We start from the raw sequence: 72089 nt of genomic DNA, 5'->3' as shown, positions 1-72089 counted from the left end.
TCCCCAGCCACGTCAGCCTCACCAGCCCCAGATTCAGGTCAGGATGCATGGCCTTCCTTCCCACTTCCGGCAGAGGCTGGAGAGAAGCTAAAGAGACATTCATCTTAATGGGGTTATGAGGTTTTCTGTTTCCCAGCATGCATTTGTTATAGCGTCGTGTCCCCATGTTGTCTAGCTGGCAGACCAGACCTCCATCATCTCTAAACGTATTAGACCCAGCCAGGCTTGTGTTCTTCTGCTTTTATGCAATCCCATTTATACACAGTGCTGATGCCATCAAAGTCGATCTTTAATCAATGTACGACAGTTGTCATGTTAGAACCATTGATTTATTTCTCTCTGTGTAATTACGTTTTTTTCGTGGTTTCAGATTTCTATTTTCATGTGAAATGCTTTTATCTTGAAATACGTTTCGGAATGAAATGAAATGAATGGAGTTTGAATTAATCTGATATAATCTAATAAAGGGAAAAGGCCATTATGAAGTTAGTTGGATGAATAGGGTCTGGCTCGCTTGACCTTTTCTGAGTCTGTTGCAACACAGCAGGCTGGCATCCCACTAGTCTCAGGGCTGACCTTTGTCAAAATGCCCTGATATCACCGAGTCTGAGGGTGAGGCACATCTCACTTCCCTATAGCTTGTCTAAAATGTTACAGAAATTTGACTGTGATAATGAAAGCAATCACTGGCTACAACACACGTCCCCGACCAAACCTTAGCCCCTCTGCCCTGTCCCCTATTCTCTATGCACAGTGGGTCAGGAAGGATTCTACCTGGTCTATTACTATATTGACTAAACCTGGCAGAGGTGTTGCATTCATACTTTGACCTTACTGTACCTTACCCTCAATAGACCATTGGATATTTAAAAAAAATCTGTGTATAGGAAAACGTGGGATCATATGAAGTTCATAATCAAGATACTCAAATTACTGCAGTACATATGGATATTAAGTCAAATGATTGGCAATGCGGGTTAAAAATATCAACTGGATTATTTTGAAAAGATTCAAGAAAGGGTTTCCCTTATGGAATGACACGTCTCGGCAGAAGCATCAAGACACTCCCAGAACAACAGTGACACCTCTTGGATAAAACACATAGAGACACAGAGATTGGGCCGACGTCACCTGACCAATGATCAAGGATCAGTCTGCAGCGTTTACATACAGGCCAAATGGACATTGGATCTCTGATGTTTTATATTTTTGGTCTTGTCAAGTAGGTTAAGTATGGTCTCCAAACCAAATGATTGATGATCAATTATTGTATATACATTAATGCTATGGAAACACAGGTAAAGTATTCTACGTATACCTCTATTCTAAACTGTTTCACCAGTCTTCTGATGGTAATATTTATATTTTATTTTAACTTTATTTAACTAGGCAAGTCAGTCAACAACAAATTGTTATTTACAATGACGGCCTACCCCAGCCAAACGCGGACGAGGCTGGGCCAATTGTGCGCCGAACTATGGGATTCCCAATCACTGCAGGATGTGATTCAGCCTCGTTATCCGCCTTCATCTTATATAAATGGAAAGACACATTTCTTGCAAAAGCCTCATGAAAGTACTTAGACCAACTGTGCTTAAAAGTGGAATTTCAGGGTTCATGTGGTAAAAGTCTTGGAGTTCACTTAATTCCTCTTAAAATAATTCCAATTAGGAGTGGAGTGGAGCTGTTTCAGTGGAGGTGTTTCAGAGGGGCACATGTGAGCCCTGTTCCTCTCTGTGAGAGGCCAGTCCTGGACTGTACCTGTCTGTGCTGGATGGAGAGGCCTAAGACAGCTGGAAAAGTCAGCAGTCTGACAAAAGCCTCTCTACTTTATCTCTCATTAGAGTCACTCATTCACCCAATGGGGTTGTAGTCCCTTTGGAGTTAGTTCCTTATTAAATCATCTCCTCAACTTTTTTGTGAAAGTGGATTTCTCTACTGGTGTTATAATCATTGTCCTAATTCCACTGAGGGCTTGTTACATTATAGGATAATACAAGAGGAACTCAGCATCGAGGAGTTGGCTCTCTCACTCTCAGAGCTGTTTCTACTTGTTCAGAATAAAAAATAAAAAAAAGTACATATACTGGATTTAGAATTCAAATTTACATGAATCATGTATACAAACCTTTAAGAATATTTGTGGAGGATCTTTGTCTATCGTATGTCATACTATATTTATTTGAATTTGACAGCATATTTCTACCTTAAAGATCTCATCTACTCTATTCTTGCTATTCTTGTGAAGTGTTGAGCTGAACTGAGTTGCCGTCAGCTTTGAACTGATAAAAAGTAGGTGAGAAAATACAATAGAAGGCAGAAAGGTGACGATGACACTCATAGAAAGCATTAGCTTCTACATTCCTCATTGGATTAGCTCATATATTGTGTCGTCTTACCTCACCGTGTTTCCCTGTGAGGTAAACAGATTGTTTGATGTCAATTTAATTTAATTTAAAATAAATGTATATTATAGTTACTCATTCATGCCCTTTAAATATTTCATAATGCATGTAATCAAATTATTTGAAAAATGTTCCTGGGAATTAACTCACCTTTTCAATTGATATCGTAATATCCCAAAATATTGAGCTTGTAACCATAATATTGGGTATTGGAGACCTGTGGCATTTCGTACAAAATGTTGGAAGTTTAGCTGCATTTGGAGAACCACAACTGTTCAACTGGATGCACTAACAGCTTTTATACAGTAGGTGGGGGCATTGCAATAGCTAAGAAAAAACAGAAAAACATCCTGCTCTGTTCCTTGTCTACCTAAGCAAAGCAGAAATGTTAACATTAATGAGCAAATTCCACAGTATATTTTAGCTAACAATCAATATAATGTTATAACCCCACTGAAGGAGTTTTTTGTCTGATAACTCAAAACTTCCTAATATGAATTCTGTAATCAACCTTATAATACAGTGCCTTGCGAAAGTATTCACCCCCCTGGCGGGTTTTTTCTCCAATTTTGTTGCATTACAACCTGTAATTTAAATTGATTTTTATTTGGATTTGATGTAATGGACATGCAGAAAATAGTCCAAATTGGTGAAGTGAAATTTTAAAAATAAAATCCGGAAAAGTGGTGCATCCATATGTATTCAACCCCTTTGCTATGAAGCCCCTAAATAAGATCTGGTGCAACCAATTACCTTCAGAAGTCACATAATTAGTTAAATAAAGTTCACCTGTGTGCAATCTAAGTGTCACATGATCTGTCATATAATCTCAGTATACCTGTTCTGAAAGGCCCCTGTAACGGCAGATTTCCTCCTCTTCGTCTGAAGAGGAGGTGTAGCAGGGATCGGACCAAAGCACAGCGTGGTTAGTGTTGATCATGTTTTAATTAAGACAATAAACGTGAACACTACAAAATACAAAACAACAAAATGTGAAAAAAATGAAACAGTCCTATCTGGTGCATAGACACAAAGACAGAAGACAACCACCCACAAAACCCAACACAAAACAGGCTACCTAAATATGGCTCCCAATCAGAGACAAACGACTAACACCTGCCTCTGATTGGGAACCATATCAGGCCAAACACAGAAACAGGAAAACTAGACACACAACATAGAATGCCCACTCAGCTCACGTCCTGACCAACACTAAAACAACAAAAAGACAAAAGAACTATGGTCAGAACGTGACAGCCCCAGAGTCTGCAACACCACTAAGCAAGGGGCACCACCAAGCAAGCAGCACCATGAAGACCAAGGCGCTCTCCAAACAGGTCAGGGACAAAGTTGTGGAGAAGTACAGATCAGGGTTGGGTTATAAAAAAATATCCGAAAGTTTGAACATCCCACGGAGCACCATTAAATCCATTATTAAAAAATTGAAAGAATATGGCACCACAGCAAACCTACCAAGAGAGGGCCCCCTACCAAAACTCAAGGACCAGGCAAGGAGGCATTAATCAGAGAGGCAACAAAGAGACCAAAGATAACCCTGAAGGAGCTGCAAAGCTCCACAGCGGAGATTGTAGTATCTGTCCATAGGACCACTTTAAGCCGTACACTCCACAGACCTGGGCTATACAGAAGAGTGGCCAGACAAAAAGCCATTGCTTAAAGAAAAAATAAGCAAACACGTTTGGTGTTCGCCAAAAGGCATGTGGGAGACTCTCCAAACATATGGAAGAAGGTACTCTGGTCAGATGAGACTAAAATTGAGCTTTTAGGCCATCAAGGAAAACGCTATGTCTAGCGCAAACCCAACACCTCTCATCACCCTGAGAACACCATCCATTTTTCATCGGCAGGGACTGGGAAACTGGTCCGAATTGAAGGAATGATGGATGTTGCTAAATACAGGGAAATTCTTGAGGGAAACATGTTTCAGTCTTCCAGAGATTTGAGACTGGGACGGAGGTTCACCTTCCAGCAGGACAATGACCCTAAGCATACTGCTAAAGCAACACTCAAGTGGTTTAAGGGGAAACATTTAAATGTCTTGGAATGGCCTAGTCAAAGCCCAAACCTCAACCCAATTGAGAATCTGTGGTATGTCTTCAAGGCTGCTGTACACCAGCGGAACCAATCCAACTTGAAGGAGCTGGAGCAGTTTTGTCTTGAAGAATGGGCAAAAATCCCAGTGGCTAGATGTGCCAAGCTTATAGAGACATACCCCCAAGAGACTTGCAGCTGTAATTGCTGCAAAAGGTAGCTGTACAAAGGATTGACTTTGGGGGGGTGAATAGTTATGCACGGTCAAGTTTTCTGTTTCTTGTCTTATTTCTTGTTTGTTTCACAATAAAACATATTTTGCATCTTCAAAGTGGTAGGCATGTTGTGTAAATCAAATGATACAAACCCCCCCCCCCAAAAAAAAAAATCTGATTTAATTCCAGGTTGTAAGGCAACAAAATAGGAAAAATGCCAAGAGGGGTAAATACTTTCGCAAGCCACTGTATAAGGAAGTTCACCATGTTGTTTTAACAGCAGGCTTAGTCATTGTGACTAATGAGATGAGATGAGAGAGAGAGAGAGAGAGAGAGAGAGAGAGAGAGAGAGAGAGAGAGAGAGAGAGAGAGAGAGAGAGAGAGAGAGAGAGAGAGAGAGAGAGAGAGACTGTACAGAATACAGACCACAGAGATCTGAGAACAGAATGCAGAAAATAGAGAGCTGAAAACAGCACAAAGTGCATAGAATATCGAACATAGAACAGAGAACACTGAACACACAATGCAAACCAGAAACAGACTGGCCATAGGGCAGTTCAAGCGAATGCCAGATGGGCTGGTCCATTTTTAGTCCAGTGAGCCTGTCTGAATTATGATTGTATGGTGCATAACGGGGGCCTTGAGGGAAGAAAATAGCTAGTGTGTGGGCCTCAAAGACGAAATGGGCCGATGTGTTGGAAATGCCCGAGCTGATTTCTTGTCCCAGTCTGTCCCTGATGCAAACTCCAGAACTATGGAACAAAACTAAGTGCACAGACAAACAGAACGTGCTACATTAAAGACAGCACTTTGCTCATAAAACACAGAAATACAAAACACAGAATAGTTTGTCCTGAAAACCAGCACATTTTTAGTCTACAAAGAATAATGACCATAGAACATAGATCACTGGACACAGAACAGAGTGATATACAGTACATGAAATACAGAACACAGAATAGAGAATACTTAAACAATGAACAGCAGGGAAGCCTGAATATATAACAAGAACATTGAACACATAGTACGCAGAACACAAAACAGAACCCAACAGGCCTCCGCATCCGGTCGGACACTTGAGAACTGAGATGAAGACGTCAGTGCCCCAGCTGTGTTCAGTGGAGTCTCATTCTGTTTGGGCCATGGGCTGGAACAGCCATGTACACAGCACAGCAAAGATAGTCAAAGGATTCAACGTGTACACTAATACGGCATCCATATTAGGAAGTCCCTCAATTTAATCTGACAACTAAGAGTCTTCCTAATATGGATACCATACACATATCTAAACTAAACAATACCTTATACTGTGTACACACACATATGGAAATGTCCTCATGCAAGCATTCGTATGAGCAAACCTGTGAGACACAAAGAGACACGTATGCACGCACAAATACTGGCATGCACATACGCACGTACACACACTATATTATGAGAGTACCATATTGTCTCTCTGATTAAGGACCACTCTGGATGAGAGAAAGCAGAGGCTAAGAGCTACTCTCATTCACCAGGAACAAAACGCTTGATTACAGGCAGCCAAAGAGCCCTTATGATATGCAAGAGGCTAATTTCAATATGGTTCCAACACTTCAGAACGAGCCTATAAATATCTTTCATCAAGCTTTCTCATCAGAAGTGTACTCTTTGGCTAATTGGAGCGACATCATTTTGGTGCTGTTGGAAATATTGGATCAAACCCAAATTGTAAATGATGTTTTTCAGTTGCATTACTTTATTCATGGAGGCTGGAGCTTTAGTAATTTTGTGCAAGAGAGGGCCAGCAGTAAGTAATGGAATAGGCCTACCTGTCAATGAATCCTCACAAGAGACCTCTGTAGCTATAGCTGCATCCATTAACATTTCAGAGAGTTCATCAAGTGCTCAAGGCTGTCCTCACTTTGGGATGCAGTATTTTCTCAACACACACCTCCCCAGAAAGCCTCTATGAGCTCCCAGATATGTTGAACTGGTTAACATGACACTATATGTAACTGGAGCTGTTTTCTGCAACAATGGAGCACAAAACAGATTCATGGAATCAGTTGAACCAATCAATCTTCATGGTAGAACAAGGCCATGATCATGGCTCCTATCCTTATCCTACCCATTCATTACCACTGTGATGTTTTTCTTCCTCTTCAAGTCTTCCTCTTCAAACAAACAAACATGGCCGCCCTCCACCCCCGACGCTTCCTTGCGTTTTCACTGCTGTCTTCGGGAAAGTGCAGCCCCGTGTCGGGGAAGTGCAGCCCCTCGTTACAGGAAGTACAGCCCCTTGTCTTATTAATAAAGCGGCCCCTGCTTTGAAAGCCTTGTGTGATCACAGATGTGGTGAAGCGGCAGCACTCGCAGCTGTGTGAATTGTCACTAATGCGTGATAATTAGTGTTGATTCCAGGGTCGTGAACAGACGAGCCAAGTGACGCTCCAGGATGGGAGTTTTCTTCCCCATCCCATTTTCTATGCTGTTGCATGGTTTGTTTTTGTTCCAGAGCCTTCCTGGCAGATGTTAACTGAGTGATTGAGGTGAATGTGTGAGCGGCGATACATGGAACCGTATGGGGTGTGTTCATTCATTGTGGTTTATGGGGACATTTATGGATGTTGTGACGTTGTGGGTTGTGGGGACACGGAGTCTCTCTATATTCCTCTCCCTCTCTCTCTCTTGGTAGTGTCACTGTCAGTGTGATAATGCAGCCCTGTGAGCGTGACGAGAAAGGCAGTGGCAGAGCGGCACTTTGGGGTCAGCCTCATTCCTCCGCCACTGCGCCAGCATAGTAATGCAAATTGAAGACACATTTAAGGATGGAAAGAAGAAGAGTTGCACAAATTCCTCTGAGCTATGGCTGTCCTATCAGACCCCTGTTATAACAAAATACAGTTCTGACTACACTGCATTGGGAGTAATACGGTCTCCAGTGTCAGCGTTATCTTTGGTCTCTCGCCATATACAGTCATGGAAGTGTTTTCTAGGAAAGGACTGAGTGGTGTATTTCATTGAAGATGTCAAGATGGGATTGCCTGACTATCAGTGCTTTCACTGAAGGGAATAGCACTTGTCTTTTTCTCGCTGTTTTTCTTAATGTTGTGAATGACCCAAGACGACTGTCGCTCATATCTAAAAAACACTTTTGAAATATTATTCATTTCACTCCCACTGAGTCTATCGGTGGTGGCAGGTGGGTGGTGCCTGGAGAAGATATACAGTACTATGAAAATATGTTTTTCTCTTATTTTTCATAAACAGCACTGATAGTAACTTTTGGCTACTGCAACTTTCAGGGGATTGCCATGGTGATGCCATGGCAACAAGGATTATTACTTAAAGAGATGGAAGAAGAAGGTCTGCACCAATGATCTCTATAGTCTGTTTTCAGATTCAAGACATTGATTTAGCGTATTAGCACATCCAAATCCTTTCAAATGCTTGGGAGTCAGAGGACTTATTCAAAAGTACATCCGGCGACTTTTAAGGTGAAGGGTACAAAAAGTATTGCCATGAAAAATAACATTAATAACGGAGACACTCCTACTCCTACACCTCTTGAATGCTAATGTTGTTTACCGAAGTGCAATGTGTCTACCAGGTGGTCTTCCTAATATAGACACACTCTATTTTACACCCTTTTAACTGCTAATGCAGTCATAGGTCTGTACAACCATACATTACCCAACATTAACATTGGTGAGAAAAATGATCCATCCATTTTAACAGTGGCTCCATTCACCAACCGTGTATTAGTCATCAGGGGATGACATAGCTCAGCCATTAGCAGAGCCAGCATATCAACCAGCATCTAAACTCAGTTTTTCACAATTCCTGACATTTAATACTAGGAAAAATTCCCTGTCTTAGGTCAGTTAGGATCACCACTTTATTTTAAGAATGTGAAATGTCAGAATAATAATAGAGAGAATGATTTATTTCAGCTCTAATTTCTTTCATCACATTCCCAGTGGGTCAGAAGTTTACATACACTGAATTAATATTTGGTAGCATTGCATTTAAATTGTTTAACTTGGGTCAAACGTTTCAGGTAGCCTTACACAAGCTTCCCACAATAAGTTGGGTGAGTTTTGGCCCATTCCTCCTGACAGAGCTGGTGTAACTGAGTCAGGTTTGTAGGCCTCCTTGCTCGCACACGCTTTTTCAGTTCTGCCCACAAATGTTCTATAGGAATGAGGTCAGGGCTTTGTGATGGCCACTCCAATACCTTGACTTTGTTGTCCTTAAGCCATTTTGCCACAACTTTGGAAGTATGCTTGGGGTCATTGTCCATTTGGAAGACCCATTGCAACCAAGCTTTAACTTCCTGACTGATGTCTTGAGATGTTGCTTCAATATTTCCATATAATTTTAAATTCCTCATAATGCCATCGATTTTGTGAAGTGCACCAGTCCCTCCTGCAGCGAAGCACCCCCACAACATGATGCTGCCACCCCCGTGCTTCACAGTTGGGATGGTGTTCTTCGGCTTGCAAGCATCCCCCTTTTTCCTCCAAACATAATAATGGTCATTATGGCCAAACAGTTCTATTTTTGTTTCATCATACCAGAGGACATTTCTCCAAAAAGTAAGATCTTTGTCCCCACGTGCAGTTGCAAACCGTAGTCTGGCTTTTTTATGGCAGTTTTGGAGCAGTGGCTTCTTCCTTGCTGAGCGGCCTTTCAGGTTATGTCGATATAGGACTTGTTTTACTGTGGATATAGATACTTTTGTACCTGTTTCCTCCAGCATCTTCACAAGGTCCTTTGCTGTTGTTCTGGGATTGATTTGCACTTTTCGCACCAAAGTACGTTCATCTCTAGGAGACAGAACGCGTCTCCTTCCTGAGCGGTATGACGGCTACGTGGTCCCATGGTGTTTATTCTTGCGTACTATTGCTTGTTCAGTGGTACTTTCAGGCGGTTGGAAATTGCTGCCAAGGATGAACCAGACTGTGGAGGTCTACAATAATTTTTCTGGGGTCTTGGCTGATTTCTTTTGATTTTCCCATGATGTCAAGCAAAGATCACTGAGTTTGAAGGTAGGACTTGGAACATCTACAGGTACACCTCCAATTGACTCAAATGATGTCAATTAGCCTATCAGAAGCTTCTAAAGCCATGACATCATTTTATGGAATTTTACATGCTGTTTATAGGCACAGTCAACTTAGTGTATGTAAACTTCTGACCCACTGGAATTGTGATACAGTAGATTATAAGTGAAATAATCTGTCTGTAAACAGTTGTTGGAAAAATGACTTGTGTCATGCACAAGAAATTTGTGGAGTGGTTGAAAAACGAGTTTTAATGACTTCAACCTAAGTGTATGTAAACTTCCGACTTCAACTGTAGGCAAGTCAGTTATTAAGAACACATTTTTATTGACAATGGCGGCCTACCCCGGCCAAACTCTAACCCGGACGACACTGGGCCAATTGTGCGCTGCCCTATGGGACTCCTAATCACGGCCGGTTGGAATCGAACCAGGGTCTGTAGAGATGCCTCTAGCACCAAGATGCAGTGCCTTAGACCACTGCGCTAACCAGTGTATCAGCCAGTGTGGCATCCTACATCCTGCAGTCTTGGTTACTCCCAATGCTGGACAGTGGGGATGACTGTCTGAGAGAGGCAGTTTTCTAAAGGTCATGGGGAAACAGAACAACAGAGTCCTCACATGAACTAACCTCCTCTGACAGGGAGCTGTGCCTCACTGCATGGGCCTCAGGGCCTGGGTCAAACCTATACCAACGGGGGGACAGGAGTGTTCACCTTGAGCTTAACTAGGCTAGATCTAACTGTAAGCAATATCTTTCTATGGCTGCGTTTACACAGGCAGACCATTTCTGATATGTGTGTCACTAATTGGTCTTATTGTTCTCTAATTGGTCTTTTCACTAATTGGTCAGCTCTTGAGATCAGAATTGGAATGCATGTGTAAACGCACCATATATGTGACCATACAATATGTGACAAAACTACAATGGTTAAATATCACTATTTTGACATATTCTAATGAGACCATTTTGCAACTATTCAAAGAGTTTATACATAGAATTGGTGATACCGTCAGTATCTGCATAGCTTCAGTCATTTAGACAGTTTTGCACCAGAGGACGTGAGTCTCTGGTATGCTGTCAGTCACTGTCTGATGCAAGCCAATGGATAGTCTTTAAAAGGGTGCGCATGGAGCTTCTTATGGCTTACATGAGGTGATCTGCATGAAGGTCTTTAGTTCACATTTGACATTTACCATTGTAACAACTAGAATGTGTAAAAATTTGAATGTATCCGATATGATTTACAGGTACTTTATCCTCATCAGAAATGTGATCAGATGAGCTCTCTATTTACCATTACTTGTTACAACCGTGTAAAGACAGACAATTATGGCTGATTCAAGTGTTAGGACCTCTATAACTCATGGTGTTGTATGCATTCCCTACAACACCAGGGCCTTGGACTTGATGTTAACCTGACATCCAGACCTCTAGCAGATTGCAGAGTCTCATCCCACTGGGATGAGAAACTTTACTTGCAGAATCAATTACATGTTGACCTGTTGCTATCACGACCAGAAGCAGCTAAACAACAATCCCTCTGAGCAATCATAGCCCCTAAATTAAAACAGCTTTGCTTTTAGATTATCCCAGGTGGTCTGGAAGGACAGGGAGAGAGAACAGACAACAGTTCTGTCCAGATCCATTGTCTGATAGCTCCATCTCTGTCACGTAACAGACACACACCTCCCCCCTGGCCCTTCCCTGGCGCATGGAGCCCAGCTAAACTGTATACCCTCTGAAACTGATAACACTAACAGGGGACGGAGTCAAACGTGATGTCAGTCAGTCTTATTGGCTGTCAATATCGATCATACAGGAGGCTTTTTTGGTTGCTGTCAGAAGGACACTGCGACACAGAGAGGGAGCGGAGACGAAGTGGTGCAGTGGCGATGAAGGTGGCTCAACAGTCATGTTGTTCTGGAGTTTATAGACGCTGTCTGTAGGCTATGGCATGATGGCATCGAGGATGTTGGGACGTGCTGTAGAATATTCTATACAGAATATTCCTAGAATTAAATATCCTTCGTTTTCACCTTTTGGAATAAGAGGATGGATTTATACGGCTTGTTGTTAGACGAGGGACTAGAAAAGTTAAGAATGTCCGTTTCTCTTCCTGCATGCTGAGTCTTTTATTGCCTTTCATAAACATAATTATTCTACTCTCCCTTTTTTGGGGTGTAAGGGGTTGACATCCTCGATGCCATCATGCCATAGCCTACAGACAGCGTCTATAAAAACACTTTCTCCACAGACCATATGTAAATAATATAACAACGTACCTTTTGATGATCAACAGAACCTTCGTCATATTACATTACCGGTGAAAATCATTTGATAGAAAACCGCAGTGATTTCATTATACCATTATAATCAATCATTATTTCCTTGAATAAAGTAATGTGATGGACCATGGAATATACTGTATATTGTGCCTAACCCTTCACATAACAAAAGACAGGCCTGAATGTGACCTTCTACTGCTGTATCATTCAGCTAGCAGGACAACGTGGTCAGACGGCTGGCTCTGATAAGATCTAGAATTAAATATAGACACTGTGTCAGAGCTCCAAAGCGCTATTTTTATACCTAATGTCATTATTGCAGCCATTTGTAAACTCAGTGACCCAATTCTTAATGTCGTCACTCTCCTTTTCAGAAGCTTCTAATTCCACGGTAACAGAGTGATGCTGAGACTCCGAATTTTTTCACTTTAAAATGTATGCCAAACAAAAAGCAATGATTGCAAAGTTAAACAAACCATACCACTCTATTGCACAAGGACAACTTCTAACAATTTGCACTGAATATTTTACAAAAACACAGTGCAGATGCAAAGTTTGGTAACAGAATGACTGTTTGTGCAGTTGTTACTGTCATTCTGTTGTAACATTTTCTGTGGAAATTTTTAAAGTAGTCTTTTTGTTTGGCATACATTTTAAAGTGAAAAATCGACTCAGCATCAGTCTGATACCGTGGAATTTCCCTGAAGTAAAATGCAGTGTTAACTCAGTCATCTCCCTGTGAGTTGGAATGAATTTAAAATCCTGAAATGGAATTACTTTCTTTGTTCAAGGTCATTAGGTTTGGTTATTCAAGGTCATGCACTTCAAATAAATCTTTATCTAGGACCTGGAGTTTTTCCCGATCAGGCCAGGTGGTCAGGGAAAATCATAGCCCTATTTATCATACTTACTGCACCATCATCATCATCATCATCATCATCATCATCATCATCATCATCATCATCATCATCAGCAGCAGCAGCAGCAGCAGCAGCAGCTTGTGACCTGTATCATACTAGGGCCCAGAGTTTTCCTTGACAGGTCACTTAATCAGGAGGAATATCTGACGCTTCTTAACAGAGATATTCCAGTCTTAACATGGCATTCGTTTTGAGCAAGACTCTATATGAAGTTTGATAGACCCCGTTGTTTACTTCTTAGCTTACATTGTCAATTTGTCTCTCAGAATGTGGTGTAGTCAGACATTGTATTCCGCCACTATCTCCAATAGATGAATGTGGAGTTCTTACCAGCAGACTTGCTGTGCTGGAGTCCCAGCATTAATACGTACCCTACCCAGTATATGAATAAATTCATGGAAATGTATTCTCCTTGGGCAGAGTGGCAGAGGCTGGAGCTAAAGGATTAATAGAGTCAGATCAACAGCTGGAAAATGAATACGCATATCATCATCCTTCTTGCCACTGGAGAAATTAAATCGGTTTTCCCTTCTTCGTTTGGCTGAGCCTATTCACAGGGTCAGAGGGTATGAGACAAGACTGTCAACCAGGGCCGGCAGTATGGGCAGACCTTAGGGGGCCTAGCCCACCCTAACGTACCTCCTTGCTCATCCAAATAAAATATTTAAATATTGATCATTTCTTTGACCGAAACACACGCTGACAGTAAGACCCATCATTGTCAGATAAAGCATCCGAGCAAGCAAAACATCCCCTCTCTGTCTCAGTATGTGTAGCCCATGTATCTGATGCTATCTGGACTAAAAGAATACGGCATGACATCTTTTTTTTGCCAGACCACATCAGGGACATGGGGTCATATTGTAAGACAGAAGAGTACTGTTTCAGCCGATTGGATGCTATTTTGGACTAACGTGCAAAGGTAACTGTCACGACTCCCACCGAAGGTAGCTCCTCTTCCTGTTCGGGCGGTGCTCGGCTGTCGTCGTCACGGTCTACTAGCTGCCACCGATCCCCTTTTCCTTTTCTGTTGGTTTTGTCTTATTGGTTGCACCTGTTTCTTGTTTGGGTTTTGGTTAGGGCTATTTAAGCCGGTTATGCACGCCTGCTTTTGTGCGGGCTTGTTCCTCTGTTAGTTTGTGGATGTGCATGTTTATCTTATTTTCTCCGGACTGTTTGGGTCCTGTTTTTGGGCCGGTCGGTAGTATGCGCCTGGTGTTTTTGGCGTGACCGTTTCTGTACCAGAATAAACACGATTGTCCTAAACCCTCTGCGCTCTGCGCCTGACTCCAAACCCACTACTCCTAGAAGCCGTGACAGTAACCTACTTTTTAAAGTGATTTATTTTACAAACATCATGACTGGTTGTGTTCATGCCACATTAAAATCTAGGCTAATACATTGTTACTGTTAAATTAAATGTTGTTATTATAAAATCCATAATAAAACCACTAAAGCAGTCATTTGGACTGCTCATGAATTTAAAAAATGTATAACTTTGCCATTTTTTAAGTCATGCCACCCCCCCCCCCCCCGTCTTCGACTTTTCCTAAATAAGTCTATACAATACACTGTTAATGTTAAAATCTTAATATCATAAACAGAACTGGTGTTACAGACAGTTTTAGGAGGACATGTCATTTTAATATGGATTTCCCCTTTGCCCCTCCTCTCGATAGTAGGGCCTGCTCCCCTCCTTCTCCCGGTAGTTGAAGCTGCCGTTCCCAGTTGAAAATCAACGTGATAATTGCCTCAAAGGTTTACCTAAACTATACAGCAACTAATTTCACACATACAATAAAATATTAAATAAATGAAGGAGACGAAAGTATACTGAACCAAAATATAAATGCAACATGCAACAATTTCAAAGATTTTACTGTTACAGTTCAAATAAGGAAATCAGTCAAATGAAATAAATTCATTAAGCCCTAATCTATGGATTTCACATGACTGGGAATACAGATATGAATCTGTGGGTCACAGATACTGTACCTAAAAAAAAGTAGAGGTGTGGATCAGAAAACCAGTCAGTATCTGGTGTGACCACCATTTGCCTCATGTAACACATATTCTTCGCATAGAGTTGATCAGGCTGTTGATTGTGGCCTGTGGAATGTTGTCTCACTCCTCTTCAATGGCTGTGCGAAGTTGCTGGATATTGGCGGAAACCGGAACATGCTGTTGTACACGTCGATCCAGAGCATCCCAAACATGCTCAATGAGTGACATGTCTGGTGAGTATGCAGGCCATTGAAGAACTGAGACATTTTCAGGAATCTGAAACATGAGGTGATGGTGAAGGATGAATGACACGACAATGAGCCTGAGCATCACGTCACGGAATCTCTGTGCATTCAAATTCCCATCGATGAATTGCAATTGTGTTCGTTGTCCATAGCTTATACCTGCCCATACTATAACCACTCTGTTCAGCTTCCTGATATGCTACACCTGACAGGTGGATGGATTATCCTGGCAAAGGAGAAATGTTCACTATCAGCAATGTAAACAAATCTGTGCAGAAAATGTGCGTTTATATTTTTGTTCAGTGTATGATGGGGGAAATGACTGAATTGATGAACGAGGGGAAGCGAAGGATGCATAGTTATGTAATCACCCATTGTGAATGAAGAACAGGGTAGGCCATTCTATTGTACTGATCTATTCTAATTATAATGTCAAAATGTTATGTATTCTATCAGTCTACTCTGGCCATTTTGGAGTACACAGTGAGAGCGTGCGTCATTTACAATGGCAAGAAGACCAAGACGAATGGATCGTTACTACAAAATTTGAATAAAAACGACTGCGATGGTGGGGAAGAAATGAGTCATGATGACATATCTGAAGAGTATTCTTCTGATTCTGAGCCTCAACCTGAACCTACACCTCTGAGGCCTAAGTGCAAAAAATCCAGAACTGTGCGCACTGAGCAGGTGCCCTCCACCACCAAATGAAATGGTGAGACAGGAGAGAGCATGGCACCTTTTGGAATAGAACAAGCCAATGAGAAATCTATGGGCTATTATCAGCACAACATGTCATCAATGAGGGAGCAGGCCCTACAGTACATCTCAAGCAAGAAATTAAATCAGCAAAGCAATCAACAGCTGTCGTTGTTTAGGCTATGTGACATGGACATGCTCCAAATGAAAATGGACTTTTTGACTGCTGTAATACCAACACTTACAGTTGAAGTCGGAAGTTTAAATACACTTAGGATGGAGTCATTAAAACTAGTTTTTCAACCACTCCACAAATGTCTTGTTAACAAACTATAGTTTTGGCAAGTCGGTTAGGACATCTACTTTCTGCATGGCACAAGTCATTTTTCCAACAATTGTTTACAGACAGATTATTTCACATATATTTCACTGTATCACAATTCCAGTGGGTCAGAAGTTTACATACACTAAGTTGACTGTGCCCATAAACAGCTTGGAAATTTCCAGAAAATGATTTCATGGCTTTAGCAGCTTCTGATAGGCTAATAGACATCATTTGAGTCAATTGGAGGTGTACCTGTGGACGTATTTCAAGGCCTACCTTCAAACTCAGTGCCTCTTTGCTTGACATCATGGGAAAATCAAAAGAAATCAGCCAAGACCTCAGAAATAAAATTGTAGACTTCCACAAGTGTGGTTCATCCTTGGGAGCAATTTCCAAACGACTGAAGGTATCACGTCCATCTGTACAAGCAATAGTACGCAAGTACACTGCTCAAAAAAATAAAGGGAACACTTAAACAACACAATGTAACTCCAAGTCAATCACACTTCTGTGAAATCAAACTGTCCACTTAGGAAGCAACACTGATTGACAATACATTTCACATGCTGTTGTGCAAATGGAATAGACAAAAGGTGGAAATTATAGGCAATTAGCAAGACACCCCCCAAAACAGGAGTGATTCTGCAGGTGGTGACCACAGACCACTTCTCAGTTCCTATGCTTCCTGGCTGATGTTTTGGTCACTTTTGAATGCGGGCGGTGCTCTCACTCTAGTGGTAGCATGAGACGGAGTCTACAACCCACACAAGTGGCTCAGGTAGTGCAGTTCATCCAGGATGGCACATCAATGCGAACTGTGGCAAAAAGGTTTGCTGTGTCTGTCAGCGTAGTGTCCAGAGCATGCAGGCGCTACCAGGAGACAGGCCAGTACATCAGGAGACGTGGAGGAGGCCGTAGGAGGGCAACAACCCAGCAGCAGGACCGCTACCTCCGACTTTGTGCAAGGAGGTGCACTGCCAGCACCCTGCAAAATGACCTCCAGCAGGCCACAAATGTGCATGTGTCTGCTCAAACGGTCAGAAACAGACTCCATGAGGGTGGTATGAGGGCCCGACGTCCACAGGTGGGGGTTGTGCTTACAGCCCAACACCGTGTAAGACGTTTGGCATTTGCCAGAGAACACCAAGATTGGCAAATTCGCCACTGGCGCCCTGTACTCTTCACAGATGAAAGCAGGTTCACACTGAGCACATGAGCACATGTGACAGAGTCTGGAGACGCCGTGGAGAACGTTCTGCTGCCTGCAACATCCTCCAGCATGACCGGTTTGGCGATGGGTCAGTCATGGTGTGGGGTGGCATTTCTTTGTGGGGCCGCACAGCCCTCCATGTGCTCGCCAGAGGTAGCCTGACTGCCATTAGGTACCGAGATGAGATCCTCAGACCCCTTGTGAGACCATATGCTGACACATGCACATTTGTGGCCTGCTGGAGGTCATTTTGCAGGGCTCTGGCAGTGCACCTCCTTGCACAAAGTCGGAGGTAGCGGTCCTGCTGCTGGGTTGTTGCCCTCCTACGGCCTCTTCCACGTCTCCTGATGTACTGGCCTGTCTCCTGGTAGCGCCTGCATGCTCTGGACACTACGCTGACAGACACAGCAAACCTTTTTGCCACAGTTCGCATTGATGTGCCATCCTGGATGAACTGCACTACCTGAGCCACTTGTGTGGGTTGTAGACTCCGTCTCATGCTACCACTAGAGTGAGAGCACCGCCAGCATTCAAAAGTGACCAAAACATCAGCCAGGAAGCATAGGAACTGAGAAGTGGTCTGTGGTCACCACCTGCAGAATCACTCCTGTTTTGGGGGGTGTCTTGCTAATTGCCTATAATTTCCACCTTTTGTCTATTCCATTTGCACAACAGCATGTGAAATGTATTGTCAATCAGTGTTGCTTCCTAAGTGGACAGTTTGATTTCACAGAAGTGTGATTGACTTGGAGTTACATTGTGTTTTTTAAGTGTTCCCTTTATTTTTTTGAGCAGTGTATAAACACCATGGGACCACACAGCCGTAATACCGCTCAGGAAGGAGACGCATTCTGTCTCCTAGAGATTAAGTCCAGTAAAATAAAAAAGCGATTTATTTAAATTAATGCTCCACAGTGCCTCACAAGTGCTAAACCAGCTGATCTATTTTGTTATCAAAGCTCGAGTTTTGAAATATAATATGGTCTGATTAACAATATTGGCAGGCCAATCATATAGCCAATATGCTGTGATAATGTATTAGGCCTTCTGCCCAAACCTCATTCCTACAAAACTTTGTGTGAGGTTAATGTAAAAAAAATCTGAGCAGTAGATCTCAGCTTGCTTTTTGACTGTGAAAGTGATCTTGACTCAGAAAAGGTTGGTGACCACTGATCTAACAGGTAATATCTAACAATTCCACAACAACACCTAATATCTAACAACTTCCACAACAAAACCTAATACACACAATCTAGTAAAGGAATGGGATGAGAATATATAAGTATAAAATATATGAATGAGCAGTGACAAAGAGGCTAAGATGCAATAGATAGTAAAGAATAGATAGTGAAGGATAGAGTACACAGTACATTCATATGAGATGACTAATGTGAATTTGTAAACATTTTTAAAGTGGCATTATTAAAGTGACTAGTGTTCCATTTATTAAAGTGGCCAATGACAAAAGGCTGTAGGTAGGCAGCCGCCTCTCTGTGCTAGTGGTGGCTGTTAACAATCTGATGGCTTTGAGATAGAAGCTGTTTTTCAATCTCTCTGTCTCAGCTTTGATGCACCTGTACTGACCTCGCCTTCTGGATGGAATCAGGGAGAACAGGTAGTGGCTCAGGTGGTTATTGTCCTTGATGATCTTTTTTGCCTTCCTGTGACACCGGGTGTTGTAGGTGTCCTGCCCCCGGTGATGCGTTGTGCAAATCGCACCAACCTCTGGAGAGCTCTGCGGTTGTGGGTGGTACAGTTGCCGTACCAGGCAGTGATACAGCCCGACAGGATGCTCTCAATTGTGCACCTGTAAAAGTTAGTGAGGGTTTTCGGTGACAAGACAGATTTTTTCAGCCTACTGAGGTTGAAGAGGCTCTGTTGTGTCTTCTTCACCACACTGTCTGTGTGCGTGGACCATTTCAGTTTGTCTGTGTTATGTACACTGAGGAACTTAAAACTTTCCACCTTCTCCCCTGCTGTCGCTTTGATGTGGATAGGGGGGTGCTCCCTCTGCTGTTTCCTGAAGTCCACAATCATCTCCTATGTTTTGCTGACATTGAGTGAGAGGTTATTTTCCTGACACTACACTCCGAGGGCCCTCGCCTCCTCCCTGTAGGCTGTCTCGTCGTTGTTGGTAACCAAGCCTACCACTGAAGTGTCGTCTGCAAACTTGATGATTGAGTTGGAGGCATGCATGGCCACGCAGTCGTGGGTGAACAGGGAGTACAGGAGAGGGCTGAGAACGCACCCTTGTGGGGCCCCAGTGTTGAGGATCAGCGGAGTGGAGATGTTGTTTCCTACCTTCACCACCTGGGAGCGGCCCGTCAGGAAGTCCAGGACCTAGTTGCACAGGGCGGGGTCGAGACCCAGGGTCTTGAGCTTAATGACGAGTATGGAGGGTACTATGGTGTTAAATGCTGAGCTGTAGTCAATGAACAGCATTCTTACATAGGCATTCCTCTTGTCCAGGTGGGATAGGGCAGTGTGCAGTGTGATGGCGATTGCATCGTCTGTGGACCTATTGGGGCGGTAAGCAAGTTGAAGTGGGTCTAGGGTAACAGGTAGGGTGGAGGTGATATGATGCTTGACTAGTCTCTCAAAGCACTTCATGATGACAGAAGTGAGTGCTACGGGGCGATAGTCATTTAGTTCAGTTACCTTAGCTTTCTTGGGAACCTGAACAATGGTGGCCATCTTGAAGCATGTGGGATTGCCTGGGATTGATTGAATATGTCCGTAAACACACCAGCCAGCTGGTCTGCGCATGCTCTGAGGACGTGGCTAGGGATGCCATCTGGGCATCCTGAGCCTTGCGAGGGTTAACATGTTTAATTAACCTGTTGGGGATGGGGGCGCTGTTTAGACTATTTATGCTAATTTGGCTAATTTTTGAAACGGCTTCCCACAAAATCCTTGATCGTACAATATGCATATTATTATTATTATTGGATAGAAAACAGTCTATAGTTTCTATAGGAGTTGAAATTTTGTCTCTAAGTGGAACAGAGCCCATTCTACAGCAATTTCCCTGACATGGAGTCAGATTTGAGAAATGTTGGCCACTCTTCTGAAGTCAGTTAAAAGGGCACTGTCATTGCTATGACTATACGGACACTTCTTACGTCTTCCCCTGGATGCCTTTACGTGATGACGATTCCAATGGGGTCGATTGCGCGTTCACAGGCCCTACAAATGAAAAAACCCTGAAGCTAGTCATTCTTTTGGAGCTGCGTAACGCGCGTGCTGGACACCGACCCGCTCCTGTTCCAAGCGTTAGTTTAGCCTGTTATATTTCTCCGGTCATCTTTTCACTCGTTATAGGAGTTAAAAACATCATAAGGTAGTTAATTTAAAGCGTTTTATAGCAATTTATATCCGTTTAGTGCGATTTTGGGACATTTATTTTTGCAACGATGTGAAAAGTTGGGCACGCTTTTCAGTTCATCCCGAACGCAGTTGACATTTCCACATGGCAAGAGGACAGCTTTCCACCAAAAGACGATTTCTCCCAAGAAAGGATCCTTTGCCCAAGATACTGATGGAAGAACAGCTCAAGGTAGGACATTTTTATTATGATAAATCGTGTTTCTGTCGAAACATTTTAGTGGCTTAGGACGCCATGTTTTTTGACGTAGCTTCGCTTGGCGCAAACTGTATTGAAAAGTAAGGATAAATTAAAAAATGTAATAACGCAATTGTATTAAGAATTAAATTGTCTATCAATCCCTGTCCACCCTATATTTTTTAGTCACGTTTATGAGTATTTATGTATAAGAGTAGATCACTGTCTAAGTGGCGCAAGGACTTTTTCTTTACCAGCTTGTCTACATTTCACATTGTCTAACCATGATTTTGGTGGCTAAATATAAACATTTTCGATCAAACTGTATATGCATGTTGTAATGTGATGTTACAGGAGTGTCATCGGAAGAATTCTGAGAAGGTTAGTGAAAAAATTAATATCTTTTGGCGATGTTGACTTTTATCGCTCACTTTGGCTAGAATCAATGCTGGGCTGCTAATTGCTATGTGCTAAGCTAATATAACGATTTATTGTGTTTTCGCTGTAAGACACTTAGAAAATCTGAAATATTGTCTGTATTCACAGGATCTGTGTCTTTCGATTCGTGTATGCTGTGTATTTTTACGAAATGTTTGATGATTAGTAGTTAGGTAAACACGTTGCTCATTGTAATTATTCTAGTCCATTTGTGACGGTGGGTGCAATTGTAAACTATGCCATCTACCTGAAATATGCACTTTTTTCTAACAAAACCTATCCCATACCATAAATATGTTATCAGACTGTCATCTAATGAGTTTTTTTGTTGGTTAGGGGCTATAAATATCTTAGTTTAGCCGAATTGGTGATGGCTACTGGTGTTGGTGGACAAATAAAAGATGGTGGATTATGCTAATGTGTTTTTAGGTAATAGATGTACATCTTTACATATTGTGTCTTCCCTGTAAAACATTTTAAAAATCGGAAATGTTGACTGGATTCACAAGATCTGTGTCTTTCATTAGCTGTATTGGACTTTAATGTGTGAAAGTTAAATATTTAAAAAAAAATTTTTTTTTGAATTTCGCGGCACTGGTTTTTCAGTGGGGGGGGGGGGGTGTGCCGCTAGCGCCACGCTGATCCTAGACAGGTTAAATGTTTTAATGTTTTACTCACGTCGGCCATAGAGAAGGAGAGCCCACAGTTTTTGGTAGCAAGCCTTGTCGGTGGCACTGTATTGTCCTCAAAGCGCGCAAAGAAGTTGTTTAATTTGTCTGGGAGCAAGACGTTGATGTCTGCGACGGGGCTGGTTTTCTTTTTATAATTCGTGATTGTCTGTAGACCCTGCCACATACGTCTCGTGTTTGAGCCGTTGAATTGCGACTCCACTTGGTCTCTATACTGACGCTTTGCTTGTTTGATTGCCTTACGGAGGGAATAACTACACTGTTTGTATTCTGTCATGTTTCCCGTCGCCTTGCCATGATTAAATGCAGTGGTACGTGGTTTCAGTTTTGCGCGAATGCTTCCATCAATCCACGGTTTCTGGTTAGGGAAGGTTTTAACAGTCACAGTGGGTAAAACATCTCCTATACACTTCCTTATAAACTCGCTCACAGAGTCAGAGTATACGTCAATGTTATTGTCTGAGGCTACCCGGAACATATCCCAGTCCACGTGATCGAAGCAATGTTGAAGCGTGAAATCCGATTGGTCAGACCAGCGTTGCATAGACCTAAGCACGGGCGCTTCCTGTTTTAGTTGCTGCCTATAGGAGGGGAGCAACAAGATGGAGTCATGGTCAGATTTGCCAAAAGGAGGGCGGGGGAGTGCCTTGTATGCATTGCAGAAGTTAGAGTAGCAGTGGTCGAGTGTGTTACTCGCTCGTGTACTGCAATCGATATGCTGATAGAATTTAGGTAGCCTTGTTCTCAGATTAGCTTTGTTAAAATCTCCAGCTACAATAAATGCAGCCTCATGATATATGGTTTCCAATTTGCATAAAGTCCAGTGAAGTTCCTTGATGGCCGTCTTGGTATCCGCTTGCAGGGGGATATACACGGCTGTGACGATAACTGAGGAGAGTTCCCTTGGGAGATAATATGGTCGGCATTTGATTGTGAGGAATTCTAGGTCAGGTGAACAAAAGGACTTGAGTTCTTGTATGTTGTTTCAATTACACCATGAGTCGTTAATCATGAAACATACACCCCCGCCCTTCTTCTTACCAGAGAGATGTTTGTTCCTGTCGGCGCGATGCACTGAAAATCCTGTTGGCTGTACGCACTCCGACAGCATGTTCCCAGCTAGCCATGTGTCTGTGAAACAGAGTATGTTACAATCCCGGATATCTATTTGGAAAGCAACTCTTGCCCTAATTTCGTTGACTTTGTTAACTAGGGACTGGACATAAGTGAGTAATATACTCAGATGCGGTGGGGGGGGGGGGGGGGGGCGCGCATCCGAAGCCTCAATAGAAGACCGCTCTGGCACCCTCTCCTCCGAAGGCGTTGTTTTGGGTCGGCCTCTGGAATCAGTTCAAATGCCCTGGGAAGTGCAGACAAAGGATCCGCTTTGGGAAAGTCGTATTCCTGGTCGTAGTGCTGGTAAGTTGACGTCTCTCTGATATCCAATAGTTCTTCTCGGCTATATGTAATAACACTTAAGGTTTTCTGGGCTAACAAAGTAAGAAATAATACATAAAAAATAAATACTGCAGAGTTTCCTAAGGACTTGAAGCGGAGCTACCATCTCTATCGGCACCATCTTTATACCCATCACTGGTCTGGCAACATGGTCATACATCCACCACTGGTCTGGCAACATGGTCATACATCCACCACTGGTCTGGCAACATGGTCATACATCCACCACTGGTCTGGCAACATGGTCATACATCCACCACTGGTCTGGCAACATGGTCATACATCCACCACTGGTCTGGCAACATGGTCATACATCCACCACTGGTCTGGCAACATGGTCATACATCCACCACTGGTCTGGCAACATGGTCATACATCCACCACTGGTCTGGCAACATGACCTGAACAAACACCGTACAATTAACAACAACATAGTTGGGTTCCTATTTGCTTTGTTAATTGGATTAATCCCGATGTTCTTGATTTCTTGTTTTTTTGTTGTACTTTTTGTACATTTTAATTATTTGTGTTCTTGTATGTCATTTTACTGTATTGTAAAGAGCTAGAAACATAATACTTTCACTGCACCCGCTAAAACATCTGCTAAACTGTGTATGCAACAGTTAAGCAGATTTTAGGGTTTTGGCTGCTCTAGGATTTGATCACTACTGTATGTCCTGTGGTCTTGACTGTCAGAGTTGCAGGGTTGTGATTGAAAGTCTATCTTTTGGCTTGATAGCTAGCTAGCAGCTAGCTGGCTGTTTGGATTCAAATAATCTGTTTGTAAGTATTACACCAAGGACTGCATGCTGTGTCCAGAGGTAGCAGAGTCAGTCCAGGGACTGTTCAGTGAATGCTCCTAACCGCTGCCAAGATGTGGTGGCTTTTCATGCGCTTTTCAGCAGCCGTGGCATCACCAAAGCTGGGTGCTACATTCCTGGCAATTGAGCACCAGTACCAACACAGCGGCTTCAGTGGAGTGACTGACCATTCAGAGAAGCAGGTGCGGTGCACTGTTGTTTCTCCTTGGCTGTCCCATCAATGCCCCCTCCACTGAACCTACACTGCCTTTCCAGTCCAAACTGGATCAACTTCACCCCAAGCTGACTGAGACCTTCAATCTCTCTCATAAAAAAAGTGTTTGTTGTTTTACTTTTGATGTGCTTTGAGATTCTTTGAAAACCACTATACAAGTTCAAAAATGTATTCATTATTATTATATGAGTAACCCAAGTATGCCTCGTAGGCTAGGTCTACTGCGTAACCTAGGCCTACTGTGTAACCTAGACCTACTGTGTAACCTAGGTGCTACTGTGTAACCTAGGCCTACTGTGTAACCTAGGCCTACTGTGTAACCTAGGCCTACTGTGTAACATAGGCCTACTGTGTAACATAGGCCTACTGTGTAACATAGGCCTACTGTGTAACCTAGGCCTACTGTGTAACATAGGGCTACTGTGTAACCTAGGCCTACTGTGTAACATAGGCCTACTGTGTAACCTAGGCCTACTGTGTAACATAGGCCTACTGTGTAACCTAGGCCTACTGTGTAACATAGGCCTACTGTGTAACCTAGGCCTACTGTGTAACCTAGGCCTACTGTGTAACCTAGGCCTACTGTGTAACCTAGGCCTACTGTGTAACCTGAAATACGTTTTCAAAACGTTTCGTATTGTGTTTTAATTGATCAAATAAACCTATCTATCTATAACCAATACATTTTGATGTGATTAGATACAGTTCCATTGTAAAGTGGAGACCAGTAGGAACTAATGGACAGAGAATAATAGGAGAGAAAGCCTCCGTAAACTATAATGAGAAGACTAGAATATCCAGGCAGAATTGCCTACATAGGGACATGTGTGTCATGTATGTGTCATACGGTCAAAGTTGTCTTCTCGATTGGCTATTATATTGTATATGCCATACACTGCATGACCACACACACACACACACACACACATACACACACACACACACACACACACACACACACACACACACACACACACACACACACAAAACATATCCATCCAAAGAGCAAACCTAAAAGAAAAGATGAAAGTAGGATGTGTTGGCTGACTGACAAGACTGCAGCCAGAGTCTGTCCATTAGCGGTGGAGATGAGAGCAGAGGGCTCTGAGGGAGACGGAGACATCTGTACAGGAACACAGAGAAGAGAGCAGAGCAGGGCTGGGAGCATCTGTGGCCTGGCCTGATCTCTAACAACAGCAGAACCGCCAGTCCAAACCCACCACCTGAGAGAAAACCCTGCTCACTGTTCTGTGCAGAGAGAGAAACAGAGAAACAGGCAGACGCAAGCATGCACACATTTGCACACACACATTAGTGCTGAGCGATTAACCAAAATGTTGGCTAGTTTTCATTTTTTAAACAACTAATTGACCGACGTTGGTTCAATTATTTGAATTGCATTTAGTTATTTTTTTTCTTCTGTAAGCTCGATGTGCAGTTTCTGTAGAGATAAACCAGATCAAGCCTGAACTGTGCAATGTAGTAGGGAGTTGTAGTTTCCAAAAGGTTAATATTCTACATAATTTTACTCATTTTTTGCACTAAACTAACTACAATTACCATAATCCATTGCGTAGCCGCTTAAACTTCTCTGTTCTGTGCGGAGCAAGACAATGAGACTGAGAAGAGAGAACACACAATCGAGAGGGATAGCAGTTGCTACGCGAGCCTCAAAATCTTGATAGTGATCTTGATAGTTGGTATTCAGTAGTCATAAAGGTATGCCTTATTTACTTTGAAGAACTACTAAAATTGTGATTTTGTCAGACAGCATACAGTATGCAGCAGCTCTATAGAGATGAGATGATGACTTGGAAGGAAATAATAAACACATCAAATATTTTATTAAAGTAATGTGACTAAATTATGGTTAATAAGTGATAGGCAGTAATGGGCAGTCACTACCATCATGAGACTTCTATTAATTTATAATTCTGTGTTGCTACAGCATTCCACATATATAATGCATAATGCATTTCATGTAAAAAAGAAAGAATCGAAACCGAAAGCTGTGATTATTTTTTCATAATCAAACCGAAACCGAACGGACTTCAAAAAGCACTAATCGCTCAGCACTAACAAACACACAAAAACCTACCTTCCTCAATGTGTGTTAACAAAAATACAAAAATGTTAATATAAAGTATAAAAAATACATAATTCTGTCCAATAATTAGAAATTCATCTTCACTTTTAGCATTTACCTAAAGCAGCAGTCAAATATTTCTCACTAACCATCATACCCTTTTCCAAGCATGACACAGCAGCCCATGATGAGAAGCAGTGAAGGAAATGCTACATGTCTCCCAGTCAGTTGCTAGGAGCAGATAAAAATAAGCTTCATTACAGCTAATCAATATAAACCGGAGCTGCCATGGTAACAAATCGTGCAAAGCTGCAAAGTAAATGTCTTGTTGAATATTAATTTGAAATATTGAACACACTTTCTATTTACTATGCCACCTACTTTCTTTCCAGAAATCCTAGATGATTTGGAGTAGTCGGCCTATATTTTACATACAAGATATAAAGTTGTTTTAACGGAATCCATATTAGGAAGTCATCAGATAGTTTTGCTTGATATATGAAGTCCTAATATGGATTCCGTATCCCTAGTACGGGATGCCAAAACACAATTATTAGCCACATCCACAGTAGTTTCAATTTAGGTAACTGTACATGTTCTTTGTCAAGGGAATTTGTTCCACTGCTGTATAGCCCACATATAGGATATTAACCAGTAACCATTTGGTTGTGAATTAAATTTGCCTAACCTTTTGGGTTGTGCAGTACTTGGCCCTACACCTTTTCTTTCCAATATATGTTTTTCTCTGTCATCATCACCAGTCTGATACATATTCAACACAACAAACATGCCTGAGTAGAACATATTTATTTAGATTATATTCAAATACATTTCACCCCGCAACTTTCTCACGGTTTGGTTCTTTTACATGTTTCTACAGTGTAAGAGGTGCTGCTGCTGGGCTACTGTTATTCATAGTGACAAGATCAATAAACAAAGATCAGGTAGAATGGGACAATATCAAAACAGAAGTTAATAGTAACAAAACAGAAGAGTCATAGAGGTTAGAATAGTAACACAAGCTGTACAAAGGAAAAAAACAACACTCAGAAACTAAAATCAAAACAATACACAAATCCAACTTTAATATGATATATTTGATATGATATATAATAATTAATATATCTTTACATCTTTTTGAAAGTACCATAATGGTTGACAGTGAACATCTCCAGAATCATTCAAATGTCCCATACATTTCTAGAAAAAGTATGAAAGGAATTAATTTTTTAAAATGTTAAATGCATAAAAACCATATAATCAAACTCTACATGGATAGAAAACTTTTTCTAACGCCCCATGAATACCGAAACTCTCAATGTTCAGATGATATCTATGAGACATTGAGGGGACATACAGTAAGACATTTAGGTAAACAGTACAGTCACATACAGTATAAGGGTATAAAAATGGTGTAAAAATGTAATCATGGAGAAGAACATACAACAGGAGATGTCATCAAACTGTGGTGGTATAAAAACAACTTCAACCACAATGCATTCGGGAAACTGACGTCTAGTCGTACATCAACTATGAATCTCATTGCTGGCCTGTGAGTTTAAAACAATACTCCATATTGTACTAAACAAGTATCTGCCATATCAACATACAGTATGAATCAATACACAATACACAAAACATATAGCATATCAATTTAATGAAATGTTGAAAATATACAAAAAGATCAATGCTTTTGCAACACATTAAAATAGAACTGAGGAATAAAAACACACCCTCTTAAAAAACATCTTTATATTTCCATCTTATTTCCATAATAGCTCTGTTGCCTGACCGTGGCAATATTATGCTTGTTGATTGTCTGGCAAGCCCTAAGCAACATCCTTCAATCCACAAGAGAAAATTATGTTGAAACGTTTACCAAGCACACCTACAGTACACATGCACACACATGTACGGATCCATTCGCACACGTACACACAGTCGCACACCCACGTATTTCTAGCTAATCGCAAGAGGGATTCCTCTGAAAACTACCAATAAAGACTATACTAAAATGTCAGTGATCTTTGGATCTTCGTTCTCTCAGGTTGGGAAAATAAACCCACAGAGTGGCTCTGACAACATAGTTTGGATTGCACTGGTTACAATACATACATCATACTGTCAAGCCAACACATATAACATAATAAGAAATAAACATAATACAGGTTTACACAGTTGGGCTTTAGGATTCGTAATCTTTGAGGAAATAAAAATGCATATACAGCAGTATTATGTTTGTTTGGTACAGTATATAAAATAAGGAATACTTTTGGGGAATTCAATGAACACCAATAATCAGCAGAACAGAAGAGCAGCTTGGCATTTTATTGGGATGACTCGTGTTCTGGAGGCAGCTCTGCAGAGTGCTCACTTGCTGGCACAGTCACAAAGTCAAACAATCTGATTTGAAACCTAAACTTAACAATAGTGTTAACCACACTGCTAACCTTAATGCCTAACCTTAAGACCAAAAATCAAATGTTTGTTTACATGAATTTTTACGAAATAGCCAATTGTGACATTGATTTCCACTAGATGGGCCAGCAGCACTCACTTCTGCCGCCAGGGAAAGATTCATGACAATAAACGTCAAACTGCAACAGGAGAGAGTAATGAAGAAGAAGAAAGAAGGAGAGAAAATGATGATTGGTTGGAAATAATAAAATAAACTGGTAAAGCTACAGAAATATCTACAATTCCTTTGGAATGATCAGGGTGAACATAATGTTTGATTGGAAATAGTGTCATACTGTATAGATCAGGGTTGGGGCCAATTATAATTAAAGTCACTCAGTTAATTCTGGAAGTTATTTAAATATACAATTCAAAAACTGAAAAGGTTTTCAGTATATTGAGAAGTAAATAGTTGAATAGGAATTTCAGTTTTATGCCTGAATTTAAATGTAATTGATCCCCAACCCTAGTATAGATACACGTCAACATCAGGATCTGTGTGACCCTCCCTCCCTCTGGCGACCATGATGACTGATAAGCGAGCAGCAACCACGTCCAAACAATGTGTGTCATGTGACACATTCATTGTCATGTAACCTCGGCAAAAGTAATAGGATTCTAAAGAGAAAAGAAGAAAAAAATGTAAAGAACAGCGAGATATCTTCAATGATTAAACACATTTCAGGATTAGACCAGAAATGCCATACTGAAGGATTTATTAAGTATACTGATTCAGACAGATCAAACAAGTAGGCTACTTGGTATCATGATGATAATTGCGGTCTCGATTTAACGGAAGAAGAAGATTGCTTATATTTTTGGTCAATTTACTACAAAGTTAAAAAATAACATCTGACAAGATACAGCATAGTATCGGTCCAATTATATCTTCATCCCCAACATCTCCACCTTTCCTTTCTTCAATTATGTAACAACCCTTACATAACCATCAGCTAATGAGTCAGTTGCTTTTATTTGACCAGCTGAGGTGCTTGTAAGACTGGCTGTCCACACACAAACACACGCACGCAAACACACACCAGTGTTTCCATTAAGCAATTGCCGGCTTTTGGCTGATTAAAAAAACATTTAAAGCCGATAAATAAAACTGTTGCTGGTCAAAATGACTAGGAGAAAAAAAAGCCAAAATAATGCTTTTTATCATTGATGGAATATACCAGTCGATGGAAATACATTTGACTGTCATGCTCATTTGTCTATTGGTTCATTACCATCATTTAGTGGAATTAACTTGGCCTGTGTATATTTGCGTTAGTCATCATGCATCTTATTTATCCAACACAACTACCACATGCGCACAGCATACAGCTATCTTGAGCGGGATTTCTCCTGCTGCTACTCAGCTGGTTGCTCCTGGAGTAAAACATGCTTTTATAAGCCCATTCATTTCGCAACAATTCTAAATACAATCCTGTGTTAAAAACTGTTTTGGTGCGCGATTAAAAAGAGCTACTATTTTATTTCTCAACTGGTAATTGAAGCGAGCCTCCCATTCACCATTCAAGTGCAGGCAACAGGATATCAGCGCGTCACCCACCACTTTACAAAGTGAGCTGGAGGCAGTATGCATTTTGAAAACATACTTAATTGTTTGAAACCTGAATGTTTTATTTTATATTATGAGGAATTATGAGTTTTACTTTTCTTCAAAGTAGCCTATAGGCTAAATGGGACCATGAAGGCAATTATTTTATAAAGACTTTATAGGCAGCGAGAGTTTCAAGTCTGGGGTAGCTTACAATTTATCATACCATTTCTTCTGTTCTGAGTGCCAGTTATGATTTTCATATGCACAATTTTATGGAACAGTTTCATTTCAATAAATGTTTTAGTTTCTCAAAATCATTGTAATGTGGTTAATCATAAGAATTAAAATGATACTAATCAAAAAATGCGAGATCACCAGCCTCTGCCACATGGAGACATTGATACACCGTGATTCCATTGGCGGCTAAAGACATGAGCGCATGGAACATATAACCTATAGGGCAATGCAATAGTAGGCCAATAACTTCCATTGCTATTTCACATCGAGGATTGGTGATTATCGAGGGGGAGATGGGTGGAAAGATTTTCAAATAGCCTACTGTGAGGATGTATTAGTTTTAATATACTATCATTCGAAATGGATGTAAAAAAAAATACTATTTCCTGCATTTCTACGCAGCAGGCCAAGTACTTCTATGCATACTCAGGCGTGAGGGCTCCTTCAACATTATCAGGACAGAGAAACCAGACACATGCTCATTGCTCACACGTAGCACTCCAAACAAACAATGAAAACATTTTACAAAACTCGTAAATGATGGTTATGAAATAAACCAAAACATGTTTCTCACAAGTCTAGCAGGTTGTGAACTCTGCAAACAATATTTCCACTCCAAGAATGAGAACGGTAAACGACTGTAATTAATACATGCATTAACAGAAATGAATGTAACCAAATAACGGGGATTAATGGTACATTTACTACCGGTGACATATGTAATGGGGAATTTATTTTAAAAAATGCATAAAGGGCAAATAATACACACAATAAAACAATGAATCTCCCGAGTGGCACATCGGTCTAAAGCACTGCATTGCAGTGTTGCGGCGTCACTACATGGCGGGGCACAACTATCCCAGCCTCATCCGGGTTAGAGGAGGGTTTGGCCAGGGAGGCTTTACTTGGCTCATCGCGCTCTAGCGACTCCTTGTGGTGGGCCGGGCACCTGCTGGCTGACATTAGTCGTCAGTTGAACGGTGTTTCCTCAGACACATTGGTGCAGCTGGCTTCCGGGTTAAGCGGGCTGGTGTTAAGAAGCGCAGCTTGGCGGGTCATGTTTCCGAGGACGCAGGACTCGACCTTCGCCGTTCCCGAGCCCGTTGAGGAGTTGCAGCGATGAGACAAGATCGTAATCACGAAATTGGGGCGAAAAAGGGGTTACATTTTATTTATTTTTTTTAACTATGAATGCGCAAGAATTGGCAGGAGACAGACTTGACTATACCTTTGTCACTTACCCCTCCCCTTCTTGTCTCAACATTTTAAATTATACTCAAGACACATTTTCACACATATTTTAGATGCTTTTCACTGACAGCTGCAACCCAATAATTAGCTAGGTCTATTGCAAGGTGTGCTGCCCAAATTGAGGACTCAACAAATAGGCATCAACCTAGGAGCTTGTGATTTGAAACAATTCACAGCAATTTAAAATACGTTAATGATCCTCGACTATTCTGTGGCTGTCATGCTTTCTGGTGAGCTATTTTTAATGATTTTATTTCCCTATAGACAGGAGTAATTAAATAATTATGGCAAATTTACAGTGCCTTTAAAAAGTATTCTGACCCCTTGACATATTCCAAATTTTGTTGTGTTGCAGCCTGAATTAAAAATTGATTAAATTGATTTAGTTTCTCATCCATCTACACAAAACACCCCATAATGAAAAAGTGAAAACATTCTTTTAGAAATGTTTGAAAATGTATTGAAAATGAAATACAGAAATATCTCATTTACATAATTATTCACACCCCTGAGTCAATACATGCTAGAATCACCTTTGACAGGGATTAAATCTGTGAGGCTTTCTGGGTAAGTCTCAAATAGGTTTACATGCCTGGATTGTACAACATGTGCCCATTATTCGTTTCAGAATTCCTCAAGCTCTGTCAAATTGGACGTTGATCATTGCTAGACGACCATTTTCAAACTTCACCATAGATTTTCTAGCATATTTAAGTCAAAACTGTAACTCAGCAACTCAGGAACATTCACTGTCTTCTTGGTAAGCAACTCCAGTGTAGATTTGGCCTTGTGTTTTAGGTTATTGTTCTGCTGAAAGATCAATTCATCTCCCAGTGTCTGGTGGAAAGCAGACTGAACCATGTATTCCTCTAGGACTTTGCCTGTGCTTAGTACCATTCCGTTAATTTTTTTATCCTGAAAAGCTCCCAAGTCCTTAACTATTACAAGCATACCCAAAACATGACGCAGCCACCACTTGAAAATATGGAGAGTGGTACTCAGTAACACGTTGTATTGGATTTGCCCCAAACATAAAATGTTGTATTCAAGACAAAAAGTGAATTTCTTTGCCACATTTTTTGCAGTATTACTTTAGTGCCTTGTTGCAAACAGGATGCATGTTTTGGAATATTTATTCTATACTTATTTTCACTCTGTCAATGATGTTAGTATTGTGGAATAACTACAATGTTGCTTATCCATCCTCAGTGTTCTATCACAGCCATTAAATTCTAACTGTTTTGAAGTCACTATTGGCCTCATGGTGAAATCCCTGAGCGGTTTCCTTCCTCTCCGGCAACTGAGTTAGGAAGAATGCCTGTATCTTTGTAGTGACTGGGTTACACCATCCAAGGTGGAATTAATAACTTCACCGTGCTGAAAGGGATATCAATGTCTGCTTAATTTTTTTTTTACCCATTTACCAATAGGTGCCCTTCTTTGCAAGGCATTGGAAAATCTCTATGATTTAATCTGTGTTTGAAATTCACTGCTCGACTGAGGGACCTTACAGATGTGTGGGTTACAGAGATTATTTAGTCAATAAAAAAGAACGTTAAACACTATTATTGCACACAGAGTGAGTCCATGTAACTTATTATATGACTTGTTAAGCACATTTTTACTCCTGAACTTATTTAGGCTTGCCAAAACAAAGGGGTTGACTAATTACTGACTCTTGACATTTCTGCTTTTAATTTTGAATAAAAAAATAAAATAAAGCATTATTTCACTTTGACACTATGGGGTAGTGTGTGTAGGCCAGTGACACAAAAATCTAAATTTAATCAATATTAAATTCAGACTAACACAATAACATGTGAATAAAGTCAAGGGGTGTGAATACTTTCTGAAGGCACTGTATTTTCATTTACTTCCCTATTGGACCCACCGCTATGCCATTTCTTTCCTGTTCTATTGGTTTTCATATCAACTTTCTTTAGTTGTCTGGAAGCCAAAGGCGCAATCCTAGTCATATTAGCAACCCATCGTAGTTGTTGCATCTTTAGATTTCCCCTCTTTCTAAGTTTCAAGCAGACATTTTTTTCTCTGTCACATATGGAACCGCTATAAGGTGCACTGTTAAGAATGGTGTTTTCCTGTTAAGATGCATTACCATGCACCCAATGCATATGGGTCCGTTAAATTTCTCAAATGGCCAGTAAATTAAAATCTTCCCGGTCCCTCTGACACACACACAGGGCCTGCATGAAGTTGAAGCTAACACACTGTACAGCTTCTGGTTTGCCTCTAAGCATATAGCAAAGCTCCTGGTGATTAATGATTTAGTCTTTGGAGGCCCTATAGTGGTAGGGAATGCTAGGCCATGCATTGCAGGGAAATAATGTCGCTGACCTCCTTGGTAATCTTGATGAAGTGCCTTGTGGAGACCAGGTGCTCCACCTATATGAATCCACAATGAGTCCAGGGGAAGTTACATTGGGCCATCCGTCAAAGCAAAAGAGGATGCCCTCATCTCGCTAACATGAGATGTGTGAGGTGAATAAGGAGGCGGATATGTGGAGAGGTGTGTGTGTGTGTGTGCGTGCATGCGTACGATGAACAAAGCCTTAATGGCAAGAATGATCAAATTTGTAGTAGGTTAGGTTTGAGGGACAAGATGTACTTTAGGTGTACTATAGGAATCAAACATCCAATGGAAAGCCCTTTCACTCAGTGTACAATGTAGCGTTGCAGCAAGGAGGATATATCTAAATGCATTTCCACACTGAATGCATTGCCACACTCAACATCACCATGGCCATAGGCCATCTGGAAACAGAGGACAGAAGGGGACCCAAATACATCTGACACATTAGGATGTTTTAGAAAACCCTTTAGAGACAGGCTCACTGCTCCCCAGACTGCCTGACTGCCTGGCTGCCTGACGTCCTGGCTGCCTGACGTCCTGGCTGCCTGCTACAGCATTCAGAGATTTGAACAGAGTTCATTAATAAACATCCCATAATCAAGCCAGTTGTTAGTAATGAAGGATATCATGTCTTACTACTAATACAAAAAGTAATAATAATATTGAAAGGGCAAAATTTGTATTTTAAAGGGCATTACAGTTTTTCCCGGATGAAACTATCGTTGCATATGGGTTACATGAATTCAACTGAAAACAATAAACAAAACAGAATTATGTCATTAGACAAAAACTTGATGTTGTGAAACATGTATCCCAATCCATCGACAAACACTGTGTATTCCAGTAGTGTTCTTCTCTCCTGTCAGTTATAGGGTTATTCTAGCTTCCAATGGTCTGAACAGTGATCTCCTGCCAGTTATAGGGTTATTCTAGCTTCCAATGGTCTGAACAGTGATCTCCTGACAGTTTTAGGGTTACTCTAGCTTCCAATGGTCTAAACAGTGATCTGTCCGTTATAGGATTACTCTAGCTTCCAATGGTCTGAACAGTGATCTCCTGCCAGTTATAGGGTTACTCTAGCTTCCAATGGTCTGAACAGGGATCTCCTGCCAGTTATAGGGTTACTCTAGCGTCCAATGGTCTGAACAGTGATCTGTCAGTTATAGGGTTACTCTAGCGTCCAATGGTCTGAACAGTGATCTGTCAGTTATAGGGTTATTCTAGCTTCCAATGGTCTGAACAGTGATCTCCTGTCAGTTATAGGGTTACTCTAGCTTCCAATGGTCTGAACAGTGTTCTCCTGTCAGTTATAGGGTTATTCTAGCTTCCAATGGTCTGAACAGTGATCTGTCAGTTATAGGGTTATTCTAGCGTCCAATGGTCTGAACAGTGATCTCCTGCCAGTTATAGGGTTACTCTAGCTTCCAATGGTCTGAACAGTGATCTCCTGCCAGTTATAGGGTTACTCTAGCTTCCAATGGTCTGAACAGTGATCTCCTGCCAGTTATAGGGTTACTCTAGCTTCCAATGGTCTGAACAGTGATCTCCTGTCAGTTATAGGGTTACTCTAGCTTCAAATCAATAAACCGCAAATGGGCAACTTATTCCAATTTCTCTCACACACACACACACAGCTTATACCAGCATGGCTTTGTAGTTATCAAAACACTTTGTACAGACAGGTAACAGAGACAGGTTTTTCTTCTTACCTTATCTGTTTACACTGTGTGTGGTTTATCCCAATGTAACACCGTGTGTGGTTTATCCCAATGTAACACCGTGTGTGGTTTATCCCAATGTAACACCGTGTGTGGTTTATCCCAATGTAACACCGTGTGTGGTTTATCCCAATGTAACACCGTGTGTGGTTTATCCCAATGTAACACCGTGTGTGGTTTATCCCAAAGTAACACTGTGTGGTACAGTATATACTGTAGCTAATCACCTGTATGAAACTATTTAGGAAAATAGACATTAGACAGACACTATCTCCCTCAGGGACCGGATTGTGGACTCTTGCCTGAGACATTGAAAGAGCTTAAAATAATTGTACCTGCACAATATATAGGACTCTCAAGTTAGACACAGTACTTTGTATTCCAAACACATATGTATATTTTTTTATCCATTTTCATACACCCTCACACCACGGAAATGGTGGAAATGTTGATATTTCTATACAGAGAATGGATGATAGGATACATTTGATGTGTCTTTCTGTATGGTGGGCACAGGAGAATTGGCTGAGGCTAAAATGCAAAGTACACTAGGAAAGTGAACGTAGCAGAGCCGGGAACACAGTATGTTGTACTTAGCCTACTACAGTTAAATGTGTCTGCCAGTACCTGTGAGGCTATGTACTTCTCCATTGTGTTGTCCATGATCCTGGGCTGGCCCATCATAGGAATACTGCTGACCACACTCTCCTCCGGCGGGATCTCATTCAGCAGGCTCTTCCCTTTGAAGTTCTGCACCACCCCTAGAACCTACACTCACAGCCACGGCAGAGACAAAGGAAAAGAGAGAGAGAGAGAGAGAGAGAGAGAGGGTGAGGAAGAGCGAGGGAAAGAGCAAAAGAGAGATAGAGAGACCGAGACAGAGAGAGAGACAGAGAGAGAGAGCAGGAAAGAAAAAGAAAAGACAGGACAAAGAGATAAGGAAAGAGATACTGTACAGATATAGGATCTTAATTTGATCACCCTGTGCAGAACATATCTTACGTGTAGTATGAGGTTTAAAAAGGCTTCTGATGTTTTAATTTCCATTTTAAAATGTGAGACTTGATTTTCCCTTACAAAAAATGTATCAACCCCTACAAAAATGTCCATTAATTCACATTTCCTGTTACTGGCATGCTAAAGGATTATTTTCCTGCTGTAGCAAACTGGCTCCTACATCTGTAGTTAGTAAGTAAGTTAGGCGGATATGGAGATAGAGACCCTGTGGCGTTTTTTGCAGAGCAGATTTCCTTTCACTTCTCGTAACAAGGGTTACATAAGTCCTTTTTCCTAAGATAAAGGATTCGCATGACTTGCCCAAAAATATGAATTCAATCAGAGCTGTGTGTGTGTGTGTGTGTGTGTGTGTGTGTGTGTGTGTGTGTGTGTGTGTGTGTGTGTGTGTGTGTGTGTGTCCTCAAGGAGTTCCATCCATTACCAGAGCCCAAACAAGCTTTTTGTATTTGACTACTATCTAAGGCAATGTTCAGACAGATGATATTGGTCTCTGAGTTGCATTTCTCCTCTAAAGGGACTCTTCCATTACCATTACAGGCCAAAGAGCCCCGCAGTCATTTGTTGAATTACATCCCAAATAAATAAATAATACTGTATACGTGGTAGTTATTTTCAGTATGTGTTCAGCGCACTTCCATTATCTCAGCAGGTTGCTGTAGTATGCAGCATAAACACCTGCCTCAGCTTGAGATATGGCATGTTATAAAACTTCAAATGTGGTAATAACCGTTTGTGCGCAAATTGCGATCTCACACCACGGTACTAAATTCTCCAGACACAGGCGTGACTGAACATTGCATGTGAGAGTGGATTAACACAAGCAGGGTACAAGGCATATAGCCAGTGAACAAATATAGTGCACATCAGAGGTAAAAGACATGTGTGCGGTAATGTGAGATACATACAGTATGTTGTGTACACACCCAGAAAGAACACATTCTACATATAAACACATCAAATTTGCTAATCCAATTTTCACGTGAAATAGCTGTTTTCACATGTTCAGTTTAAATTTCAGACGTGAAACCATAATTATAGTTCACATGTTAACGCCACCTATTCACATGGGAGAAGAATAACATTTTCACCTCAGATATGAAATTAGCAGTTTTACATGTTAAAAACATTCACGTGAAATCGGATATGAAGTTACACAAGTGAAAATCTCACTTTCACATGTGGAATTGCAAGTTCACATGTGAAATTCAATCACATTTGAAAATCAAATTCACAGGTCCACATGTAAGAAAACTCCAGATGTGAAAAACACTCACATGTAAAAATCACATTTACAATTTCACATGTGAATAACTTCCACTTGTGATTGTTTTTTACACGTTAACTTTGTGGTGATTCATTTCTGTATGAATATCAAATGAGGAGAGACAAACGTATCACACAAGTCAGAGTTATACTTAAACTGAATCTTTATTAGTGAGAGCTTTGCAATAGCGATGGCTGGTCGACAAATTACCCTCAGATGATTCATTGAGAGCCACAACACAAAGGCTACTGAGATCTTTAATAGCAAAGATCCACCCCCTAGTCTACATAACAAACCACAGATGTTTGGAACGGGTCACAAGGTGAGACTTTTTAAATGAGAAAGGAGTATCCCGTAGCCAGATAGCATTCACTATAAATTATCGTTCAGTTTGGCCCCTAAGACGAGGTTCCGATCTAGTTCCTGGTACTTCATAGCAAAAAAACACCAACTCATCCAATGGCATAAATCAATTGTCAACTCCAGATATGCCCATCTCAAGTTAAACCCCTTCTTGACCCCACTCCTGGACAAGCTCACTGAGAGTAGTGAGCCTCTAGGTCATACACTATCCCAGGACAAGTGCAACATCAGAGATGACATACAATGGTTCCAGACACTACCACACACATCCCCCAATGCCAAAGGAGGGAGTGACTGGCATTGGTACAGACATTGTGGAGACAAGTAATTGGTTCCCCATTAATCACGCCATCCCTTCACGGTTTAAGAATAGGTAAAGATATATTCACATATGAAGACAATGTTCCCTCCTGTCCTCTTTCCTTTCTGATATTCTGCATAGCACCAAGGACATGTAAAATACAAGCCTGACCTCTCCCCTCTCTGGGCCCCAGGTGACTGAGCCCCAGCTGAGGGAAGAAGTGCAACTGCCAACACCAGAGTCTGAAGGAATACATTCTAATAACAAGTATATCATATAAGCATATTATGCAGATAAGACATCTTAATTATCTATGTTACCCAAATAATTCTGATTCTTCCGCTACAACTTGCAATTCCAGATGTAAAAGTGAAACTCTAATTTGCATTTCCATATGCAAGAAAATCCTACTTTCACATGTGGAATTGCAAGTTCACATATGGAGTTGAAATAATGTTATTCTCCACACTTGAAAAGATGGCGTTAACATGTTGCAGTTGCAATGTTTTTACTGGTGGAATTTGGGTGACCACATCTAAAAATCCCAAATGCGGGACAAGGGAACGATTTTACGGGACATTCGTGGAACAGGAGAGAATATATTGTTTTAGAGCAGGTTAAATTTAAAAAGTTTTGAGCTAAAAAAAAAAATCTGATAACGTGATTATATAAAACACCTCCCTCTTTCCTGCAATTTTCCCTATCTTTTGTTATGTTACCCTGGGCTTTGCTTTCACTGTCTTTTTTCCAGTTGCATGTTTTGGCACATTCATTCCAGCAGCATAGCACCCTGTATCCCACTGCTGGTTTACCTCTGATGCTAAGCAGGGTTGGTACTGGTCAGTCCCTAGATGGGAGACCAGATGCTGCTGGAAGTGGTGAAAATAAATGAGGGATCAAAACATTTTTAAAATGTCTGACTTTCAATCACAAAAACATTTATGGGAATTGTTCACACGTGTCCCGAAAACCATATTATTATTTTTTCAAGTTTTCACACCTGCGCTTTCTTGCTGATAATGCGTGATATGCGTCTGCTAGCCTGTGATTTGGTCTCAGAAATCCCATGCTGGTCCATAGCCACGTATCCCCTTTCCCCATTCAGTCTAGTTAACTAGGCCATACTAGGTTAGTGTCCTGAATGGAACCCTATGCTCTACATTGTGCACTACGTCTGACCAGGGCCCATAATGTAGTTTATCATTTGGGACAGAGCCTAGCACAACCCTCCACCTCTCTTCTACCCAGGGAAAAACTACACTACAACTCTCCATCTATGCTGGAAAAAATGTATGATTTGCTAGTCTTTGAAGATAAGTATGTGCTAGTAGTAATATGGAGTTGTTGAGGACAAACATGTTAGCTACAGTATGAGCAACAACCTAGCGCTAATGTATCTACACCCAATTTGTAATCCACAACCAGTTCAGCTAGATTTCTCCACCGAATAGTGCTCTGAAATCTGAGAAACGCTTGTTCATACTCAATCTATTAAGAAACACACCATAGAATAACATTGTATTGCAGAGATATCACAGGAATCCACTCATACAGGAGCTCACTTGAACTGTCCTAAACAGCTCCACATGGCCCCACTGCATTCATCTGACCCAATTAGCCAGCCATACGAGGAAGAAAACCCTTGAGCCTTTGCCAGGGATATGCAGGGTTTCCATCAACATCTAGATAGTTAAATAAGGATCACGGTAGCAGATTCATGATCAGATGGTCGTCACAAGCTACCATAGCCACAAAGTCATAAACCCTGACTATTTCGATAATTTATCTTCTTAAAATGTGATTATTAACATAACCCTAACTGTAACCATAACCTTAACCACAATGCTAACTTCATGCCTAACCTTAAATGAAGAACAAAAAGCTCATTTTTGTTTTCATGAATATAGCCAAGATCAGTGCTTAGGGGCAACTTCCACCTACATCTGGTTGTTATCCCTGGCCATTCTCCTCTAAAATAGGAGCCTTGTGGCAATATGAAACATGGGTAACCTGTGCCACCTAGGAGATGGTGAGAGAGAAGGGACACAGGCAAGCACAGGGTAATATTCATTTAGTTTCAAATTGAATACACCCCAGGCAGATACACACGTATACTTGTCTGACTCAGTGATACCTGGGGAACCTATTAAAGTTCATAAATTCATCAAGACTAAAATATAAAGCACATCTTTCCATTATGTTCCCTTCTGGATTCTTCAGATTGAATATAAAACTCCATAAATCCATCTGGTATGTACCGGTACTCTGATGTTTGGTAGTTGTGGTTGTTCGACATATCAACATTGAAAACACCTGATGCCCCCATCATCTATCCAAATGACTTTTCCCTTAATGTTGGCAGCATGGGGAAATGATTTTGCACCGTCTGTGGCTTTTGAAAGACTTGGACAGGGATTTGACACGGCCTCACAACACAGAGAAAAACACTGGTCCAAACAAGTCTATCGGTCAAAGGGGGAGATAACAAGATCCAATTCATCTAATATAAAATATTCATAGAGCCTTCTTTTCTATTGCCTCACCAATGTAAGTTCAAGAACAGAATTACTCTTCACTTTTTCTTGCAAATGAATATACAGTATGTAGATGACTTGACTTGGACCAAAAAAAAGTAATGACGGCGTGATCATATTTTAGATTAAAATGAAAGAAATTGTGAGACTGCATAAAATTATTTATAAAATGATTTATGTAGCAAATACAAAACAAACACTTGTACAGAGTTAAAACAACAAGCATATACATTTGAAAATGTCGAGGGCCTCATCATGATGAGTATGTGTAAAAAACGTAATATGTACAGTGAGGGAAAAAAGTATTTGATCCCCTGCTGATTTTGTACGTTTTCTCACTGACAAAGAAATGATCAGTCTATAATTTGAATGGTAGGTTTATTTCCCTCATTTAAAATGCAAATCAAATTTATAACATTTTTGACATGCGTTTTTCAGATTTTTGTTGTTGTCATTGTGTCTCTCACTGTTCAAATAAACCTACCATTAAAATTATAGACTGATCATTATCAAATACTTTTTTCCCTCACTGTAATAAGCATGTTATAAGCATGGAACAAATGTGTAATAAGCATGTAATAAGCAGTAATAAACATGTAATAAGCAGTAATACACATGTAATAAACATGTAATACACATGTAATAAGTATGTTATAAGCATGTAATAAACATGAGTATGTAATGAGCATGTAACAGGATTTAACAAACACATTCACAGAACTGATCCTTTTATCTTTAAACAGAAGTCTCTTTAAACAGAAGTCTCTAGTATAAAGACATTGGTTCACTCACCATGAAGACTGCTATTGCCCCTCCGATGATGAACCCGGCGATGACGTCACACCAGTGGTTGCGGTACTCCACTACCCTGTTGATTCCTGTGAGGAAGGCCAGACACATAAGTCCCAGAGATAGGAGTGGCTTGGCCAGCTTGGTCCCCTTGGCCTTCACTTTTAACGTGATGTACATCTGCAGCAGGGAGACAAACACACACACAACAGTACTCAGTTTGATAGTATGTTAAGTGTTGTCATGACGTTGGCCTGAGTGGGGGAGGTTTTATGACCCCCATAAATAACTTTCCCCTTTTTCCTCTCTCTACTTTACCGATGTGACTATTGAAAATCCCTTTGTTAACATTGAGAGAGAGTCTGGTGACATCAAAAGATGGGAACAGAACCATATTTCGGCAATCCAACCAGCTGACAATATGCGTTGGTACTAAATGAATATGATGCCAGATCAGTTGGCGTCTGAGATGTTATTCCTGATGATAGGACGACAAACTGTATCTTGGAAAGCCTACACATTATAGTTATCAGATTCACATGGAATTGTTGTGCAATTTAAATGTTTAAATGTGAAACTATTTGTGAAAAGTTTAAATGTAATTTTAGCTTCCAAATGAGAGAATTGGGTTTTCATGAGTGAACTATGCTCAACTCAGTGGCCCTGCCCATGTGAACAGACATTGGTTATAAACTATGAAACACGCCCTTCTCTCCCTTCCTATATAAGCCCTTGACGAAAATGTAACTTCCTGTTCCAAGGACGTGTGGACTTGAGGTCCCGACGTTGAAAGGACAAAGACCACCTACAGAACTAAGCCAACCTCAGCAAGAATCTAACGAAATTAGCATCGAATTTCAATGTGAAGGTGACAACCTACACGCCGGAAGGATGAATTCCGACTATACCAGCCAGAATATAGCATGAGCATATAGCATGGCAACTTGGTATGAACTTTGAACTCTTATTCACTAAAGAAGTGATACCTCCTAGCCGTCGTGTTAGTGCAGCAACTGTAGACGTGGGCTAGGAGAGGACGGACAGAGTAACTGTTCTACCACACGACGACGGTACTACCAAGTAATCCATTCTACCACGCTCCAATTCACCACTAGACATTCTTCAGAGGACCAGAGATCCATTAAGGACAAACAGGCCTTCCATCGACGACCAATCTACCGAAGCGCAGCTCAGAGTAAATATTTATTGCATTCTCCTTTTTCAAATGGGCGGTTATTTAGAATGCATAAGATTCTGTATTTACGGTAGCATAGCTTCTCCCTTTGTTACTCAGTCTTCCCGCTATTTCACTCAAACCCAACCCCCTCTCTTTGTGTAACCAGCCGTTGTACCTGGTGGACGGAACAGATACGTTTTCTTTATGACATAATTTGTAATCAATGTATGATCCATTCTGTGTGATTATTTAGGTATTTAGTAAATAAATAATTAAACCAAATTTAGCATTGCTGATTCAACTTTTCAGCCAGGGTTCGTGAAGATAACCAAGAATTTACAACTTTCAGATGAGACTGAATAAAGTGACGATTAAATATTGACTGCTATTGATGTAAAAGATTTCTAGGTCTTTAAGAGTTTATTCGGAAGATAACAGCACTATAAACATTATTTTGTGGTGCACCGACTTTCTAGTTAATTATGTTCACCTGATTAGCTTAATCAGGTAATATTAATTACAGAGAAATAATTTTATAGAATAGCATGTCATATCACTTAATCCGGCATAGGCAAATACACGACAGTGTGTAAGGGGGAGATGCTCAAGGGTAATTTGCAATAAGCATGAATTATTAAGAGTTCATCACATTTTTGGGAGGGCTTATAATTTTCAACTATAAGATAATTGGTCGCGTTCAAGATCCTCAAATCAGTGATGCATTGTGGATAAATTGTGACTGACCTACAAATAATAATGAGTAGTTATTAACGAAGTAAGGTGATTTGTTGATCAGTCAGTTGCGACTCGCCTGCAATGCCGGCTGCAATGTCGAACAAGCCCATTGTCTCTGTAGTTCATTTGCTGAAAGAAAGGTACTATTGCTGAATCTGCCACTAAAGGTTAACATTTTAAATGATTTTGCAGTTTCAATTTAGTTGGAGATGAGAGGAAACTTTTGCTCCAGTAACATTTGGAAACGACTTGCTGCATCATTGTTTCTGCCTTTCCAGCTCACCTCCAGTCCTTCGCTCCTTTAGCAACCAGCACTACTCTAGCGATAACCCTGGAAATAATTAAGCGAATAGAAACTGTCTTCTAAGCATTCCAAAGTTATTCTGGACACATCAGCCACTCATCTATGGTAGAGTTAAAGTTAATTCGCCCCGAAGCCCCATGTTAAATAGAGGTCCAATTTCTTTGAGAGAAACGTGCATTCGGAAAGTATTCAGACCCCTTGAATTTTTACACATTGGTTACATTACAGCCTTATTCTAAAATGGATGGAATTGTTTTTCGACCCCATCAACTTACACACAATAGCCCATAATGACAAAGCAAAAAAAAAAGAATCTCAAATTAATCACAAAACCCCCCCCTGAAATATCACATTTACATAAGTATTCAGACCCTTTACTCAGTACTTTGTTGAAGCACCTTTGGCAGCGATTAAAGCCTTGAGTCTTCTTGGATATGGCACTACAAGCTTGGCACACCTGTATTTGGGGAGTTTCTCCCATTCTTCTTTGCATATCCTCTCAAGCTCTGTCAAGTTGGATGGGGAGCTGCGCAGCTACAGTATTTATAAGTCCGGGCTCTGGCTGGGCCACTCAAGGAAATTCAAAGACTTGTCCCAAAGCCACTCTTTGCTGTGTGCTTAGGGTCGTTGTCCTGTTGGAAGGTGAACCTTTGCCCCAGTCTGAGTTCCTGAGGGCTCTGGAGCAGATTTTCATCAAGGATCTCCCTGTACTTTGCTCCATTCATCTTTCCCTAGATCCTGACTAGTCTCTCAACCCCTGCCGCTGAAAAACCTCCCCACATCATGATGCTGCCACCACCATGCTTCAAGGTAGGGATGGTATTGGCCAGGTGATGAGGAGTGCCTGGTATTCTCCAGACGTGATGCTTGGCATTCAGGCCAAACAGTTCAATCTTGGTTTCATCAGACCAGAGAATCTTGTTTCTTATGGTCTGAGAATTGTTTAGGCACCTTTTAGCAAACTTCAACCGGGCTGTCATGTGCCTTTTACTGAGGAGTGGCTTCCGTCTGGCCACTCTACCATAAAGGCCTTTGGTCGAGTGCTGCAGAGATGGTTGTCCTTTTCGAAGTTTCTCCCATCTCCACAGAGGAACTCTGGAGCTCTGTCAGAGTGACCATCGGATTCTTGGTGACCTCCCTGACCAAGACTCTTCTCTCCCGATTGCTCAGTTTGGCCGGGCGGCCAGCTCTAGGAAGAGTCTTGGTGGTTCCAAACTTCTTCCATTTAAGAATGATGGAGGCCACTGTGTTCTTGGGGAACTTCAATGCTGCAGAAATGTTTTGGTATCCTTCCCCAGATCTGTGCCTCGAAACAATCCTGTCTCGGAGCTCTACAGACAATTCCTTCAACCTCATGGATTGGTTTCTGCTCTGACGTGCATTGTCAACTGTGGGACCTTATATAAACAGGGGTGTGCCTTTCCAAATCATGTCCAATCAATTAAATTTACCATAGGTGGGCTTCAATCAAGTTGTAGAAACACCGCAAGGATGATCAGAGGAAAGAGGATTCACCTCAGCTCAATTTCGAGTCTCATAGCAAAGGGTCTGAATACCTATGTAAATAAGCAGTGATGCACCGATATGACATTTTTGGCCGATACCTATATCCGATATTTTCCTTGCGAAAAATACCAATACAGATAACCGATATTTAATATTTTAGCGGCCTTTTAAGCATTCTAGTACAGTTAAATAGTTAACACACACACATGGACGCAGCGGTCTAAGGCACTGCATGAGGTGTCACTACAGTCCCTGGTTCCAATCCAGGTTGTATCACATCTGGCCGTGATTGGGAGTCCCATAGGGTGGTGCACAATTGGCCCACAGCGTCTGGGTTTGGCCGGGGTAGGCCGTCATTGTAAATAAGAATTTGTTCTTAACTGACTTGTCTAGATAAATAAAGGTTGCACACACCACACTGACCAAAAAGTTATTTTGTTGGCATTACGCATGTCCCTATTACAAATAAAACATCATCAAAACCTATTTCTTTCACTTACTGTGCTGTTTCGTTGTTCATTTGTTCTGTCATTTCATTCTCAACCAGGATTTCTATGGAATGCCGTTTGGGTCTTTGTGTGTCAAAAAGATACGTGTGAAATTACACTATTTGACGTGTCAAATAAGCTTGTTGATAAATCAGGACCTGAATATGACTGCACGTCACATAATAATTTAACGTGTTCATACATTTTTTACGTAGTTTTTACACATTGATTACACTATCACCCGTATTTCATATGTCACAACGATTCATCGATACGTATGCTATGATGCTGGTAAAGTCGTCTAGCGCACAAACAGTGCTGGTCATGGATGAAAACAATGTTCTTCCCCAAAAACATAGCAAAACGACATAATCTGTTTCAGTAGCTATAGTTAGCTAGCTAACTAAATAGCTAGGTGTCATCATCTAAAATAACCCTAATTTATAAGACAGTTCTTATGTGATTAATGGTGGTCGGACCCATCTATGTGAAGCTAGCCACAATAAGGATTAGCCACAATAGTGGACTTTGCCGTTAGCCTTCAAAATAAAAGTATGTAATTGACAGTGATGCAAATGAATACAAATAGTAGAATTATGCCATAATTGAATAGATCACGCTAAACGAGGTTGGAATGTGTCATATAAAATCAACAAAAGACGATAATTTGTTAATTTGACAAAAATCTGTTGAAATCACACTGGATGTATTAGACTTTAGAATTGCATTGGGGGCATACTTATTTCACTGTACAGCCTTACCTATGGATTGTGGATCAATGACGTGGGATATCAGTCTACACAGTGACACCCAGAGAACATGGGATATCAGTCTACTCAATACCCAAGCTATTTTTACCAACGTCCTCCACAGAGTTATCAGACTCCAAAACATCCATGCAGTATTGTTTTTCCTTTGGAATAGTGTTCAATACACATAGGTTGACAATAAATGTGGCTCAATTCACAGTTGTTTCAGAGTCCCACAATAAGAGCTACGACGTGACCTCCCTGACCAAGACACTTCTCCCCCGATTGCTCGTCATATCTCTTATTGTGGGACTCTGCATTATAAAAAATATATATTTTTCATATGTTTAAAAAATAAACTGTTTTAGTGTGGGTGAAAACAACCAGGTTCTATTTTGTTTGGAGTCTGATAACTCTGTGGAGGACGTTGGGAAAAAATAGCTTGGGTATTGAGTAGACTGATATGCCATTTCATTGATCCCAAATCCTTACGTAAAGCTGTACAGTGCAATATGAATGTCAATACACACCATAGGCTGACTGGGGAGGTGATTTCACAGTCCCGTGTTAAGAGCTACAACGCTAATATTTAAGTAACTCTTCACAGTCGTGTTATGTGCGTATCACAGAATAGACTGATACCCCATTTCACTGCTTCACATTCTAACCTTGTTTGAAATTATCTAGTCTAAATATGGCATGAATCCACAAATTGTAACCTTCTGCATCACTTTCAATGAGGTACTTTCCTTTTGAAGGCAAACTGCAAATTCCACTATTGTGCCCAATCCTTAGTGTGGCTAGCTTCACAACACATAAGATGGTCCGGTCGAGCCTCACTAGCCAGATGAAGCTAGCTGGCTGCTTACAACATTAGCTTTGGGCAACAGGGTTAAGTAGCTGGCTAGCTATTTATTTTCATGAACTGAAGTTCAATTTCAATAGGCGAACAACAAGTGGCTACCTAGCTAATACTTCCTAAATCATTGCTAAGAATAATGAACATGACTGCAGTTTCTACTGGTTATTGTTTTCAGGCTGGTTGTATTGGTGCTAGCTAGGTACCAAGCTAAAGCTAGCTAGCTAGCCCAGAAGTTGCGTCAAACAAATAATGCTTAATTACTAACGCGATATTGTAAACGCATCATTCGTGGCCAGTGTTTGCCGTTTGTACAGCTATGACAGTGCTACTGATAGTGGTGGCTTCCACGTGCAAATTCAGAACACACAACATTCTATAATAGAACTGTGTTATTTTACATGTCAAATTAAAAGCTTATTTAACGTGTCAAATAGTGTTATTGTCAAATAGTGTTATTTGACGTGTATATTTTTTGACACGCAAAGACCCAAATGGCATTCCATAGTATGTCGTGAAGCTAATAGCAGTGACGCTATTACTGTGTAACTCCGGTAAGGCAACATCTGAAAAATAGAGCACTTGGTAGTGTGTACCGGTGCTCGACCAGTCGCGAAAGCCAACATCGCTCACGCCAGAGAATGGTTGATTGTCAAGGGCAAGGAATTCCATTATCTTGGCGTTAATGGATTTCACCATTGAGTTGTCTCGCTGAAATTTTCTTACTCCTTCAAATGACTGCTCGACTTGTTGACTGCTCAATCCACACAGCAGACATTGTGGGCCAGGTTAGGAAAGCTGTGTTGCACGTGTGGCGCAACATTTTATGTGGCGTCATTACGTCATGTACCTACGTTATATAGGTATATCGGTTTTACACATAGGCTTTAAACCAGACATCGGGCCGACCCCGATGTTGGCATTTTAGCTAATATCGTCAGATTCCGATATGTTCACCGATATATCGTGCATCCCTATAAATAAGGTATTTTTATTTTATTTAAAAAACCTGTTTTCGCTTTGTCATTATGAAGTACTGTGTATAGATTTGATAAAGTTGTAACGTAACAAAATGTAGAAAAAGTCAAGGGGTATGAATACTTTCCGAATGCACTGTATATTGTGGCAACACTAGAGTAACATGTCTATCCAACTGAGACTAATTAAATATGGCACTTCCCAAGAAACTTACAGTACAGTGCGGGCATACATTTTTGCTATGTGTGTGGCTGTGATTCCTGCGGAGGGAAAAAACGAAACCTTGATGTTAGTCTGCTAGTACCACCATTGCCATACTCTTACCAACTGAGCCACACAGATCAGACCATTTTCCACTAACCTCCAAGGTTCCATTATCATTAACTGTTATCGTTTCTGAAAAGCATGCCCACCAAACTGATGTGTCTAGCCTCTACCCTCAGACTTCACATACAATCCATTTCTAGGAGAGAAACATCCAAATCTTAGAGAACTCGCCACTTGAGCTGAATTTGGAAATGAGGGAGCACAGAAGAGGACCGGGTGGTGATGCTGCTGATTTTGCAGCACCCTTCTCCCACCGTCTTCAGAGAGGAAGCTCTTCAATAAGAACTAATTTGATCAAAGCGCTCAATACCAGTGACATCAACAACAGCAGCAACCCCTCAAAACATCAACAGGGCATTCTGAGCAGAGCAGAATCCAAGCAGAGCATTCTGCACAGCCTACATCCAACCTTTCATTCAATAGCATAGCAGCAGTACAATGTAGGCCCGGGGTGAAAAGCCATGGGCCTATCTTTCTAAATAACAACTGTATACAATTAGGTTCTAAATCTGAACTAAACAGGTAGTCACCACAGAGATATTGCACAACGGTCTACTCAGATCTCCCTTTAAATGAACATAATTTAGCTGTTCAAAAAGTAGTCAAGTCAAACATCTTTCCAATGGAACTTCTCAGTCTCATAAACATCAAATTAATAGGCAAACATTAACATTCTGAAATCCATTCAGAATTTCATAGCAATGAGCTCGCTTTGGTCAAATCAGGGAATATTTTCTATTCTCAAATGTTAAAGAGGTACCAGCAGAGTCAGTTTAAGAAAAAGAAAATATTTACCAAGTAGGCTAAAATAAAAAGTAACACAATAAGAATAACAATAACGAGGCTAATGTAAATTGTCCGGTGGCAATTTTTATGAATTGTTCAGCAGTCATTAGACTTGGGCTTGGGGTTAGAAGCTGTTGAGGACCGCTTGCCGTGCGGTAGCAGAGAAAACAGTCTATAACTTGGGTGACTGGTGTCTGACAATTTTATAGGCTTTCCTCTGACACCGTCTATTATATAGGTCCTGGATGCGGTGCTCAGTGTAGATTGAGAGCCGGTGTAGATTGGCTACAAACTGTCTTTAGTAGTACATTTGGCGTAGTCTGCAGGGTGAGAAACGTATAGTTAGCATGACATCCCCCACTTCACACTATGTACGGTATAATAGCAAACTGTGGTGTAATAATACCATCATACATCATCCCTAATAACAAACAAACAAAAACGGTGACTTCTCCAAATTGCATCCCTGATTTACCGCTGTGTAGAGTGCGGCATAGACACTGAGCGCCGCCTCTTTGGAGGGGAAGGATTTGCGGGCGTGCATGATGTCATCCTCGTTGCCCGTGCACGCCCCCTGTTGGTTGACGAAGCGGGCGGTCTGCACGCAGCCCAGGGCCGTGTAGTTGGGCTTACACACCGTCAGGAAGTGGGGGGACAGGTTCCCCGTCACCACTTGGCCCGCGTTCACAAATATGTCAGTGGAGAAAAGGCCAAAAGCGTACACACCTGGAGAGGGGGGGGGAGAAATAGAGAAAGCGAGAGAGAGCGAGAGAGAGAGAGAGAAAGAACGGGGGTAGAGACAGTGAGAGAAAGAGACAAAGGCGGGAGAGAGACAGAGAGAAAGGAGGGGCAGAAAGAGGGAGATTGATGAGGACATCAACAAAGGTCAGAGGTGAGGAAGTGAAGAGACAGAGTGATCAACCACTGTGTCTTATGAGTCACAGACTACTGATGAGCACCATGTAATTATCTTGTCTAGACTATAGTCCTTCACCTTGAATGTGTCCTTTGATGCGTTGATGGTGCAACACTAATCCAGATAAAATAAACAAACAATTGCTAAATGCTTGACTGCAGTTTATGATTATTCTCAAAAGTGAGATGACAAACTACTAGTCATTGAGCTGAGAATCTATTTAACTTAACTACCCAAAGATCTTTAAAATCTCTAAATGAGTGGTAAGAACAAGACAGGATGGTAGTGGGTTTCCATTTACTACTAGGTCTGACACATTTACTTCTAAGCCTGTCATTGCAAGAAAATCAGGTTGGACACACTTAAGGCCAGAGGGTTACACTGGAAATGTGCTTCCTGTCCTATAAGCTGCCACTGGCCAAGACTACATGGTCTATCTGAGGAAATACTCAGAGTCTCACAGTCACTGCAAAAACCAGAGGAGGCTGATAGGAGGAGCTATATGAGGATGGGCTCATTAGGAATGGAATAAAAACAGTAACAAACACAGCAAACATATGGAATCCACATGTTTGACTCAATTCCCATTATTACATTCCAGCCATTACAATGAGTCCGAGCCCATCCTCCTACAGCTCCTCCCACCAGCATCCTCTGGTCAAATATAACACCTCTGTTCATTTTAGGGCTGACTCCACTTAGTTGACTGGACGATTGTTTGGCCGATAGGCTGTTGGTCGACCGAGATTTATTAAGTCGAGTAGTAGCAATCTTTTTTTGTTGTTGCATGGTGCACAAGATACCTGTCTGATTTGCGACTGTCTCAGTCTATGCACGCAGCCCCCCTACTGTCTATGCACGCAGCCCCCCTACTGTCTATGCACGCAGCCCCCCTACTGTCTATGCACGCAGCCCCCCTACTGTCTATGCACGCAGCCCTCCTACTGTCTATGCACGCAGCCCTCCTACTGTCTATGCACGCAGCCCTCCTACTGTCTATGCACGCAGCCCTCCTACTGTCTATGCAGGCGGCCCCCCTACTGTCTATGCACGCGGCCCCCCTACTGTCTATGCACGCGGCCCCCCTACTGTTTATGCACGCGGCCCCCCTACTGTCTATGCACGCGGCCCTCCTACTGTCTATGCACGCGGCCCTCCTACTGTCTATGCACGCGGCCCTCCTACTGTCTATGCACGCGGCCCTCCTACTGTCTATGCACGCGGCCCTCCTACTGTCTATGCACGCGGCCCCCCTACTGTCTATGCACGCGGCCCCCCTACTGTCTATGCACGCGGCCCCCCTACTGTCTATGCAGGCGGCCCCCCTACTGTCTATGCAGGCGGCCCCCCTACTGTCTATGCAGGCAGCCCCCCTACTGTCTATGCAGGCAGCCCTCCTACTGTCTATGCAGGCAGCCCCCCTACTGTCTATGCAGGCAGCCCCCCTACTGTCTATGCAGGCAGCCCCCCTACTGTCTATGCAGGCAGCCCCCCTACTGTCTATGCAGGCAGCCCCCCTACTGTCTATGCAGGCAGCCCCCCTACTGTCTATGCAGGCAGCCCCTCTACTATCTATGCAGGCAGCCCCCCTACTGTCTATGCAGGCAGCCCCCCTACTGTCTATGCACGCAGCCCCCCTACTGTCTATGCAGGCAGCCCCCCTACTGTCTATGCAGGCAGCCCCCCTACTGTCTATGCACGCAGCCCTCCTACTGTCTATGCAGGCAGCCCCCCTACTGTCTATGCAGGCAGCCCCCCTACTGTCTATGCAGGCAGCCCCCCTACTGTCTATGCAGGCAGCCCCCCTACTGTCTATGCAGGCAGCCCCCCTACTGTCTATGCAGGCAGCCCCCCTACTGTCTATGCAGGCAGCCCCCGTACTGTCTATGCAGGCAGCCCCCGTACTGTCTATGCACGCAGCCCTCCTACTGTCTATGCAGGCAGCCCCCCTACTGTCTATGCAGGCAGCCCCCCTACTGTCTATGCAGGCAGCCCCCCTACTGTCTATGCAGGCAGCCCCTCTACTGTCTATGCAGGCAGCCCCTCTACTGTCTATGCAGGCAGCCCCCCTACTGTCTATGCAGGCAGCCCCTCTACTGTCTATGCAGGCAGCCCTCCTACTGTCTATGCACGCAGCCCCCCTACTGTCTATGCACGCAGCCCCCATACTGTCTATGCACGCAGCCCCCCTACTGTCTATGCAGGCAGCCCCCCTACTGTCTATGCAGGCAGCCCCCCTACTGTATATGCACGCAGCCCCCCGACTGTCTATGCACGCAGCCCCCCGACTGTCTATGCACGCAGCCCCCGACTGTCTATGCACGCAGCCCTCCGACTGTCTATGCACGCAGCCCTCCGACTGTCTATGCACGCAGCCCTCCGACTGTCTATGCACGCAGCCCTCCGACTGTCTATGCACGCAGCCCTCCTACTGTCTATGCACGCAGCCCTCCTACTGTCTATGCACGCAGCCCTCCTACTGTCTATGCACGCAGCCCTCCTACTGTCTATGCACGCAGCCCTCCTACTGTCTATGCACGCAGCCCTCCTACTGTCTATGCACGCAGCCCTCCTACTGTCTATGCACGCAGCCCTCCTACTGTCTATGCAGGCAGCCCTCCTACTGTCTATGCAGGCAGCACCCCTACTGTCTATGCAAGCAGCCCCCCTACTGTCTATGCACGCAGCCCTCCTACTGTCTATGCAGGCAGCCCCCCTACTGTCTATGCACGCAGCCCCCCTACTGTCTATGCACGCAGCCCCCCTACTGTCTATGCACGCAGCCCCCCTACTGTCTATGCACGCAGCCCCCCTACTGTCTATGCACGCAGCCCCCCTACTGTCTATGCAGGCAGCCCCCCTACTGTCTATGCACGCAGCCCCCCTACTGTCTATGCACGCAGCCCCCCTACTGTCTATGCAGGCAGCCCCCCTACTGTCTATGCACGCAGCCCTCCTACTGTCTATGCACGCAGCCCCCTTACTGTCTATGCACGCAGCCCTCCTACTGTCTATGCACGCAGCCCTCCTACTGTCTATGCACGCAGCCCTCCTACTGTCTATGCAGGCAGCACCCCTACTGTCTATGCAAGCAGCCCTCCTACTGTCTATGCAGGCAGCCCCCCTACTGTCTATGCACGCAGCCCCCCTACTGTCTATGCACGCAGCCCCCCTACTGTCTATGCACGCAGCCCCCCTACTGTCTATGCACGCAGCCCCCCTACTGTCTATGCACGCAGCCCCCCTACTGTCTATGCACGCAGCCCCCCTACTGTCTATGCAGGGAGCCCCCCTACTGTCTATGCACGCAGCCCCCCTACTGTCTATGCACGCAGCCCCCCTACTGTCTATGCAGGCAGCCCCCCTACTGTCTATGCACGCAGCCCTCCTACTGTCTATGCACGCAGCCCCCTTACTGTCTATGCACGCAGCCCTCCTACTGTCTATGCACGCAGCCCCCCTACTGTCTATGCACGCAGCCCCCCTACTGTCTATGCACGCAGCCTCCCTACTGTCTATGCACGCAGCCCCCCTACTGTCTATGCACGCAGCCCCCCTACTGTCTATGCACGCAGCCCCCCTACTGTCTATGCACGCAGCCCCCCTACTGTCTATGCAGGCAGCCCCCCTACTGTCTATGCAGGCAGCCCCCCCACTGTCTATGCAGGCAGCCCCCCCTACTGTCTATGCACGCAGCCCCCCTACTGTCTATGCACGCAGCCCCCCTACTGTCTATGCAGGCAGCCCCCCTACTGTCTATGCAGGCAGCCCCCCTACTGTCTATGCAGGCAGCCCCCCTACTGTCTATGCACGCAGCCCCCCTACTGTCTATGCAGGCAGCCCCCCTACTGTCTATGCAGGCAGCCCCCCTACTGTCTATTCAAGCAGCCCCCCTACTGTCTATGCAGGCAGCCCCCCTACTGTCTATGCAGGCAGCCCCCCTACTGTCTATGCAGGCAGCCCCCCTACTGTCTATGCACGCAGCCCCCCTACTGTCTATGCACGCAGCCCCCCTACTGTCTATGCACGCAGCCCCCCTACTGTCTATGCAGGCAGCCCCCCTACTGTCTATGCAGGCAGCCCCCCTACTGTCTATGCAGGCAGCCCCCCTACTGTCTATGCAGGCAGCCCCCCTACTGTCTATGCAGGCAGCCCCCCTACTGTCTATGCAGGCAGCCCCCCTACTGTCTATGCAGGCAGCCCCCCTACTGTCTATGCAGGCAGCCCCCTTACTGTCTATGCAGGCAGCCCCCCTACTGTCTATGCACGCAGCCCTCCTACTGTCTATGCACGCAGCCCCCCTACTGTCTATGCACGCAGCCCTCCTACTGTCTATGCACGCAGCCCCCCTACTGTCTATGCACGCAGCCCCCCTACTGTCTATGCACGCAGCCCCCCTACTGTCTATGCACGCAGCCCCCCTACTGTCTATGCAGGCAGCCCCCTACTGTCTATGCACGCAGCTCCTATACCCTCCTTATTGTTATTATTTCTATTATTATTATGATCATCATAATAATGATAAGTAATGTAGTTATTAGTAGGTTTTGTATAGTAGCCTTGTATAATCACCATCGAGCTGTAGGCCTGTTAAGTCTTAATACCATAACCTACTTACGCCTATATTTCAATAAATAAGCTACTGTATCAGTCAACCAATCATTAATTCGTTCATGCCATCACACAGCATACGAGACATTCATGCTTTGAAATGCAATCAAGCATTTTAGTTATAAAATTAAATAACAAAAGGACCTTGAATAATTAGCCTAAACAATAAATAAACCGCAATTAATGAATGCATGCAACTGTTTTTAGACTGCTTCATATATATATATTTCTTTTTTTTGTTAGAACAGACTCTCTGATTCACACATTTATTTAGTGTTGTTTACACTGTTAAAAATGGTCTGAAAAAAATATATTATTCAAATCTAACAGCAACTGTTTGTCACACATAATACATTCACAACGCTTGCTCCTATAACCTCATTTTTCTTGACCTCCAGGCATTTCAGTAACAGAACTTTTCAGTCAGAAACAAGTAAGAAACTAAATGGCTGTAATGATGTTGCAGCTTCAGCACGGATAACGCAATAAACACTTACTGTGCTGTGGTGCCTTTTCACTGCAGTAGGGAGGAGAGAGAGACAACGTGCGCCAGTCACACAGGCACTCGCTGTCATCAGGCTCTTTCTTGAGTCATTTTTGTGTCTTAATTATTTAATCAAACTGTATGCTTAAAGCATCAGACAAGCTCAGTGCATTGGTAGTTGATTTTATTCAAACACTGTCTGTCTACATATGGGAAAATAAGTTGAAACATTTCAAACAATCGACTGGTTGTCGACTGGCTGTCGGCGACAGTCCTAGTCCATAGTACAGCTACTCAAAATTATTTTATCCAATCAATTCCGCTCCATGCCATTTCTAGAGCATTTGGTAATTTTATTTTCATACAGCAAGGGTAAACACCCCAGAGCATTGCTTCAAGCAAGCCCACGGCAAAGACAAACATTCCATTCATCTTTAGTGTTGACTGCAGCCAGACATAGGATAGGTTCAACTTTGTTGACACTGATGATAGCTTAGAAGATGTTTCTACATTGCATTTTACTAGCAGCATTAAATATAGATAAGCATCAATTATCATCTTATTTTGAGTCAGACCTTTCCTGTTCACCACTTATACCAACAATCGTTGTTGAATTTGAAGTGCAGACCTTTGAAATGATATTGCGCCCAAGGTACGTGCTACCACATCATGAGTTAGGGAAGCCATTTTACATGGGGACAGTAAGCATTCGGCAAATGGTATGGAGGTAGGTTACTGCCAAAATACGTACCCAGGAAGCGGAAGGTCCTGCGCACCAGAGGGTTGAGGTAACAGCAGTCTCCCATGACAATGATCTTCTCCCGATTGTCCAGGTCCTCTGACACATACTGGAGCAGAAACAACAACGACTCTATCGCTGTGATCTAACATACAGAGAGAGAGAGAGAGAGAGAGAAAGAGATAGACTCTAATCACTGATAACAGGATCTGAATATTGTGACCTTTTTTTGCAGAAAATGCCATTCATTGAAATCATGGTCCGTTATGCTAACAAATGCAGCTGATTTTCGGGACATTTCTCTGATATAGCGATGCCTTTGTACCACTTGAACCAAATATTCCCTTGAGGGCACAAATTAAGACCTATTCTTGTTGTCTCGCTGCAACCAAGAATAGAGTCCAGTATATAAACCTAAGGCGGAAGAATACTGCACCAATGAACAATGGAGTTGATTTGGGCTCTGATTCAGTTCAGCTGTAATGCCAGTGTTCCACTACAGCTGTTGGCCTTGATTGGCCCGTTTAGCTCAATCGCCAGAGGTCAATGGGTTGAAACAGTGATAAGAGCCTTCAGAAAAAGACACAAGGAACTGTGCAGATGCCTAGTATAATGTGTGCAATCATTTCCTGAAACAGAGAACTAAACATTTTGTGGTGGTAGAACGTTAAACCATTGTGTGTGACACCGGTGGTTGGCAATCATGATAGGTTTGTGACTTAAGCCATCAGCTTTAAGAGTGTGGAACAGTAAAGCTGCAGTCTAGACCAGTTGGACCATTCATAATGCAGCAGAGAGAGCAGACATGTTCATAATCTTCTGTAACAGCACATCTCTTAGTCAAAACTGGGTTCTGTTCTTCTTTCCCCCTAGTGTCCCTAGACACTATCCTTACCAGACCTATTGAGTATGGAACAATCAAAAAGAGAATCATGATGAAATCACAGCAGAAAAGTATGCCAACTGGGCCTATGTCTTCTAAATACTTAGATGTTCAGGACTTTGTAAGTTGTTAACATTCATTTTACAAGTCATAATGGCACAGTTCTGAAACACAAAAAAAAACAGACAGAAATCCAGTAATAACTTCCTTTGTTTCCATCTGGAAGGAAGCCAGATTACTTTTCATTATTTATTTTCTGTCTGATGATTTTGAGTGTGCCATCCTAACTGTGTCACTTTTAATTATATAGTCTTGTTCTATAACTTTTCTATAGGTAAATGTTTGACAAGTGTTTGGTTTGGCAAGTTCATGAAATCAATTGTGCATAAAACTGTTTGAGCATTCCTGTCTTCAAAGAAGTGACTTCAGCTACCTTTACTCTTCCATTCTGATCTGTCATCTTCAATACATCTACTTATTAATAAATGCAACATTATCTCTTTGATCAAATATGTATCAGATATATATTTTAACCCATCAGCACTTCAGCCCAATGCATAACATAACATTAGGCACTTCTCATAGGTAGGCCTGCTGTGGAGCACAAACAAATCACTATTATTTTTGTGCATTCTTCTCTCTAGCCACCCTGTTTCTCCTTGTGACAGTGTGACCTTGTGCGAACAGATTTCCGCTCCATTATCGCCCATGTCTCTGGTCTTGTAACAGTGTGAAAAATCACATGGAGTGGCTGGTCGAACTTGTAAACTCGACCACAAAATGTGACACAGCTATCCACTCGAACCAGGGTGTCTTCGAAGTACAGCACAGTAGGCATGAGTGCAGCTGACGTTACAATGAGAAATCAGTGGGACCATCTCTCTCTCTCTACTACTGGCACTCTTTGCAGCTGGCCCTCACATTCCAGTGAGAGAAGGTGGGAGAGAACGAGAAAGACCCACTGGTTGAATCAACGTTGTTTCTAGGATTGGGCGGTATCCAGATTTTCATATCGTCATACCATCCTTTTCTCATCCTGGGATTTACGGTATTACCGGTATAGCACACAAGGGGGCACTAAAAACGCAAGTAAAGCCCATTGGGCCTCTATAACCAGAATGCTCATAAAATTTGCACAAACTAATAGTGAAATCACATAAATGCTAACGAGTGAAACCGAACTTAAACTAATTGCAAAGAGAGGCAAATCCATCTCATAAAGTTATACAAGCATTTCTAGTAGCTACTGAATGTCATTTTCAGTGAGTGTGGACATTTATAAGTAAAAGTAAACAAAATAAATTGTGCAAATGAACAAAGTTGTGATGCATGTTTTCTGAAGGAAGAGCAGCATGTATACACGGAGCAGAGGTGACAAGAACAGAGGAGGAAAAAAACTCTAGTAGGAAGCACAGGGAAAAAATGGCAACTGTACAGAACTCATCCAGAGCTCTTTGACTTCTGGCAGAAAGTCATAAGATATCTGATGGCAAACATTAAGTAGTGAATTGCATACAGGTGTAACTTCATCACCTCATGTGCGCCGCACAACAGACACTCAGTGACAGATATAGAACACTGTGGACTCACCAGCTCACTTCCTGTTGTGCTAATTACAAACAAACACCTGACTGGCTCAGAGAGTGAGAGAGAGAGAGAGAGAGAGAGAGAGAGAGAGAGAGAGAGAGAGAGAGAGAGAGAGAGAGAGAGACAGACAGACAGACAGACAGACAGACAGACAATGTGAAAAATAAATCTCTATCAAATAGTCCAAGCCCCCAATCCATTGAGAAGCAGTTCAAAACATGGTGATGACTAATATCAGCTGATAAAAAAATGATATGAAGGAAACCATTGAATGTGATGGTCAGCCTACTTGAATCAAGCCTTTGGACATGATGTGCCCAGTAGCCTAAGACTTGCTTTCCCTGAACAAACCATCCATTTAATCTATTCCCACTTTTCTTTTAATGCTGTCGAGCAATCATTATTTAGGCTTTAGAAACCTACTGTAAATAAGACAAGTGTTGGTCAATCTGCTTCATGACAAATCACCAGTCTTTTCAATAAAAAAACATATAAACGATTGTTCATAAAGGAAGTTATTAATAGCCATTAATTAAACTCTAATATGCTCCCCATTTCTCTTCACAGAGCACAGGGGCCTAAACCCTGTGCAGTGTATTCACGTCTCACTGCAAACCCATCCCCTATTCCCTGGTCCTATACTGTGAACAAGATCGAGCCCGAGCCTTACTCACTGCTCACTAATAATAGCAATCATGCCATCTTTGGCCCATAAATGTCAAACAGTATTACCCTGATGAGTGGGACTCTTCCTCTGGCCGCTTTACAAGGACTACAGCAGGCAATTATTTTATTCTTGGCCAAATAACGGCAGAGCACGCAGGGCACGTGCCCAGGGGCCCAGACCTCCAGGGCCCCGCCATTGATTTTATTAGTCACTCTCACTCAGATATTATATTAACATGACATAAGTCATGACATAATGTGTAGAATTGCTTTAAACTGCAAAGATTTCTCTCCACCACATGGCATGAAAACTTGTTTTAAAACAATAACACATTCTCTACACCCCAAAATGTGTAGATTTGCAGTAAATGTACTTTAAAACTTAAATGTTTCTCTCCATCGTGAAGAGGGGTGCCACTAAAAATGTGTTACTTTTCTCAACAACATTGATGCCCTGAATTTAGCAGGTGCTATCAACAGATCAGTTGAAAGAAGTGATGGGCTACTTTCTGCCCATCACAAGTGTCAGTTTGAACCGGAGTGACTTGACACAACGCTGGCCAAACAAGATGTAGCTACAAACAAAATGGAGTTAAATTGTGAAGCGTTCATCCATGTATACAGGTAAGATTCTAGCTACATTTTCAGATATACGTTTCTAATTTTGTCAAAAAGTTGTTTTTATTGCAAGTTCAAGTGTACTGTTAGTTATCTAGCAAACGTTAGCTTGCTGGCTCGCTAGCTAACGTTATGTGTATGATCCAGTAATATTATTAGAATCAGAAACCCATTTGCATTGCTAGTTATAGCCTAATGTTAGCTAGCTAACATTGAACCTAGTTTATTAGCTTTAGCTACCTGAAGATTCATATTACAGCTATGACAATGTTTGTATTGGTAGTAGTATGAGTTGGGATTATGCCGGGTTAATTGTTTAGCTAGCTAGCTACATGTCTAAACAAAAGACTTCACTTCGGCCAGATTATTACATAATCCATCAAAATAGCCAAGTGTGTCTGGGGGTGATTACGGCTATCTATTTGATTTTATGAACATGTGTACATATCTAGACAATAGTGACCCATCCACTTAGCTAGATGTGGCTGGGGGGTGACATTTCCTTCAAGTTACCCATCAATTTAGACAAGTGTGTCAGGTAAGTGTCATCTAATAATTATAAAATATTTCTGTTTTTGATATTGCTACTATGCAAGTAACCACTTCACTGTACCGTTTTGGGGCGGCAGGCAGCCTAGTGGTTAGAGTGTTGGACCAGTAACCAAAAGGTTGCTAGATTGAATCCCCGAGCTGACAAGGTAAAAATCTGTCGTTCTGCCCCTGAACAAGGCTGTTAACCCACTGTTCCTAGGCTGTCATTGTAAATAATAATTTGTTCTTAACTGATTTGCCTAGTTAAATAAAGGTTAAATAAAACAACAACAATAAATACACCTTCTGTATCCTGTGCATGTGACAAACTTATTTGATATAGTGTGTTTGCCACATGGCCTCGCATGTGAATCCATAAAGAGATGGGTGGGGCTAAAGCTTAAGAGGCTGTGAATGATGCTGAATGGGTTTAGACAAAGAAAAGCTCTCCAGTAGGTGTTCCAAAACATTCAAGCGGGGTTACAAGTTTCAAAGCAGAATTACTTTCCCTGTCACGTTCCTGACCTGTTTCTGTTAGTTTTGTATGTGTTAGTTGGTCAGGACGTGAGTTTGGGTGGGCAGTCTATGTTTTCTGTTTCTATGTTTGTTTAGGGTTGCCTGGTATGGCTCTCAATTAGAGGCAGGTGTTTGGCGTTTCCTCTAATTGAGAGTCATTATTAGGTAGGTGTTTTCACACTGTTTGTTGTGGGTGGTTGTCTCCTGTGTCTGTGTCTATGTTACACCATACGGGACTGTTTCGTGCGTTCGTCATTTTGTGTAGTCATTTTTCCTGTTCGTGATTTCTTCGTGTTTCATGTAAGTTCGTCGTCCAGGTCTGTCTACATCGTTTTGTTGTTTTGTAATATATCAAGTGTTCTTCGTGTGTTTAGTTCGTCTTGTAAATAAATCATTATGTATTCACAACCCGCTGCGCCTTGGTCGAATCACTACTCCTCCTCTTCGGTTGAAGAGGAGGAGGAACACCGTTACATTCCCATTGTTCCTCAACTGTAGTGTAGGATATACCATTTCGTAACTCTGAGTCTTTACTTTGTTTTTTTTACATTGGATAAAAGTAAAGTAATTTCAAATTTTGCTACATAAGACCGAATTGAGGCGGTCGGTCACAAATACACATTTGATTGGGTGATCTCATCATCTATCTCATCCAATTGAAAAGGGATCAGCAGGGTTCTGCATGTACGTCATAGATGACTTTAAACTTTGATCAAATGAAATTGAAATGAGGTGATTATTAGTTAGAGGTTACTCAAACTGTGCGGCTAGTGGTCAATGGGAGCTGGACTGGACATTCAGAGCTAGGCTACATCTGAAAATGATGTGCTAGCATGATACTGCACAGAGGACATGTTGGACAACTTTCCATTTTGGAATATCCTCAACTGCTGTATTACTTAACCAGTATATTTTGTAACTTGTGAAGACATTGAAGAACTGAACAAAGCAGCAGAACAGGGACATGAAAGCCTGAAAGACAAATCTGCATACAACTGCTAAGATTTTTTTTAAATTAATGAATATAGTAATAAATAAATATCTAATGGCTTGGAGAATTATGGAGAAAGATAGCTGATCCATTCCACGAATCACAAATAAACATATCCACTTAATAAAATAAATTCTGTGACTACCAATGACCCAAACTCACTCTTTAACAGTTTTGAGATTAGAGAGAGAGAAACTCTCCCTAAACTCACTCTTTAACAATTTTGAGATTAGAGAGAGAAACTCTCCCTAAACTCACTCTTTAACAGTTTTGAAATTAGAGAGAGAAACTCCCCCTAAACTCACTTGTGAAAATCACACAGAGTCTACCTCCTGGAATCAAATTATTCATGATCTCATTTAAAGCCAAGCGTTGAGTGGAACATCTCACAAAACAGCACTATGGATTAATAAGGGGCCTAGATCTCAAACAGTGTTATCATTAAGCATCCTGACATCCAATCGCAGGGGGCAGAAGTGATTTAAAAGATATAAGTAAAGCTGAAGGAAAAAGCAAGTTCGCTAAACGTGTGGCGACTGTACTACTCATGACAGGTCACATAGTTCCGGTTTTAATGAAATCATCCATCAGAAGAAAAAAGTCCGTTGTTGTCCAACAACCAAGGGGCGTAAAAAGTGTGTCCAAATGATTGTGTCTGCACGTGTGTGTGAATGCATGGGTGTGTTCGTGTGTTTTATATGGGCGGTTTAAAATCAATGTAGACTTACTCTAATGGACATGGAGAGAGAATGAGTTCCTGGTTAAGGCAATGTCAATAGCAGTGCACAATGTATAGAGCTAATGTGTCCTTTCCGATGAACATTAAGGCAATGTATGTCATGGTATGAAAATAAAGTTTCCATCCAACATTTTTATGCGAGTTAAGTACATGTTGGATAAAAAAATGTCACGACAGGCCTTTGTCAGTTAAGTTTCCAAATGTTGACAAAACAAAATACGCTGGACAAGGTGGAATGTTTTTGTGTCTGTAAAATGTATAATGCGAGAAATGGCAGTGGAAATGCCTTTATGCGCAAATACTGATATAATAACCATTATATCGTAGTAAAGTTGGAGTCACGCGATGACATGTTGTGTGGTCTTCCCACTACGACTTGGGGAAAGCATGCAGTTTATTATGCTACAGATGAAATAAGTTATGATGGACATCACAGGGTGGTGAAAGTGCACAGTGATGAGCTTGATGCGCCTTTCCAATAAATCTCAAGGGTCTTATTCTGGTGACATGATGAGTGATGCTTGGCTGCCATTTGACAAATAAAAATAATCTTGCTCTTGTCTATAATAATCTCATCATGTAGGCTAGCCTATCCTCACTGTGTCTGCAAGCTGTTGGCTAGAGCACACGGAGCACACGTACCAAGACCAGTGTGTGCACATTTGCTATTTAACGCAACAATTTGTCACAAAATCATCGGTAGAGTTGAAAATGCGGCAGAAACCAATTTAACTTTTGTATTTTTATCCACAACAAGTCAATTTGATGGAAACATCTCTGGTGGGGAAATGTTTTTATGCAGATTTTTGAATATTTGCATGAAAATCTGTCACCAATTGGATGGAAACCTAGCTCATGACAATAATTAAATTGCAGGCATTGACTATTTCACATTGTGGATGATGGATAAGGATGTCAAATCACTGATCAATAATGACCATTACAATGGTTAGGTGAGCCCTGTGTAGTTCCTAGTCCTATCACTATTGTTATTTATTTGTATTTTTTATTTTACCTTTATTTAACTAGGCAAGTCAGTTTAAGAACAAATTCTTATTTTCAATGACGGCCTAGGAACAGTGGGTTAACTGCCTTGTTCAGGGGCAGAACGACAGCTTTTTACCTTGTCAGCTCGGGGATTCGATCTTGCAACCTTTCGGTTACTAGTCCAACATTGGCAGCAGTGGATTCAACTAATACATTGGTTGTGGAGTTGGGTAGTTGGGTAGTGGTACCTATCAGGATACTTGATGCTACTAAACATAGTAACACACAGCTATAGAAACTGTATACAGTTTTCATACATAACATAAACATAACTGTTTATGAGCTGACCTTTCCTGATGTTAATTAATCTAAAAGTGGCGATCATCAGCTGAAACAACAACAAAGTGTTCTCCTCGTTCCTGTTTCGGTATAAAGCTGAGGGATGGGGCTGGAGAGATGTAACCCCTCTCAAATTCATTGACCGAGCTATGGATGCAAGGACTGACCCTCCATGGTATCAAAATGATAGTTTTAACCATGTTTTGAGGCTATATATATATGTATGATTGTAGACCTTTCCTGCATTCAAATGACCAAATCGCCCACTAGTAGCCTCATGGGTGGAATGTTATTAATATTTTTCAGAATTTCTTCATTACTAAACATTTCTTATAAATAAAAAAGTCTAACGCTTTTGTTCTATTTCAGTCTTCTGTGATATATATTAAGTGTAATATTGGGTTGCAAACTCAAAATGTAATACATTTCCACTGTATATCTAACTTGGTACAATGTTCTTCTTTTGTTTAAGCGAATAGCATGTACGTATGTGAGGTGTATACTTCCGTTTCAAAGTAGATTTGTTTAAGACTACCAAGAAACAATCTGGGTGACCCTGATACAGCCCAGTGCAGTAAAATGTTAATTTGATTAATCTTTTGTTGCTGAGAATTTTCCTGCATCAAGTTAGTAATGTACACATTAGTAACATGTGTTGTCAAAAATAGAAGTCTTGACTAGGGCTGTGGCGGTCACGAAATTTCATCAGCCGGTGATTGTCAAGCGAATAACTGTCAGTCTCAGGGTAATTGACCATTAATTAACATAAACACATTTAGCATCTCCTGGCTTCCAACAAGCCACTGATACAGACCTTTGGAACATCTACATTTTAAAAAGTCTAATAAATCCATGTCATATAGCCTACACCTTTACAATAAATCCATTACTTATTTTAGACAGGTCTAAAGAAGCATGATATGAAGAAAATGTAGTCTATTTCAGAAGAACAGAATAGCATACTCTGAGTTGTCGTTATGTTAGGTCCTGATCTGGCTATGCCTGTCACGTCCTGACCATAGAAAGCCAGTATTTTCTATGGTAGAGTAGGTCAGTGCGTGACTAGGGGTTTTAGTCTAGTTTATTCTTTCTATGTGGGGGTCTAGGTTTCATTTTCTATGTTGGGGTTTGTGTATGATTCCCAATTAGAGGCAGCTGGTAATCGTTGTCTCTAATTGGGACCATACTTAAGTTGCATTTTTCCACCTGTGGGTTATGTGATATTGTTTATGTTTAGTTGCCTGTTAGCACTTCATTGTCGTCACGGTTCGTTTATTCTTTATTTGTTTTGTCTTTGCTAAAGTTTCACTTTACTCTTTAATAAATATGTGGAACTCTACATTCACTCTGCGCCTTGGTCCGACCACCATTATTACGAACAACGTGACAATGCCAAATGGCTGTGGGCTACACTAGTTCATTTAGCAAATCTTTAGCGGACAAGATTTGCTTAGAATTCCGTGGCATTATTTTATAGTATGAAGAATAGAATTGAACAAAGCTGAATAAAATAGAAATAATATTTTCTCCAAACAATGAGGGAGTGTGCACATGCGACTATTCTGTGTTGAGCAGTTAATAAAGAAATAGGTATTCCTATATGCTTAATTTAGAGGTATTAATGTAACTTTAGTTGTTCTACAAACTAGGGATGCAACAATATGACATTTTTGGCCGATACCGATATTTTCCTTGTCAAAAAACCCGATACCGATACCCAATATAAAAATGTTTCGCGGCCTTTTAGGCCTTCTAGTACAGTTAAATAGTTGAAACACACACACACGCACACACACGTACACGCACACACACACTGACCAAAAAGTTATTTTGTTGACATTTACGTATGTCCCCATTACCAGTAAAACATAATCAAAACCTATTTCTTTCACTTACTTGCTGTGATGTTTCGTTGTTTATTTGTTCAGTTGTTTCATTCTCAACCAGGATTTCATCATACATGTCAAGCAGTGAAGTTTCAGCTCTGTCTGTCCGTGGCCTCTCTTCCTCGGTGCGCACTGTAACGTTTCACGTAAACCCTGTTTCTTGTCGGCATCGAAGTAGCGGTCCTTGTACCTAGCCTCAAGCATGGTGGCGACACAGTAAAGAGGCTCAGAGAGAATGCCACCGAATCGCTTGTTCACAGCCTCTAGTAGACTTATTAAATTAAGTCTACTAGATTAAGTCTACTTATCCAAATTAACCCCACGGTCTGTGTCGGCAGTTTTGTTGAGCAGGTGTTTCAATGCCATGACAGAGGCTATCACGTCTGCTGCAGACGCAGATGATGAGATTATTTCTCGAGTCAGTTGTTCGAATGGAGCTAGGAGTGTGTTCATGTTTCCAAGTTTCAAACATGTTCTCAAATGCCATTGAAATGGTAGCAGCGGTATGAGAACCAGTACATTCTTAAGCATGCAATACGGCTTTCCTCAGTACGAAATCGACCCACTGTGCTGTCAGACTCAGTATGCTCATGGGGCTGACATCACAGGTCCATATGTCAGTCGTGAAGCTAATAGCATTGACGCCCATAGCAAGTACCTCATGGATGTGCATTTCATGAGCTACAATACTGTGTAACTCCGGTAGGGCAACATCTGAAAAATAGTGCCTACTTTATCGGGGATGCAACTACGTGTGTCCTTATCCAATTCCAAGGTACATATTGACATTATTGGAATAACTGTCCACATTTACTTTTCGTCAGCCAAGAAGATGAGTAGACATAACGAACAGCAAAAGCACTAGCCTATGCCAATCTACTATCCCCCATAGTACAAAAGCCTACCTATTCTATTCTGTGCGAGAAATAAATATTCCAAACATAGTCTGGGACAGTTGTGGGGTGCGTTAGATTTTTTACGCAATGTGGCTGACGCAACAGATGAGAACGTTTAGCTTAAAATGTTGACCGACTATTAGGCTTTTTCTTCACATTATAAGCGCAGCAATGCGCACCTGGTAGTAGGCTATCAGCACGAATGTTCAATTAGCAGAAAATACCATTATCAAAAATGAATGCAAATGCAATTATGCATGTAATGCATTTATTATAAAGGTGCATTTTTATGGTGAAAATTATCTTTCCCAAACTTGAAACTCACGCACTGCTTATGTATGCCAGTTAGGATCTACACCCATTGTAAAGCGGATTAATGTGCTTCATTTTAAGAAGTTATTTGGCTACTTTAGTTGTGATACAAACCGTATCAAAACATATAGGCGTATGGGCTAGGCTACATGAGGGGTGCAACTATGATTAGAAAAAGTCGCAAAAAAGGCATTGTTTCTTATGCTGGGCATCAATCACAAGTGATAATATATAATTCACAAGTGATAGGCTAATATTGTCACCCATCAGACTATTCTTGATTTAATCTTGTCTTTACATATACAAAATAATATGTGTGAAATTTGTTTTGATTTAGAATGGAGCATTATGATGCACCTGTCTCGAAACAGGGGCAGTGGGGAAAAATACATGTCATCTATGCACTTAAATAGCGGATGGAGGATGCTTTTCACGTGGTTCCTTTTCATGTCAGCCAGGTAGGCTATACTCCTGTTGTAAATAGAATCAATTTGCTTAATATTAGGAAAGTTGAGAAATAAATATGATAAGCCTAGCCTATAGAAAGCTGATGGGATCCTTCTCTTTTTAGTAGAGGCCATCACTCTGTTTTCTCACGCAACTGCATAGCCTATAGAAATGTTGCGCAACATGAGCTCATGGGCTCTCATAAAGTGTTTGTTTAGATTTCTGATTACATTTGCATTGATGTCAGAGTGATTAGAGGGACAATAGAGTGCTGATTACCAGGCAGTTAGAAAGTTTAGTAGGCTACTAATGACCAGCAGCAGCATCAGAGCTTGGAGAAGCCTAATTACCGTGACTAAATGGTCATGACTGGTGACCGCCGGTTTGGCGGTAATACGGTCACCGCAACATCCCTAATCTTGACAACATAGATACTGTATAAAGGTAATTCATCCCAGCCTGGGTGCCAGTCTGTTCCTGCTCTCTTGTCAATTCCACAAGGAATACTGCATTGCTGAGGAAGAGCTTGCAAGTAAGCATTTCACTGTACTGTTTACACCTGCTGTATCCTGTGCATGTGGCAAATAAACTTTGATTTGATTTAGAGACAGCACAGTGGAAAACTGTGCCATCTCCTTTGATTTAGCTTGAGAAGTCAGTGTTTGAATTGTCTTGTGTTTGTGTGTGTGTGTGTATGTGTGTGTGTGTGTGTGTGTGTGTGCGTGCGTGCGTGCGGGCGTGCGTGCGGGCGTGCATGTGTCTCGATGGTGATGCTTCTGCTGCTACTCTTTTATTGATAGCTGGGTCCGTCAATATCTCGCTCATCACAAATTCCCCCTCAACATTATATAGGGCCATAAGGGAGGTCCAGGGAACTCTAGGGCAAGGCTGAGCCGGTGAGAGACTTCAGTGGAAGTTTCTGATTCTAATCTTCCCAGGATTTGGGGGTTGGACTGTGTAAGATATTTACCCCATCTAATGATAAAATGGAATTCATCCCTGTACAGGCCAGGAACTGACAGAGCCAAGGATTTCCGTACCCAACTCAAGGGTCCTCAAACATACGCCTTTGGTATGTTGGTTGGATAGCAGCGGTTACTTAATCAGTTTGGGATGGGGGAGATGAGGCCTGCCCTGACTCAGTCGATCATAAATTCAGAGTTCTGTTACTACGTTTTTATTATACACTCTTAGAAAAAAGGGTGCCATCTAGAACCTAAAAAGGGTTCTTTGGCTGTCCCCATAGGAGAACCGTTTGAAGAACACTTTTTGTTTCCAAGTAGAACCTTTTTGGTTCCAGGTAGAACCCTTTTGGGTTCAATGTAGAACAATTCCCAAAGAGGATTCTACATGGAACCCAAAAGGGTTCTCCTATGGAGACAGTCGAGGAACCCTTTTGGAACCTTTTTTTCTAAGAGTGTAGGCTGTTTAGTCTAGGAGGACACACAAGCATACAGATACACCCACCCTCACAGACTCCTTGAGAAACATGTTGCAGCCTGAGGCGTGTTCTTACTGTTAATGATTTCCAATGGCAGAAGTTAAAAATGGCAGCAGGACTACAATGAATGAATACATTTGAATGAATGCATTTTGCTGTAACATCACTGTAGACTAACAACCTCTGAGGACCAATAAAGATGAGGACATCTCGACACACGGACCATACCTTGACAGCTGAGAAGAGAGAAGAATTTATAACAATTCACTGACAGGTTCTGGCTTTGTTTTGCACAAATAAACTAAATAGGTTTGGCAAATGGAAGTACCCATAATGGAAAATAATTCCATTAATAATCACAAATTGTTATGTTTTCTTGTAACCCAATGCATCTATCTAGCTGTTGTTTAAGCCTAAACCCATACAAGTAGAATAGAGCACCTGTAAGACTATGTTAAAAGTGTCATTATACCTCGTGGTTCTAGTTGGCTGTATGGTGAGTTCACCATTCCTGTCAGGCATCAGCAGCTTGAAGAAAGACATCTATTTATTAATTACAAAATTATGAAACACCTGAATACATCCATGGGGACTGTCAAAGGGGTGCAGTAGTGACTGCTCCACAGTATCAGATGTGTAAGAGCAAGGGGAAATATTGAATGGCTTATCAATAATATATGGCTGGCACAACCAATCTCCATCGATTCTTTACCAACGTAGCAACAACAACAAAAATTCACCAGGTAGCCTCATTGAGGTTAGAGTGCCTCTTTCCAAGGGGATAGCTGTGCGACTGCTGTAACCTAAAGTATGACATTTGTGTTGTTCATCTCTATACAATCGGTGTGTCCATTAACTTATGCCTTACTTATCCATACATTTGTCCATTTCCCAAAACTCACCAGAAGCGACGGCACTCCGCAGACCACTGCATAGAGTATGGCAGGAGGAACAGCGCTGGACGCCTCGGGTCCAAGGTAGGGCTTCGTGTATGCATTGTCATAGCAGAAAAACCCTTGGACGTGCACGTTGAAAGTGTCGGTGTACTCAAAGTAGTAAGCCAACATGACAGTCCCTGCCATGATCACCAGCTGGAAGTAAAGCATGATCACAGAAGTGAAGCGAACCGAGCCCCACGAAATCGACGGGCATTAGAAAAGCCCGGTTGAATGGAACCCCCCAGTCGCCCGGTTTTTAGGCTACTGCTGTAACCCGGGCAGTGCTCCGTCTCGCTCCGCGTTCCTTCCACATCTATCTCTCGTTGCTACAAGGGAAGATAATCCATAAAACATTGTGTTGGGTGAACAGGCGAGCTTTCAGTCATGACACCACTCAATAGCTCCGCGAAAAAGTGAGGGGAGGGGGGTAGAAAATGCACGCGTGGAATGGAATGGACTCGGTGGCGCGAGAGATATGCGTGGCGTGCAGCCCTCCACCCGCCTCGAGCGATGATAAAGGACAGCGCGGGCCAACGATGAGCAAATATTGCGTTTATTGTAGTCCCAAACACTAATACTAGGCTAAGGGTCACTAACACAATTCTCAAAAAAAAATCATATTATTTGACATCAGTTTGATGTTTTATTCATGTCAAAAAAGTATACAGGTCAGTAGAAGCCACATCCTCACCAATGACTCATGCTCTTCAGGTGTTAATAGGCTATGATATGCTCTAGGTAATTTACAAGCGTGTCTCTGTGTGTGTGTGTGTGTGTGTGTGTGTGTGTGTGTGTGTGTGTGTGTGTGTGTGTGTGTGTGTGTGTGTGTGTGTGTGTGTGTGTGTGTGTGTGTCAGTGTTTTGCTAGACCAAAGGTCCTGAGGTTCATGATCTACTATACTGTGCATTTCAGGCCATGAGGTCTTTGACTTAGATAAATCATCCTGTCAGCCAAAATAAATCAAATGGAGAACGTCCTTCACACACACACACACACACACACACACACACACACACACACACACACACACACACACACACACACACACACACACACACACACACACACACACCTGGTCATCTGGAGTCGAGCAAACCGGGAACATTCCCAGGACATTAGCTAA

The 72089-nt window shown here is 41.9% G+C and overlaps 1 protein-coding gene across 1 annotated transcript; it reads right to left on the bottom strand.

The window, feature by feature from the left end:
• Window positions 1–27469: 27469 nt before the first annotated feature.
• LOC129823922 (phospholipid phosphatase-related protein type 5-like) lies at window positions 27470–71516 on the bottom strand. The gene is made up of 6 exons (XM_055883040.1): window positions 70931–71516; window positions 57202–57334; window positions 50915–51165; window positions 42534–42710; window positions 36890–37030; window positions 27470–29754 (listed from the first exon to the last, which is right to left on the bottom strand). Exons 1-6 carry the CDS (start codon window positions 71132–71134, stop codon window positions 29725–29727), a joined length of 936 nt encoding a protein of 311 aa, XP_055739015.1. The 5' UTR covers window positions 71135–71516; the 3' UTR covers window positions 27470–29724.
• Window positions 71517–72089: the final 573 nt, after the last annotated feature.

The sequence above is a fragment of the Salvelinus fontinalis genome, chromosome 26, assembly GCF_029448725.1.
Source record: "Salvelinus fontinalis isolate EN_2023a chromosome 26, ASM2944872v1, whole genome shotgun sequence".
In the NCBI taxonomy this organism is placed as follows: domain Eukaryota; kingdom Metazoa; phylum Chordata; class Actinopteri; order Salmoniformes; family Salmonidae; genus Salvelinus; species Salvelinus fontinalis.
The sequence above is the reverse complement of the archived record's forward strand: the minus strand, read 5'-3'. Positions and strand labels throughout refer to the sequence as shown.

Coding starts and splice junctions, on each gene's coding strand:
- LOC129823922 (XM_055883040.1), bottom strand. CDS start 71,134: ATGCTTTACTTCCAGCTGGTGATCATGGCAGGGACTGTCATGTTGGCT. Junction 57,335..70,930: donor GCGGAGTGCCGTCGCTTCTG/GTGAGTTTTGGG, acceptor TCTGTATGTTAG/ATCACAGCGATAGAGTCGTT. Junction 37,031..42,533: donor GGGCAATAGCAGTCTTCATG/GTGAGTGAACCA, acceptor CTGTGAGTGTAG/GTTCTAGGGGTGGTGCAGAA.